Source organism: Arachis stenosperma, chromosome 3 (genome assembly GCF_014773155.1).
Source record: "Arachis stenosperma cultivar V10309 chromosome 3, arast.V10309.gnm1.PFL2, whole genome shotgun sequence".
Classification (NCBI taxonomy): domain Eukaryota; kingdom Viridiplantae; phylum Streptophyta; class Magnoliopsida; order Fabales; family Fabaceae; genus Arachis; species Arachis stenosperma.
In genome coordinates this window covers 12,283,835-12,355,923 of record NC_080379.1, presented here as the reverse complement: position 1 = coordinate 12,355,923, position 72,089 = coordinate 12,283,835, and the positions used below count along the sequence as shown (strand labels likewise).

At 39.3% G+C, this 72,089-nt stretch overlaps 1 protein-coding gene, 1 long non-coding RNA gene and 6 other non-coding genes across 8 annotated transcripts; 6 read left to right on the top strand and 2 right to left on the bottom strand.

The window, feature by feature from the left end:
* Positions 1-28,710: 28,710 nt before the first annotated feature.
* LOC130965496 (uncharacterized) lies at positions 28,711-29,869 on the bottom strand. Its single transcript, XM_057890255.1, has 2 exons — positions 29,801-29,869; positions 28,711-29,232 (listed from the first exon to the last, which is right to left on the bottom strand). Exons 1-2 carry the CDS (start codon positions 29,867-29,869, stop codon positions 28,711-28,713), a joined length of 591 nt encoding a protein of 196 aa, XP_057746238.1.
* Positions 29,870-31,304: 1,435 nt separating this feature from the next.
* On the top strand, positions 31,305-32,185 carry LOC130969783 (uncharacterized). The gene is made up of 2 exons (XR_009081917.1): positions 31,305-31,508; positions 31,994-32,185. It is a non-coding gene; the product is annotated as an uncharacterized LOC130969783 (long non-coding RNA).
* Positions 31,609-31,708, top strand: LOC130972360 (small nucleolar RNA Z157/R69/R10). The gene has a single exon (XR_009083543.1). It is a non-coding gene; the product is annotated as a small nucleolar RNA Z157/R69/R10 (small nucleolar RNA).
* On the top strand, positions 31,817-31,901 carry LOC130972362 (small nucleolar RNA R11/Z151). Its single transcript, XR_009083545.1, has one exon. It is a non-coding gene; the product is annotated as a small nucleolar RNA R11/Z151 (small nucleolar RNA).
* LOC130972363 (small nucleolar RNA Z152/R70/R12) lies at positions 31,987-32,098 on the top strand. Its single transcript, XR_009083546.1, has one exon. It is a non-coding gene; the product is annotated as a small nucleolar RNA Z152/R70/R12 (small nucleolar RNA).
* A 64-nt stretch (positions 32,186-32,249) lies between the features above and the next one.
* On the top strand, positions 32,250-32,376 carry LOC130972371 (small nucleolar RNA snoR80). Its single transcript, XR_009083554.1, has one exon. It is a non-coding gene; the product is annotated as a small nucleolar RNA snoR80 (small nucleolar RNA).
* Positions 32,377-41,185: 8,809 nt separating this feature from the next.
* LOC130971795 (small nucleolar RNA R71) lies at positions 41,186-41,293 on the top strand. Its single transcript, XR_009083004.1, has one exon. It is a non-coding gene; the product is annotated as a small nucleolar RNA R71 (small nucleolar RNA).
* A 26,306-nt stretch (positions 41,294-67,599) lies between these two features.
* Positions 67,600-67,707, bottom strand: LOC130971789 (small nucleolar RNA R71). The gene has a single exon (XR_009082999.1). It is a non-coding gene; the product is annotated as a small nucleolar RNA R71 (small nucleolar RNA).
* Positions 67,708-72,089: the final 4,382 nt, after the last annotated feature.

Here is a 72,089-nt window from a genome sequence, read left to right as displayed (position 1 = left end):
ATCTGGGGGCAAGCATAAATCTAATGCCCTTATCTGTGATGAAGAAGCTGCAAAACCAAGAGGCACAACCCACAAAGATAGCATTGCAGATGACAGACAAATCTATGAAACCGGCATACGGATTAGTGAAAAATATCTTGGTTAAAGTGGGTAAGTTCTTCCTCCCAGCAAACTTTGTGATTTTGGACACAGGGGAGGATGAGAATGCCTCTATAATTCTAGGAAGACCATTTCTAGCCACTGGAAGAGCTCTGATTGATGTAGAAGTGGGTGAATTAGTGCTTAGAGTGCATAATGAGCAACTAGTCTTTCATGTCTTCAAAGATATACATCCAACAGGTGAAGAAGAGAGGTGCATGCAGGCTGAGCTTATTGATCCAAACCTTCAAAAACCGCCTGATGATACACAGCAGAATCTGCAACTCAAACCTCCCTTGGTAACAATCAATAAAATTCCTCCTGACATCAAACCTAAGTTTGGTGTTGGAAATACATCATCTACCAAGGAGAAGGTTTCCAAAAAGAAGAAAGTAGCCAGAGGATGGAAAAACAAAAAGATCCCCACTGAAGGTTTCTCCCCAGGAATGAAGGTGGTGTTGACCAGCAATCCAGCATGGGTTTATACAGTAATTAGAATCCTCTCTCTAGAGCATATTGAGCTACGTTATGGAGATACAGGAAAGAAGTTTAAAGTAAGGGGTGAAGAGCTGAGCCCCTATAATCCTCCTCCTTAGAGGAGCTGACCGTCAAGCTAGTGACGATAAAGAAGCGCTTGTCGGGAGGCAACCTGATAATTTCGTATCCCTAGCTATTTTTATTTTTCGTAGTAGTAGTTTTCTTAGTTATTTTATTGAGTTCTTACTAATTTTCTGATCATGCAGCTATATTATTCTAGGAACCAAACACCTCAAGCTCAAAAAAAAAAAAATCGCATATGACGCGCAAGCGTCACCGACGCGAACACGTCGATCATGCGTAAGTGAAAAATAAAATTGGGCAGAGAGTTGTGCTGGCTTGGGGCAAGAAGTGTGCTAAAAGTACAAATTTGATCACGCAGACGCGTGACTGACGCGTTCGCGTCAGTCGCACAAATAGCCATCCACGCAAGCGCATGTATGACGCGAACGCGTCGAATGAATAATTGGCTCCCAAGCCATATGAACAGAAAGTCGCGCGGGCGCTCGGCTGGTTTCGCGCGAATCGCACAAAATCCATGGCACGCGGACGCGTGCCTGACGCTAACGCGTCATTATGAAGAATGCGCAACCCACGCGTACGCGTGTTGCACGCGTTTGCGTCACTTGCGCCGCCCAGTTTTCTTTCTCTCTCTCCCAATCCTAATTATCTCTTATTCTTTTATCCTTTTATTTTTCTCTCCTCATAATATTTGTCTCTTCTATTTTCAGTTCTTATTTGCTTGAGGACAAGCAAACCTTTAAGTTTGGTGTTGTTGGACGTTGCGCTTATTGGTTTTCTGGCACCAAAAGGGAGGCGAATCATCCTCACGGAGAAGCACAACCTGAAGAATAAAGTGACCGCTAGGATAACTAAGGTGGTTGAGTTCCTTTCATTTTTATTCCTCCCCTCTTTTTTTTATGTTATGTTCTGGTTTTCTACAATTTTGCTTTGTTTGTTGCATGATCTTTTATTAGTTAGAATCATAGGATTAGTTTTCTTTTAATTACTTTAATGCTGAAAAGATGTTTCATGTACCACTCACTGAACTTGAATCTAAAAAGAAAAGAAAAAGAAGTGATGTATTGCATGAGAAATTGAGTTTAATTTTAAGAATAGTCTTATTTACTTAAATGTGGTGGTATTTTCTATGATTTTTGAATGCATGATATGAACAGTGTATATTTGAATTTGAATCAAGGGATGTTGATGTATAAGGAACAGGAATTTAGAGAATTATTATGCCTTCTTTGAAATAAATAAAAATTTAATCCTTGAAGCAAAAGAAACAGCGAAAAAAATTAAAATAAAATAAAATAAAAGCAAGGTCCAAAGCTCTGAGCATCAATGACTAGGAAGGTTAGACATGATTAAAAGCTCAAAGAGTTGTTTTCCTAGTCATATGCTTGTGGTGTGATTGTGTCAAGTAATCCTTGAGACATAACACTTAGAGTCGAGATCAATTACATTTAACAGAGTATGCCAAAGGCTTTGAGCACCACTGTCTGGAGTAACTGAAAGAAAAATCAGGACTCAAAGAGAGTCCCCCAGTTAAGTGCTTGTGGTGTTTCTGTGTCAAGTAAAGCTTGAGACAAAACATTTAAAGTCACGGCTAGGTTCAAGGTGCAAAGCACCAAAGAAAGAAAAATAAATTAAAGTAAATTTTGCTGTGTTCAAGGATTAAACTGAAATATAAAAGATCAGAGAATTCATAATATTACCCGGATTCTAATTCTAGATGACAGTGACATCCTTCTGATTTAAAGGAGAGTGAGATGCCAAACCTATTCAGGATTACAGTTATAAATCCCACTATAAAAAGAGACATGAGCTTAATCGAACTCTCATTCTCATGCAAATTCACATCATAAGTTTATATTAGTTTTGGTTGCTTGAGGACAAGCAACAGTTTAAGTTTGGTGTTGTGATGCGTGAGCATCTTGTCTATCCTTTCCTAGTGAATTTGCATCTAAATTGTTGAGTTTAATTTAGAATTAATTATATTTTAGCCACTATGGATGCTATTTTGAGTTTTGTGCAATTTTATTCATTTTAGGTAGCATTCGGATGGATTTGATGAAGTTTCTGCAGAGAAGAAGAAGAAACCAAAGAGATAACCAGCGAAGACCGACGCGGACGCATCAGTCACGCAACCGCGCGGAATGGAGGAATTGCAATGACGTGATCGCGTGCCTGACGCGAACGCGTGGACTAGAATCTGTACAAATGACGCGAGCGCGTGGACGACGCGGACGCGTCACATGCGCGATCTGCAATAATACAGAAAACGCTGGTTACGATTTCTGGGCTGTTTTTGACCCAGTTTCCATCCCAGAAAACACAGATTAGAAGCTGCAGAATGGACAAATCAAGTGGTCCCCACCCATCAACTGAAGATCTGTTAATTAATTCAAATTTAAATTCAAATCTTATCTTTTATGAAAAGATAATTTTTATTTTTTTAGATAATTAGATTTTAAATCTATTAGGATTAGTTATAAATAGGACTTTGTAGATTCAGATCAGAAACAGTTTACCTAAATCCTAGTTTTCTATTCTGAACCATGAGCAACTAATCCTCCACTGTTAAGGTTAGGAGCTCTGTCTATTTGTAATGGATTAATTCGTTTGATCTTTCTAATTTATTCATGTTTTGATTTATATTTCAATAATTGTTTTCGCTCTTAATTTTATGAATATTGGGTGGAACGGAAGTATGACCCATGTTCTAATTGAGATCTTGTAAAACTTGGAAAAGCTCTTTACTTGAACAACAGCTTGAAAACATATTATACTGAATTTTTAATTGTTTGTATTTAATGGGATACGTGACATATAATCCCTTTATTTGTGGATAATTAGGATTCTTTTGGCATATAAACTAGAAACTGATCATCACCCTCTAATTGGAATTAATTGACCAAGGAATTGGCAGTTAATGAATTTTAGAGGAGACTAGGAAGGTCTAAGGAATTAGGGCCTAGTCACATATAGTTTGCCATGAAATTATATCTTGCATGATTAAATTAGTTAGTAATAAAAGTTAATCTGGAAAATAGATAACTCTGAAACCTTAACTGCTTTCTCAACATTTTATTCCCAACTCATTTATTTGTCTATCCTTTTGATATTCTGAGTTCAAACTTAAACCTTTTGAACATCTCAAAACCAATTTTTGCTTGCCTAACTAATCCAATCAATCAATCATTGTTGCTTGATCCATCAATCCTCGTGGGATCGACCCTTACTCACGTAAGGTATTACTTGGTACGACCCGGTGCACTTGCCGGTTAGTAAGTGTGGGTTATAAATTCCGCACCAGCTTGCAACCTTTCTTTTATTTTTCGGCCCACTTATAAAACCTGCAACACAAAATTATTAATTAACATATGTTAAATGAAAATCAAATTAATAATTTTTTAATTAATTATTTTAACAATGTTTGTTCATCATCAAAATAAATCTGAGTTTTCCAAACTCATCAATCTCCCCCTTGATGACAAACATTATTAAAATTGAAATGGAAAGAAATTTAAAGATTTGAGTATTGAGTACTCCCCTTTGTGTTTGAATTTCTCCCCCTTTCTAATTGTCACATAGCTCCCCCTTAATATATGCTGTTTTTACCAAGGGAAGCATTAACCTGTAACAATTTAATCAAGCCTCAAATAACAATGTTATTTAGTATATTCATTATATGATGCTAAATGCTTGATTTATGAGCAGAATTAGATGATAATCAAAACTCATTTGTTATCAATAATTTGATTTTCTGCTCAAACATAATCTACCAAAAATCTTTGAAAATAAATTGCTGTTTAAAAATATTTTCCAATCAAATCAGAGCAACATACTTATGGAAAGAAAATATTTTTAATCATGACATGATCACAGCAAATTTCATACCCAATGCTTAAAGGAACTGCCAAAAATAAGGTATTCATCAAACATGTTTACCAAGATGAATCAAAATATTCACTAGAAGCAAGCATATTCATCAAGATAAAACTATTGCAAGAATGCACATTAATAACCAACCAGGCAGCCACAATATCAAAACAAATGCATCACTATCAAAACAAATGCATCACGATTGTAATCAACCATGCATTATCAAGCATCAAGAGTATCATTCTAATAGGGGTGATCATGAATTCTCAAAGAGAATTTCATCCCCTGTTTTCTAGTCCTCTATTTTCCAGTTTTAATTTTCAACATTTATTCTCTCCCTTTTGTCATCAAAGGGGCACTTGCAAAACAGATTTGGATATAGAGAACAGAATATGCAAATTATAATCCAAAGGTATCCACAAAGTATCACAAGATTATGGTACTAACAGTATCCAACCTAACAAAACAAAGTATCAAATTGAGCCTAAGAGTGCCAATATCAAGGAAAACAGTAATTAATCATCAGAAAGATTAAAATCAGAATCTTCAGTGCCTTCTTCGCTACCAATGCCCAGATCTTTCTCCAAGTTTTTCAGCATTAGACCCACTCTATCTTTACATCTCCCATAAGCCCTTTCATTCTCATAGGCTAGCTTGCAAGCCGCCCTATGAGATTGCACCATTAGCTCAGACATATTGGAGAATTGGGTGAGAATTTCCCTTATTGATTCGGTGGCTTTGGAGGATTCAGGCTGACTCTCAAAGTCGCTATCCGTTGGCATTGATTTCTTACCCTTAGTTCCTGTAGCTCTGCCTCCTTTGATCATAGAGATTTTGTTTTCTACATCCTCATTTGTTAAATCTACCTTAAAGTACTCAAAAATACACGTGAGAAACATTCCATAAGGTAAATTAGCCTTCTTTGTACTTTTTACAGACTCCCATATGTATCTAATCATGAGGTAGGCAAATGAAATAGGAGATGAATTAACAAGAGCAAATAAGATGAGAGAATCAGATACTGTTACCCTATTGTCAGAACCACTCTGCGGGGTCAAGATGTGAGTTATAATACGGTGCAGTAGTGATTTGGTTGGTCCAAGAGCTTTGTGAGTAGGAACAATACCGTCCAATCCAGACATATTTGCACAGATATGAGGAAGAACTTGCTTGTATGTAAACCCAACGTGTGAGTCCTATTTGTTAGACATGTAAACCCTTGGTCCTTCATTCGTGTAGCCAAGTGCAGCGTCGATGGTCTCAGCGTTTAGAGTGATGTGCACACGCTTCACATAGGAGTGAAGACTACCATCAATCAGTCGCAGATTAGCATAAAACTGCCTTACCAACTTTGGATAAACCATTTTGTGGATGAGAAGCAATGGGGACCATTTGAGATTGTCAAACAGAGGATGCAGGTTGATTCCTTTGGCAGCCAAAGAATCAAGATTCACCAAATATGAGAGACACAGATGCCTCTTTTCCAATACTTCCTGGTGGAATTCATAGAAAGCACAAGTAGAGAACCTTGATGGATCATAGTGAGAGTGTGGCTTGTGAAATTTGTTCTTGAAGTCTAATAATTCAAGGTTTGCGGGTTCTCTTGTCTCATGTAACATGAAACCTTTGGTCTTCTGAGAATTTTTTCTAGGAGTGGCTTTCTTTGGTGGAGAAGATGGCGGTGATGGAATCGGTGAGGTGTGCGATTCTTCCTCTTGGTCAACACTGGGTTCTTTGTTCTTTTCACTTTTCTTCCTTCTAGAGGATTTCTGCGCTATTACCTTGCTCCTCATGGATTCGGGTTGCTTGGTGGAAGGTGAGGGAGAAGATGAAGAAGTGGAGTGAATATGGATGTGAGTGAGTTTGGGGAGTGGAGGGTTTTTGAGAGAGCCGAATTCTTTCACTTTTCCTTGGTGCAGTTTTCTTTTTCATTATGTGAAGAAGATGAATGGGGATGGAGGTTGAAGGGAAGGCCGAAGGGTGAGGTGAGTGGAAGAAGGTTAGAGAGGCATTAAATGCTGATTGGAGAGAGGTAGTAGGGGAAGTTAATGACCATCATAAGCGCGGTTATTGACCAGGGGGTTTTCAAGAATTTGAAAAAGTGGTTTCCTTAAATCAAGGGATTAGTTGAAAGGAAAGATTTGATTTGACACCATACCTCTTTGGACTAGATTTGATAAGACCACAAAAAGATTTTGATTTTCAAACAGTGATGAACTAACAAAACAGTCATGGTGGGGTCAAAGAGATTTGGTATGGCCCACTAGAAATAAAATATGCACAGCCTCCCCCTTTATCACAGCCTCTCCAACATGCTTTTATTTTTATCTCGTCCATTCCTACGAGACAAAACTGAACAGAATCAAAATTTCACACATTTTCAACAGAAACAAGATTAATCATTCCCAAGCTTTTTCTTAATGAACAGAATCTGTCTTCACAGAGGGGTTTTGTAAAAATGTCAGCAAGTTGGTCTTCAGATTTTACAAATTGAATATCAATAGTACCCTTTTGCACATGCTCTCTAATAAAATGATATTTGATCTCAATGTGCTTTGTTCTTGAGTGCAAAACAGGATTTTTTGAAATGTTTATAGCACTCATGTTATCACAAAATAATGGTATACTATTGATCTTTAATTTGTAATCTTCCAACTGCGTTTTTAACCAAATTAATTGTGAACAACATGCAGAAGCGGATATGTATTCAGCTTCAGTTGTGGATAGAGCTACTGTGGCTTGTTTTTTGCTTGACCACATGTTGAGTGAGCTTCCAAGGAAGCAACACATGCCGGTGGTACTCCTTCTATCCACTCTATCTCCCGCATAATCTGCATCACAAAATCCTACTGCACAAAAATCATCAGATTTTGGATACCATAAGCCATAATCACTAGTTCCCTTAATATATCTAATGATGCGCTTAACGGCCGAAAGATGGGATTCCTTTGGGTGAGATTGAAACCTTGAGCATACACCCACACTTTGAACAATGTCCGGTCTAGAGGATGTAAGATACATGAGTGATCCTATCATACCTCTATACCTTGTTTCATCTACATCTTTCCCATTATCATCTTTTTCAAGCTTAGTATTTGGATGCATCATTTGTTTGGAATTTTCTAGGCCAAATTTCTTGATTAATTCTTTAGCATACTTTTCTTGGTGAATAAAAGCACCACTATGAGTTTGTTTAATTTGGAGGCCAAGAAAGAAAGTTAGCTCTCCCATTAAACTCATCTCAAACTCACTAGTCATGAGTTTTCCAAACTCTTCACACAAGGACTCATTGGCCGATCCAAACACAATATCATCCACATAAACTTGAACTAGAAGTATATCATCATTAGATGCTTTAATGAATAAAGTTGTGTCCGTGGTACCCTTTTGAAATTTATTTTCCAATAAGAAGGCACTAAGCCTTTCATACCAAGCTCTTGGAGCTTGCCTAAGGCCATAGAGGGGCCTTTGATAATTTGAAAACATGATTTGGAAAATCTTTATGTTCGAAACTAGGGGTTGTGTCACATACACTTCTCTATCAATAAAGCCATTAAGGAAAGCACATTTAACATCCATTTGAAACATTTTGAAACCCTTATGGGCAGCACAGGCAAGAAGCAACCTAATTGCTTCCATTCTAGCTACCAGAGTAAAAGACTCATCAAAATCTATACCCTCTTCTTGATCATAACCTTGGGCCACTAGTCTAGCCTTGTTACGAACAACTTGTCCATCCTCACCAAGTTTATTTTTAAACACCCACTTAGTACCCGTAACTTTCTTACCATCCAGATGAGGTACTATTGTCCAAACCTCATTCTTGTCGAATTGAGCAAGCTCTTCTTGCATGACCTTGACCCATGATGGATCTTCAAGAGTTTGTTTCACATTGTTGGGCTCCATTTGTGACAAGAGTGTAAATTTGCTTGGTTCGGATTGTCTTTTGGTTGAGGATCTTGTTGTCACTCCTTGGGAAGGATCACAAATGATGAAGTCATGAGGATAACCCCTCATTGACTTCCATTCTCTAGGATTCCTTTGTGGTGTTGAGCTTTGATGAGTTTCTATTGGTCTCACTGTTTCAGTTTCTCGTGCTGGCTCAGGAGACAAAATGGAAATGTCTCCTCCAATCTGACAAGACAAAATTGGACTGGCAGACTCTTCAATTTGGGCAGACTTGGGATTCTCTTTGCTTGTTCCAGCTTCTTCACAATCTAAATCATTATCTATCACAGTGCTGGGAATTAAATTAGAATCACAAAAAGTAACAAGTATGGATTCCTCTATGGTTCTATGTTCTTTAAGGTAAATCCTATAGGCCTTGCTAGTGGTGGAGTATCCAACAAACATTTCTTCATAAGATTTTGGATCAAACTTACCAAGATTTTCTTTGTTGTTAAGCACAAAACATTTGCATCCAAAAACATGAAAATACTTAAGATTTGGAGGGGTTCCTTTCCATAGTTCATAAGGAGTTCTTTTCAACCCTTTTCTAATTATTGTCCTATTCAAAATATAGCATGCTGTATTTACAACTTCAGCCCATAGAAATTTAGGAACCTCATTCTCATATAACATAGCCCTTGTCATTTCTTGAAGGCTTCTATTCCTTCTTTCAACAATCCCATTTTGTTGAGGTGTTCTAGGGCATGAAAAATTATGAGTAATTCCAAAGTCATCACAGAATTTTTCAAAGTCTTGGTTTTCAAATTCTTTTCCGTGATCACTTCTCAAATGAGCCACTTTTAAATCTTTTTCATTTTGAATTTTCTTGCAAAGGGTTGAGAAAGCATGGAAAGAATCATTTTTATGAGCAAGAAAAAGTACCCAACCAAATCTAGAGTAATCATCTACCACTACCAAACCATAGTGTTTACCTCCTAGACTTTGAGTTCTTATTTGGTTTACCTCCTAGACTTTGAGTTCTTAATTGACCAAAAAGATCAATGTGTAACATCTCTAATGGCCTTTTGGTTGAAATTCCATCTTTTGGTTTAAAAGAGGATTTAACTTGTTTGCCTAATTGACAAGTATCACAAGTAAGATCCTTATCAAATTTGATTTTAGGAATTCCTCTAACCAGATTTTTCTTTACTAGCTTAGAAATTTGGTACATGCTAGCATGCCCCAACTTTCTATGCCATAGACATTTTTCAGATTCAAGAGATGTAAAACATGTTACATTTTGTTCTTTCAAGTCCTCAAGAGTTAAACCATACACATTGTTGCATCTTTTGGCTTCAAAAAGAATATCCCCAGTTTTTTCACAAACAACCAAACACACAAACTTTCTAAAAATCTCAAATCCTAAATCACACAATTGGCTTACACTAAGTGTTTCGAGGGTTACTTGAAACTGTAGGTCGATCTCGGACGAGATCTTCTGTGTGGGTCGGAGCTGTTGTGTCCGACTTGTTGGACTTGGTGATGGTGCTGATCCTTCGTCCCCGGATGATGGGGGTACCTGCAAGGGACTCCGATACTTAAGATAGCAAGGGTATTAAGCAGGTATTGAGTAAAATCAGAGTATGAGTTATACCTGGGTGCTCCAGTATATTTTTTAATGGTGTAGAGTGACCTCTTTAGATGAGATAAGTTAGTTATCTTATCTTATCTTTATCTTATCTTTGACTGGGGTCCTCGTATCTTCAAGGGAACCGCCTTTATCTCTACGGGCTTGGGCTGCCCTTGGATTCGGGACGTGTTCCTCTATTTAGGCCCTTTATTGGGCTTTCCTGTGGCTTGGCCGAACTCTTTGAGAAGAGGTCGGGTCATTCTGACCTGAAGAGGTCGGTCGCTTTGTCTGTAGAACATCCCGGGTCGGACAGCTCGACCCAGGGTATGAACAGTTCCCCTGCTCGAGCTCGGTTTCCCTTTGGAGGTAAAGTCTTTAGTTTTTAAGACTTTGAACCTTCTCGGGTGGAGCCGAACTTGAGCATTTTGTCGACTTTATCTTTGTAGAGTTCCTTTTTGAATGCGGAACATTTCGCTTCCTCTGAGAGCACACGCTTTTGGATTAGCGTCCTTGCCTTGGGAACGCACGAGGGTTTTTAAATGCCCTCATTAATTGGTTTTAATGCTTCGTTTCTTTGATCTTTTTGAACTTTTCACCAAACAGTTTCTCTTCTCTATTTCGTAACTTCCCTTTTCTTTCTCATCTTCTGTTTTCCCCTGAAAGCTTGTATTTCTTGGTGTCTCAAACGTGGTTTCGGCGATCGTGAGTGCTTCCGACGGCAGCTTCTGACCTCTTCGTCTTCAACCCTCTTCCGCATTCTTCTCCTTTTTCAGGTTGTTTTTCTTTTTCTTCCGTCGTCTATTTTGCTGCTCCGTATTTGTTTTTTTGAAGTTCTGACTGAGTGGATGTTGGAAAGCTTGGATCTTTGTATATTATCACGCTCGGTTTATCACTGTGACGCATGCCTTCTGGTCTTCTTATTGCTTTTATGTATGCTTCTGGGTGTTTTCTCCTGATTTTGCTTTTTAGGGCTTCGTATGCTACTCCTGTTTTGTTGAACTTTGTTTGTTTTGAGGAAGTTTGCTCCTTTTGATGGCTTTTTTGATCTTCTTCGCGTTTGTTTTTCTTGGAAAGGGTTTCTACTGAGACATTAGTTTTTTCTTGGAAAGGGTTTCTGCTGAGACATTAGTCTTGTGGATTTTCCTGAATCTTTATTCCCTGATTGCCTCCAAAGGATGCCCCTGGACTCTGGGTTTTGTCCTGGGGTTTTCCTTTTTATCTACTGTACCGCGCTGGATTGTGCTGTCCGAGTTGTTTTGATTTCATCTGGGATGTCTTTACCTTTTTAGTAACCCAATCTTTTTTCTTGCTTTGTAGGATTTAGTTGGCCATGTCTTCCCGAAAAAATATTGTCGAGGCATCTTCTGAGGTTCTCGAAGGGATGTCTGATTGGCTGGACTCTCTTATTTTGCTGTGTGTTTCTTTAGTTGATTTAGAATTTTGTGCGATGCTTAGAAAGCATCATCGTGTCTGTAGCAGTGAGGATCAGGAGGGCAATTATGAGTTGGTAGCACCTGATTCTGGTGATAGAGTTTGCTTCCCAGTCCTGATCCAGGGGGAGCGTCCCTTCTTCTATGCTTATGACTTCTTTTTTAGCCAAATGAACATCACCTTTCCTTTTACTTCTTTTGAAACTGACCTGTTATGGTCTTGTAATGTAGCCCCTTCACAGCTCCATCCGAATTCGTGGGGCTTCATCAAGATTTTTCAGCTTGTTTGTCAAGAATTTGGTGTTACGCATTCTCAAACTCTTTTTCTGTATCTTTTTGTGTTGACCAAACCTGGGACTACTAAGAAGAAAGCTTCTTGGATTTCTTTTAGGTCTGCCCAAAGGCACAAGGTTTTTTCCATGTATGACAAATCTTTCTGGAATTTTAAGAACTACTTCTTTAAGGTCCGGGCTGTTGAAGGAGCCCGACCTTTCTTTCTGGATGAAAATAATGAGCCCTGCTTTCCCTTAGAGTGGGAGAGGAACGTAGTGGTATCCCGATATACTTGAGAGATGTTGAGCGAGGTCGAGCAGGCCTTTGTGAGTATTTTAGAGGATATTTGGGGAGAACCTCTTGGATACTAAAAAGTCTTTGGGAGATCCGTCCCTTATTTGAACTGCTTTGGGTACTGCCTTGATATATCTTGTTATCTTGTTTTTCTCATGCTTTCTTCCTGGCATGATAAATTGTTATTTTTCATTTTTCAGAGATGGCCTAGAATAATAATGCAATGAAGGCTTTCACGAAGGCGAGGAAAGCTACTGTAGCTCAAAACATCTCGACCCGGGCTGATTGGGAAGGAACTTCCTAAGCTCTTTTGAAGCCATCCGTGCCGAGCTCTCTTGGTCCGAGGAGAATGATCCCTACACCTCGTGTCTGTTTAGTGGATCCCCCTCAATCTTCTACTGTTGCTGTAGTTTCTTCTTCGGCCGTCCCTCCTCCAAAAAGACCTCGAACTGTTGAACCTTTCAATCTAGATGCCCCAAATTTTGATCCTATTGGTTTTGTGGACCAGCAGATCGCACCTTATGGTGCTCTTTCAATGGATGATGTATCTCTCTTTCATCACTTGGATTTTATAACTCGGAGTAGTGTTAAGATGGCTCATATAGGAGCTGCTTTGTATCGCACTGCCTAAAATCTGCCTCTGCATGCTACCAAAGCTTTTATGGAGGAAGCTAAGCAAGAATTTGATCGGATGAAGGGTCTCAAGGAGGAGTTTGAGGCAGAAGTGACTAAACTGAAGAAGGAGCTGGAAGGGGAGAAGGCCAGCTCTCTTGCCCTGGCGGCCTCTGTGCGATTAGCTGAGGATGTGGCTTTGAAGCACAAAGAAAGCTATGTCATATCCTACCGAGAAGTGATGCGTCTTCGGGAGGAGCTAGAGTCGGTCCGGGTTGATTATTCTGAGCTCCAGGGTCATCTTGTGGGCAGCGTAACTACTGCTTATGAGAACCTGAAGGAACAGGTTCGGGTTATTGCCCCGGAGGCTGACCTTGCCTTGTTTAGCTTGGATAATATTGTGAAGGATGGAAAAATCATTCTCGAGGACCCTGATGATAATGATGTTGAGCCTCCTCCTGTTCTTTTTACCAAAGTCTCCGTTGTGCCGCCCTCTCCTTCTCAGGCAGCTGAAGTCGTTCAGCCTGAGTCCGATCTTGATGTCCAGATCCTGAACCAGGATGATGGGACGGTAGATGCAGTGCCTCATCAGACTCGTCCTCCTTCAGCCTGGGATGCTGCTACTGGGAAACCTTTGGACTCTCTTTGATTATTTCTGATGTATTTATGTATAACCCGGCCTGTGGGCTTTGAACTCTTTTTATTTTGTAAATGGTGTTTTGTTGACTGTTGATACTTCTGCTGCTTGTTTAGCAACTTTGTTTTGAAAAATAAAGAGGCTTTCGAGCTTCCTGGGCTGATTTTGGTGGCCTCTGAAGCTTGCTATTATCATAACTTAGTAGTTTTTATATCCTGTCTGCTTTGCACTTGTCGTGGCACCTTCGTAGGTTTTTGTCTGACATGATCAGCTTAATTCTTTGGCCTGACGCTGCTCTCATCAATCTTAAACTGTTGTTTATCGTAATACTGAGATTGCCGATTTTTCAACTTGGTTTTTGTTTGTTTGTAGCCCTCCTTTTTGGACTTTAGTTAAGGTCTCTTCCAAGGGTAGCTTTATCGTGTCGGTTCCTGTCAAATTACTTGGTAATCCTCTTTCTTGGACTGTGTTCAGGTCTCTTTCAGGGATTACCTTTGTAGCTTTGTATCTTGGACCGACTTCGTCATGTCGGGCTTTGTCGAGTTTGCTTGGTAATCCTCTTTCTTGGACCTTGTTCAGGTCTCTTTCAGGGATTACCTTCTGTAGCTTTACATCTTGGGCCGACTTTGTCACATCGGATCCTGTCGAGTTACTTGATAATCCTCTTTCTTGGACCCTGTTTAGGTCTCTTTCAGGGATTATCTTTTGTAACTTATCTTTCTGGGCCGACTTTGTCACGTCGGGCCCTGTCGAGTTACTTGATAATCCTCTTTCTTAGACCTTGTTTAGGTCTCTTTCAGGGATTATCTTTTGTAACTTATCTTTCTGGGCTGACTTTGTCACGTCGGGCCTTGTCGAGTTACTTGATAATCCTCTTTCTTGGACCTTGTTTAGGTCTCTTTCAGGGATTATCTTTGTAACTTTTTGTAGGAGTCCGACTTCATCATGTCGGGCTCTTCGAAGTTATAGTAATCCTCTTTTATAGGGTTGGCCAAACCTCTTTCCAGGGCTTTACTTATAACTTGGGTTGTTGTGGCTGGTCCGACTTTTTGTGTCGGCCAATCTTTAAGTTATTTTATAGCAATCCATTTTATTAGGACCTCGTCAGGTCCTTTCTATGGATCACTTTCAATAACTTCTTGCATTATTCTGTTTTCATCTTTGCTGATTTTGTAGAATTTGGGTTTTAACCTTCGTTTTTATCGTGATTGCGCAGTGAATTTTGGTTTTCACTCTCTGTCGATCTGTAGCTTTATAATCGGGTAATGAATGTTTCAGAATAATACGACTTGAGCGTTTGTAGAGAATCTGAATAAATTTTATTAAAAGAGAATGCAAATATACATGGGGGTTTGTTTCCTAAGTTGGGTGATTTGTAGGTCTTGGCTGGGCGCCTCGTTAAAAAACCTTTTTTAGGAAAAAGAGTGCGCTTTATCCAAGATCTTTTATCATCCCTAGCTATAGTACCTTCTTAGGTTGCAGGCGTGCCATGATCTAGGAAGCTCTCGCCCGTCGAGTTTGGAAAGCATGTAGTAGCCCTTTCCCAGTACTTCTATGACTTGGAAGGGTCCTTTCCAGTTTGCTGCCAGCTTTCCTTCTCCAGGTCGAGTTGTTCCTATGTCGTTTCGAATTAGGATGAGGTCGTTTTCAGCAAAGGCCCGCTGTATTACTTTTCGGTTGTATCTGGAGGCCATTCATCGTTTCAACGCCTCTTCCCTTATTCGAACTCTTTCTCGGATTTCTGGAAGTAAGTCGAGCTCTTCCCTTTGAAGTTGGGAATTGGCTCTTTCGTTAAAATGGATTACTATAGGTGATCCTTCTTCGACCTTCACTGGGATCATTGCCTCCATTCCGTAAGCTAATCGGAAGGGTGACTCCTTTGTCGTGGAATGTGGAGTCGTTCGATATGCCCATAGGACTTGCGGGGGCTCCTCGGCCCAGGTTCCCCTTTGCATCCTGTGATCTTCATTTTAACCCTGCTAATATAACTTTGTTAGCAGCTTCAGCATGCCCATTGGCTTGGGGGTGCTCAACAGAGGTAAATTGTTGTTTTATATTCAGGTCGGCCGCTAGTTTTCTGAAGCCTGCGTCTGTGAACTGGTACCATTGTCTGTAATGATGGAGTATGGAACTTCGAACCTTGTGACGATGTTTCTATATAGGAATTTCCAACTTCTTTGAGCTGTGGCATTGGCTAGGGGTTCTGCCTCGATCCATTTTGTGAAGTAGTCTATTCCTACTATGAGGAATTTAACTTGTCCTGATCCTTGAGGAAAAGGTCCGAGGAAATCGAGTCCCCAATTTGCGAATGGTCAAGGTGAGGTTACGCTGATGAGTTTCTCTGGCGGAGCGGTGTGGAAGTTGGCATGCTTCTGACATGGTGAACATATCCTTACAAATTCTGTGGCTTCTTTTTGTAGAGTTGGCCAATAAAATCCTGCCCGAAGTACTTTTTTGGCGAATGCCTGCGCTCCGAGGTGATTGCCACAAATGCCACTGTGTACTTCTTCTAGGACATCTTTAGTGTTGGAAGTCGGCACGCATTTTATCAATGGTGTTGAAATCCCTCTTTTGTATAAAGTATTATTTATGATAGTGTAGTATTGTGCTTCCCGTTTTAACCTCTTTGCCTCTTTCTCATCTGTAGGGAGGGCTTCTGTTGTGAGGTAATTAATTATGGAGGTCATCCATCCCTGATCGCGACCTGTTATGGCTAGGACCTTTTCTTCTTCTGAGATTGATGGATTCTGTAGAATTTCTTGGATAAGGCTTCTATTGTTGCCTCCTGGTTTGGTGCTTGCTAGTTTTGAGAGTGCATCGGCCCGGGCATTCTGTTCTCGGGGTATGGTACTTTTTCATAGTGGGATCTTTGGCTTGGTAGTTTCCTGTTATTTGTGAAGTGACTACCTGTAAGTCGCTGAAGATGATAAGTTTTTGAGCTCCAACCTCTCTAGCCAGCTTCAAACCAGCTAGTAGTGCCTCATATTCCACTTGATTGTTTGATGCAGGGAGCCCAAATTTGAGGGAGAGTTCGATTTGGGTTCCCTCGTTGCTCTCAATTATTACGCCTGTGCCACTTCCCGTTTTATTTGAGGAACCATCCACATATAAATTCCATTCTGTGGGGATTTTCGGTGTGTCCGTGAATTCCGCAATGAAGTCGGCCAGATATTGGGATTTGATGGCCGTCCGAGCTTCATATTAAAGGTTGAATTCGGACAACTCGACTGCCCATTGTAAGATTCTGCCTACCAAGTCTGCTTTCTATAAGATTCCTTTTATGGGCTGGTTGGTCCGAACTTTAATGGTGTGAGACTGGAAATATAGGCGAATTCATCGAGATGTTATTATGAGAGCGTAGGCGAACTTTTCTATTTTTGGGTAGTTCAGCTCGGATCCTTGTAATGCTTTGCTGATAAAGTATATGGGTTGTTGCCCACTGTTGTCTTCTCGGACCAGTGCTGAGGCTATTGCCCGATTTCCCACCACGAGGTACAATATGAGTGGTTTTCCTTCCTGTGGCCGACTTAGTATAGGTGGCCGTCCCAGGAATTTTTTGAAGTCTTGGAAGGCTTGCTCGTATTCTGCTGTCCATTCAAACTCCTTTCCCTTCCTTAGAGTGGCGTAGAAGGGGAGAGATCTTATTGCTGACCCGGCCAGGAATCTGGACAAGGCTGCCAACCTCCCGTTAAGTTGTTGTACCTCTTTGACACAAGTCGGACTTTTTATGTTGAGTACGGCCCTACACTTGTCCGGGTTTGCCTCGATTCCTCTCTGTGTGATCATAAAGCCCAAGAATTTACCAGCTTCTATTGCGAAGATACATTTTGCGGGATTGAGTTGCATGCCGTGTTGTCTTATGGTGTTGAATATTTGTGTCAGGTCGGATAATAACATGTCTTCGCTTTGCGTCTTCATTAGCATGTCGTGTACGTAGACCTCCATGATCTTTCCGATGTGATCCGAAAAAACTTTGTTCATTAATCTTTGGTAAGTGGCTCCCGCGTTTTTAAGACTGAAGGGCATAACAATGTAGCAGTAATTTGCCTTTGGGGTTAAAAATGAGGTTTTTTCTTGGTCGGGTGGGTACATTGAGATTTGGTTATATCCTGAGTATGCATCCATGAAGGAGAGGTATTTATATCCGGAGGAGGCATCTACCAGAGCATCGATGTTCGGGAGCGGATAAGGATCTTTCGGGCAGGCTTTGTTGAGATCGGTATAATCAACGCACATTCTCCACTTCCCGTTTGACTTTTTGACCAATACGACATTAGCAAGCCATAGCGGGTATTTGACTTCTCTTATGAAACCTGCCTCCAGTAGAGCTCGTACCTGTTCTTCCACAGCTTGAGAGCGTTCTGGTCCTAGCTTTCTACACCTTTGTTGCACCGTCTGAGATCGTGGATAGACTGCTAGCTTGTGGCACATTAGTTTAGGATCGATACCTGGCATGTCTGCGGCCTTCCATGCAAAGAGGTTGGCGTTGTCTCGTAGAAATTGTATGAGTGATTCTTTTATGTCTCCTTTTAGGAGTGTACCGATATTGGTTGTTTGGTCCGGGGTATCCCCGATCTGGATTTTCTCTATTTCTCCTTCAGGTTGTGGGCGGAGCTCTTCTCGCCTCTGAACTCCACCGAGCTCAATTGTGTGGAATTCTTCTCCTCTGCCTCTGAGGTTTAGACTTTCGTTGTAACAGCGGCCGCCATCTTCTGATCTGCCTTTATCGTGGCTATTCCTCCTGTAGTTGGGAACTTCATGCATAGATGCGGAGTCGAGACTATTGCGCCGAGCTGATTTAACGTTGTCCAACCTATTAGGGCATTGTAAGCAGAACTTACGTCGACTACGATGTAATCTATTTTGAGTGTTCTTGACTGACTTCCTTTTCCAAAAGTTGTGTGGAGCGAGATGTATCCTATCGGTTGAACTAGGGTATCTCCTAGCCCAAACAGGCTATCCAGATATGCTCTGAGTTCTTTTTCTTCCAAGCCGAGTTTGTCGAAAGCAATTTTAAATAAGATATCGGCAGAGCTCCCCTGGTCTATCAACGTGTGGTGAAGATTTGTGTTTGCCAGTATAATAGTGATGACCATGGGATCGTTGATAAACCACTATTTTATGGTTTATCTTATGCTCAATTGAGTGGTTTTCATCAACTCTTTACCCACTTATTCATACTATTTGCATGAGTTTACGTTTTCCTTCCGGATTTTGTGCTATGATTGAAAACATGCTTCTTTGGTCTTATATTTGTTAATATTAATCCTCTTTTATTACCATTAGATGCCGTGATATGTGTGTTAAGTGATTAGGGATTACAGGGCATGAATGGCTCAGAGGATGGAAAGGAAGCATGCAAAAGTGGAAGGAATACAAGAAGTTGAAGAAATTGCTAAGCTGTCCAGCCTGACCTCTTCGCACTCAAATAACCATAACTTGAGCTACAGAGGTCTAAATGAGATGGTTTTAGTTGCGTTGGAAAGCTAACGTCCGGAGCTTCGCAACGATATATAATTTGTCATGGCTTCCTCGACGCCAGACAACGCGAACGCGTGGATCACGTGGCCGCGTCACCTGGCAGGAACACAACCCACGCTAACGCATGGACGACGCCTCCGCGTCACTCTTCCGTGACCTGTATGGACCAGAAAGCGTTGGGAGTGATTTCTGGGCTGTTTTTGACCCAGTTTTCAGCCCAGAACACAGACTAGAGGCTATAAAGTGAGAGAATGCATCCATTCATAATGATGCTTTCATAATTCACTTTCCATGATTTAGATCTAGTTTTTAGTGAGAGAGGTTCTCTCCTCTCTCTTAGGATTAGGATTAGGATTAGGATTTCAACTTCTTCATTACAGGTTCAATATTCCTTTTACTATTTAATTTCTCTTCTATTTTTGTTTACTCTGAAGCTATTATTGTGTTTGATTGATGTTGCCTAATTGGCTGTTGATATTGTCTATGTTAGAATTGACATTTTTATTTAATATAATTTGAGGTATTTCAGATTTATATGTTATGGATGCTTTGGCTTTATCCAATTTATTTTCATTCAAGTAGATTTTACTTTTCCCCTTTTTGGTCTTGGTTAAGAAATTAGTAACTCAGGAGTTATCTTAGCTCAACATAATTGATAACTGTTATCTTTGCTAATTGAATTGAACTTCAATAATCCCAACCTTTTCTTAGGAAATAAATAGGATTAGAAGGTCAAACTAATTAGTCCCTTGACTTTCCTTTGCTTTAGTAAAGGTTAACTAAGTGGAGTTAATATTCAACTTTTATTATTATTGCTAAGAATAACAAAGTCTGGACTTCCAATTTCTCATACCTTGCAAAAAGTTTGCTTTACAGTTATTTATTTATTTTAATTGTCATTTAAATTACTTGTCATACTTCTTCCTTAATTCCAAAACCCCCAATTTTACCTTTTTTATAACCAATAATAAGAACATACTTCCCTGTAATTCCTTGAGAAGACGACCCGGGGTTTAAATACTTGGTTGTCAATTTTAAAGGGGTTTGTTACTTGTGACAACCAAAACGTTTGTATGAAAGGACTTTTGTTGGTTTAGAAGCTATACTTGCAATGGAAATTTATTCTGAATTCTAGACCACGCAAAAGTCTTCTCATCAATCGTTATGCCCTGATGCGACGCCGGATGCGTCTTCCTTGGTAAAATTGATCGCCGGGATGTCGGGTGCTTCCTTCTTTTCTATGACGTGATATACGTCTTTGAGATGTCTTTTGCGAGATGATTTGGAGATTTCTCCCCCGGTGAATCCGCCGTGTATCATGTGGACATGTCTTTCTGGCGTTCGAGATGATCGCGCGGTTGGTCCGACATCTTCTGCTCTTCTTCTTTTTCTTTGTTCATCATCATGGGTGGCTAGATATCGATCTAGCTTTCCTTCTCGTACGAGCTTTTCTATGACATTTTTTAAGTCAAAACACTCATTGGTGGAGTGCCCGCGGATCCGATGATATTCACAATATTCAGCCCGATTTCATCCTCCTTTTTTGCCTTTGAGAGGTCGAGCTGGTGGTATTTTTCCATGTTGCAAACCTCTCTGTATACATCCACAAGAGATACTCGAAGAGGGGTGTAATTGTGGTCTTTTTTAATTTTCTCTCCATGTCAATCTTCCTTCTTTCTGGAATCTTTGTCTTTGTCCCGGGGGGTGAATCCGGCCTTCGAGGTCTCCCCTAATCGGGAGTTTTCTTCCATGTTGATGTATTTTTCCGCTCGTTCCTGCACCTCGTTCAGAGATGTGGGGTATTTTTTTGATATAGATTGACTAAAGGGCCCTTCTCGCAAGCCATTAATGAGGCCCATAATAGCGGCTTCTATTGGCAGGTTCTGTATATCCATGCATGTCTTTTTGAATCTCTCCATGTAGTTATGCAGGGTTTTCCGCTCTCCTTGTCTGATTCCCAGTAAGCTCAGAGCATGTTTAGCTTTGTCCTTTTGGATGGAGAATCTGGCCAGGAATTTCTTAGCCATGTCGTCAAAACTTGAGATGGACCTAGGAGGGAGGTTGTCGAACCATCTAATTGCTGTTTTTGTTAAAGTAGTTGGAAAGGCTTTGCAACAAACTGCATCTGAGGCGTCGGTGAGATACATTCTGCTTCTGAAGTTGCTGAGATGATGGCTAAGATCTGTAGTACCGTCGTATAAGGTCATGTCTGGGAGTTTAAAGTCCTTTGGGATTTTTGTCTTTATGATCTCCTTGGTGATTGGATCTTGCTCCTTGCGGTTGCTATCTTCAGGAGTAGATCGGCTGGCTTTCGTTTTGACATTGGTCTTAAGTTTTATGAGTTTGTTCTCCAATTCCCGGCGTCGCCTTATTTCCCTTTGTAGGTCCTTCTCGGCCTCTCGTTGGCGTAGGGCTTCTTCCTTAAGTTGTTTTAACCGGTCTTGAAATGCATCCATAGCTCCCTCATTTCGGGAGTTCTTCTTGTTGTTGATTTTGGAAGTACCTTTCGGTGTGGTATCCGCGTTTGTGTGCGGCATTCTTTCGTCTAAATCTGAGGGTTACCTGGGAACGGCGCCAATGTTCCGAGGGTTACCTGAAACTGTAGGTCAATCTCGGACGAGATCTTCTGTGTGGGTCGGAGCTGTTGTGTCTGACTTATTGGACTTGGTGATGGTGCTGATCCTTCGTCCCCGGAGGGTGGGGGTACCTGCAAGGGACTCCGATGCTTAAGTTAGCAAGGGTATTAAGCAGGTATTGAGTAGAATCAGAGTATGAGTTATACCTGGGTGCTCCAATGTATTTATAATGGTGTAGAATGACCTCTTTAGATGAGATAAGTTAGTTACCTTATCTTATCTTTATCTTATCTTTGACTGGGGTCCTCGTATCTTCAAGGGAACCGCCTTTATCTCACAGGCTTGGGCTGCCCTTGGATTCGGGACGTGTTCCTCTATTTGGGCCCTTTATTGGGCTTTTCTGTGGCTTGGCTGAGCTCTTTGAGAAGAGGTTGGGTCATCCTGACCTGAAGAGGTCGGTCGCTTTGTCTGTAGAACATCCCGGGTCGGACAGCTCGACCCAGGGTATGAACACTAAGTAAATTATGTTTCAAACCATTTACAAGAAGAACCTCATTTATACAAGATGAAAAGTTTTTACCAACTTTTCCAACGGCCACTATCTTTCCCTTACCATCATCACCGAAAGTGACAAGTCCTCCATCATATTCATCAAGCTTTATGAAGAACGTTGTCTTTCCGGTCATATGCCTAGAGCATCCGCTGTCCATGTACCACATATTTTCTTTCCTCTTGGATGCTAGGCATACCTACAAAATAAACTCAAGTGACCTTAGGTATCCAAATCTTCTTGGATCCTTTCACGTTAAACCATCTCCTATGTCCCAAATCATTATAATAAAAAACAACTTTGTAGACTTTATCACCAATCATTCTTTCACCAAAAAAACACTGAATGGGAAAATGACTGTTTCGGTTGCATAGCCTACAAAACCTTGGAGTTGCTGTTTTGTTAAAGTAGGTGGGATCTTGAAACCTTGTGTCATTAGAGGAAGAAGCTCTATTTTTAAAAGAAGGTTTCTTATGAGATTTATAAAATCCCAAACCAACTTTATCAAAGAGTGATTTTTGACTAGCCAATATTTGATTTAAATTTTTAAAACTTTGAGTAAACTTGGCTAAGTCATTTTCAAGACTTTTAACCCTTTTTAGCAACTCTTCATTTTCCTTGAAACAGTTTACATATGCAACTACCGAATGATCACTTTCACAACTTCTAAGTTGAGCTTTCAATTTCTTATTTTCTTCCATAAGATCACAAGCAGTTTCGGTCTCCCTTAGCTTTTCTTTGAGAAAATTATTTTCAGCTTTAAGAATGACAAATTGTTGTTCAAGATCTTGATTATCAAGCAAAAAACATCTTATTTTTTCAGAAAGGTGATCTATCATAAGATGAAGGTCTTCAGTGTTAGGGTTTTGAAAGAATACCTGATCTATATGATTTGCCATGAGACACGGCTGTGACTTGGTCTCAGATTCTTCATCACTGTCTGAGTCATTTTCCAAGTCTTTCCATGATGCCATCAAACCCTTCTTCTTTCCCCTTTTTTGCTTCTCCTCCTTCTTTAACTTGGGACAGTCAGATTTGAAGTGTCCCATTTCCTTGCAGTTGTAAAAAGTTACTTCATTGCCTTTGCCTTTGAACTTCACTATTTTTCTGAATTTTTTGGCAAACAACACAAATTCATTTTCAGAGGAGTTATCACTGGATTCATCATCCAGGGGGTTAGTTACAGAAGAAAAAGCAATTCCTTTCTTTTTTGACTCTTTTTTCAAATAAGTGTTTTCAAAAGCAAGAAGGTTTCCTCTCAAATCATCAAATGTCATGGAATCAAGGCTACTGCTCTCTAAAATAATTAAAACTTTTGTTTTCCACTCTTTAGTGAGATATCTCAACACTCTTCTCACAAGCACAGAATCGGAATGTGTTATTCCCATAGCATCCAAGCCAACAATGATGGTGTTGAACCATTTGAACAGTTCATCAAAGGATTCTCCTTCCTTCATTGTAAACATTTCATACTCCCTGTTTAACATGTCTATCCGAGTCTTCTTTACAATGGTGGTTCCTTCATGAGTGATTTGTAATTTATCCCAGATTTTCTTTGCCGTTGTGCATCGTGATACCCGTTGGTACTCCTCGAAGCTTATAGCACAGTTGAGTAGATTTACAGCTTTGGCATTTAGCTCTACTTTCTTTCTATCTTCTTCGGTCCAGCTTGCTTCAGGTTTAAGAGTGACTACTCCTTCAGCACTTGTGTTGATTGGAAATTAAGGACCCTCCAGGATAATCTTTCATAGTCTGTAGTCTACTGCTTGCACAAAGATCTTCATTCTCTCCTTCCAATAGGTATAGTTTTTCCCATTGAAAAGATGCGGTCTGTTGCTTGACTGTCCTTCTGTAAGGTTATAGGACACCAGATTTGAGCCAATGCTTTCTGCCATGAGGATCTTTTCTCCAAGCTGCAAAGCTTGATCTCTTTGAGACCAAGCTCTGATACCAATTGATGGTTTCAGTGGCTAAGAGAAAGGGGGTTGAATCTTAGCCCCCTTTTTTGCTTGCTAACACTTTTCTGGTCTTTGAGGAGACTTTTCTGTTTTTGTCTGGTCCCTAGTCACGAGACTTTTATTTTTGTCTCGTCACTTGGCATGAGATATTTTTTATTTTAGCTCCTGTGCAGTAGAAATAGAAATGGAGTAGAAGAGAAAGAAAATTACACCCAGATATATCCTGGTTCAGCTGCTAAGTGCAATGCAGCCTACATCCAGTCTCCATCACAACAATGATGAAATTTCACTATAATCAACCTGATTGCAAACTGTAAAGTGCTAACCCAACTTACAAGGGGATTCCCACAGAATCATGAAAAACAACATAGATGAACAAATGAACTCTAAGGACATCTATGACTTTTTTCTTTTAATTTTGCACCCTCTGCCTTTTTCCGCTCTATGGCTTTTTTATACAAATCTCACTGTTTGCCTTTTTCAATAAGACTCAAGACATGACAAAATTAAACAAAAAAATTACAAAACAGAATACATTGAAGGAGAAGAAAATCTGTAAGCTTAGGTAGCTATGAGAATCCTGTGCCTTGCACTCTCGCTGTTTACTTCTAACTCCTTAAATCAAACCGTGACTGTTCACCCCTTTTATAGAGAGGAGAAGCCTTCAGAGTTGAAACAGAAACCAAGCTTAACTTCTTTTTCTTCATACAAAACCGGTTCAGCCAAAGAGAGAGAGTAGGTAACCCATGCAAAATCTAACATGCAAATACCTCTAGTTCTTCCTTGGTCATCGCTCTTCATCAATCCGAGCTCTCCATCCTTGGCTTGCTCTCCAAGATGGATTTCTAGCCCTTGATGCTTCATGATGATGATAACTTTATCTGCTCCAATCTCTGCCTCTTCCATCACTTTGTCACTCTAGCTACTTCCTGTGGTGGTTGAGCAGAATCAGAGACAAGCCATGCCTCCAAAGATCTCCTCCTTGCTGGCCGAATCTCCTTCTTTCTTTTTGATATGAAGAGCTCGAGATCACCTCACCAAATCTTACCATTTTTGGTGAAAATCTCAACCACAACATACTTTATTTTGATATGTTTTCTTGCCATCATCATGATGGTCTTGAGACGTGCTTTTCCTTTCTTTTGGTAGCTCATTTTTGCTTCTATGGTTTCCTGGGTATTGACCAAAAGAAAGAAAGAAATGAGAGAGAAGATGGAGTTTGAAAGGAAAGCAATTAAATGAAATAGAATAAATTAATTGTAATGAGTTGCTTTTCCTCTATACTGAGTAGCGTGCTTCTTCAATGCAATCAATCATGTCAATCACACTTTTCTCTCTCATAGTTCCCATGCATGTATTAGCTTTACTTAATAAAGTTTTGAATTCCACTTCCTGATGAGTAAAGAAGTTCCGTTGGAAGCAATGGAACTTTGCTTTCTATGCTTAGTGGATTCGGATCATACATTGGGTCTTGTAGCATCAATATTAATTTGGGCTTCTAATAATAATAGCTTCAATTTGGCCCAATTAATATCACAACAATTCAGCCACATAGTATAAGAAACATGAAGCAAGGCTAATTGTTAGTTTTGATTTGGGCTTGCAACCTTTCTTTTATTTTTCGGCCCAATTATAAAACCTGCAACACAAAATTATTAATTAACATATGTTAAATGAAAATCAAATTAATAATTTTGTAATTAATTATTTTAACAATGTTTGTTCATCATCAAAATAAATCTGAGTTTTCCAAACTCATCAAGTAGTTTACATAAACACGTAATCCGTTATAGCCAGCCGCGGATTACATGCAAATGGGGAAACACAGAAATTGCTAGAGGCTATCGCAATTTTTGTTTATTGATGCTTGGCCATAAACCATGATAAACCCCATTTTTAGGGTTTATCTTGTGCTTAATTTAGTGGGTTTTTTACATTATTCTCACACTTATTCATTGAATTCGCATATTTTACATTTTCCTTCCTAATTTTGTGCTTTGATTGGAAACATGCTTCTTTGGCTTTAAATTTGCTAATTTTAATCCTCTCTCATTACCATTCGATGCCGTGATATGTTTACAGAATGTTTTCAGGGTTTATAGGGGGCAGGAATGGCTTAGAGGATGGAAAGGAAGCATGCAAAAGTGGAAGGAACACAAGAAAATGAAGTTTTGAGAAGCTGGCAGCGACGCGCACGCGTGGACGACACGTACGCGTGACTGTCGCAGAAGACAAGCGACGCGTACGCGTAGGCAACGTGTACGCGTGACTAGGATTTTGTCAAGCGATGCGTACGCGTGGGCGATGCGTACGCGTGACAAAGCGTCACATGCTGCATATATCAGAAAACGCTGGTGGCAATTTCTGGGCTCTTTTTTGGCGCAGTTCCAAACCCGAGAACACAAATTAGAGGCTGGGGAGTGGGAGAATCAAGGACACAATTTCTCCTTATACATAGTTTTAGGTTTTAGTCTTTTAGATCTAGTTTTCTAAAGAGAGAGGCTCTCTCCTCTCTCTAGGTTTTAGGGCTTTTAGGTTTATTTCTTCTCAATTTTAGAATTCTACCTTGCTTCAATTTAGGTTTCTTCTACTTTAATTGTTCTATTACTTTAGTTATCTATCTCTCATTGTGATTCCCTTGTTTTGCTAATTTAGTTTATGAACTCTTCATGTTAGATTCAATTTCCTTTTTAATGCAATTTGAGGTATTTCATGTTTATTGCTTCTCTCTTCATTTATGTTATTGATTCCATGCAATTGTTGATTTTAGAATTTATCATCTCTTATTAATTCTCTATGCTTTTATTTTGTGCCTTCCAAGTATTTGATAAAATGTTTGGTTGGATTTTAATTTAGATTTTCATGCTCTTGCTTGGGATTGATTATTTAGAGACTCTTGAGTTATCAAAAGTCTTTTGTTGATTGGTAATTGAGACTTGCTGGTTGGCTTAGACTTCACTAAATCTAGTCTTTGATTAGGACTTGTGAACTTAAGTTGATTTTGCTCACTTGACTTTTCTTCATTGTTAGAGGTTAACTAAGTGAGAGTAAAAGGCAATTACCATCACAATTGATTATGATAACGAGGACATGACTTCTAATTCTCAATCCTAGTTAAGAGTTTTCTTAGTTATTAATTTAATTTCTTGCCATTTTATTTCCTTGTTCCTTATTTCAAAAACCCAAAAAGATACTTTTCCATAACCAATAGTAAAAGCACTTTCCTGCAATTCCTTGAGAGATGACCCGAGGTTTAATACTTCGATTAATTTTATTTGGTTTGCTTAAGTGACAAACATATTAAATTTGATTGAGGTTGAATTGTCAGTTTAGAACTATACTTGCAACACGATTATTTTTGTGAAATTCTTTACCGACGATTTTTCCACCATCAAACTGCTACTGGCAGTAGCGGTTTATGTGTATAGGGACACGTGCGTAAACCACTGGAGGCTATAGCAGTTTGTGTGGAGAGTGAATGCCTATATAAACCATTGAAGGCAGCCGCAGATTACTCATTTGGAGTCATTTTGAGGTTGTTTAGAGAGAGAAAATTCTAGAGAGAGGTCAGAGCAAGTTGAGAGCGGGTCCGAGGTATCTGAGTGCTGACCTCCAGCCATAGTAGCTAGAATCTCGATTTAACTCTTAAAATCTTCCGATATTACGATTTTAAATGAGTCAATCGATTTTATGAAATTTATACTAGGTCTGACGATTTTACGATTTAAATCTTATTAAGATTTTACGTTTTACGTACTTAATTTACTTTTTTGATTTCACGTAAAATCTCGATTTTCTCTACCTTGCCTCCAGCTGGATATTACGGCAGACGAACAGAGCTTGTACCGATTGAACGGTGTTGCCCATATTGCCGGTTCCATTGATGACAAGGTCAGTTATATTTTATTTTTTTTAGCATTAGCATTTGTTAATTAGAAAAATGGTATGTAAGGTAGAGAAACTAGAATTTATAGTTTAATCCTTATAATTTGAAATTAGACTTTGCATGTTAGGATGTAGAATGTAGTAGAGCTGTACATACGAATCGGTTTGGGTAGCGATTTTTGTTTCTTTAATTTCCAACTATGATTAATTAACTGAATTTATTTCCTTTAATCAATCTTATTCCTTGTGTTATTGTTTTTTTTTGAAATTCTTATTGTTTATGCTCATATGAGTCCCTTTTTTTATTATTTGTCCGTTTTTTAGTTTTTCCAATTTTTTCTTTTTAATTTGCACCTGACTACTAGGGACAGTACAATTTGGACCTTAACGAGCCTGTAGGTAGCCCGTTGGATACTTGGTTTACCATGGGAGAGACGCCCCAGTCTGCATTTAGGTTAGACCGTCCGGTTGATGACGTTGCACAGAAGGCGGCCCAACCGACTAAAGTCAGGCGTCCTCGTCGACGTGGGACAGGATCTCATCTGCTTGGTCCTTTTGATGCCGTCGCCCAGAATGATGGTGATGATTAGTCTGTTGTGTTGTATTTTTATTTTGCATATGTGATTTATCTACTTGTTAGTGAATTTATGTTTACATATTATGGATGACTGTTATATGGGATCTTCATCTACTAGTATATAGCTAATGATATATTTATATTGATGACTATATGAAAATTTGTATAATGGAAGTCGATTTTCCTTGATTCGTTGAATTGATTTAGTTCTGAGTACATTAATACAAAATAGCAAAGTGATAATGAACTACTTGAATTAAAGGAAAGTATTACATGATAATAAGGACCAATACTAAACTGATAACAATTAAACTGGCACATAACCTAATACAAAGTCACTAAACTATCTAAACCTATATGCCGCTAGTAGAACCTCGCTGAGGGCAACCCCTTCGGGTGTGACCGGGCTGCCTGCATAGGCCATACCGCTTCGATCGACTAGTGTCAGCTACGTCTATGTTGTTGTGGATGCGGGTGGACCGTGGTCGTCCTTCTCTTGCCCGTCTCATGTTCGGGTCGAGGATGACAGTCAGACGGTTATATGGGGGCCAAAGCCCCTCTAGAATACAAGGTGCAAAGGATATCTGGTAGACCTTGAATACCTCAGACATGCTGTAGACTTCATCGACGTAGGTGGCCCAATCTAGTCGTAACTGCGCACAGCATGGAATGGCATGGCAACAGGGATAGTGCAGTGCCTGGAAGTATCCACAATCGCAGGTGCGATCCCTTAGGGAAACCCAGTAGCTACCAAACAAGAATTTTTCTGTGGGGGTAGTCTCTGCCACAGTATACTCAACTTGATGCCTGCCGAACACGGTCACCGTGAAGCACCTCGAATTCCTCAAGTTTCGCTCAATGGCCTTAACAAGTGCCTAGAAAAACCAGTGCCGGACCCTAACTGTGCCTCTGCCGTCTGCCCCTAGATAACAAACAACTCAGCTAGCCGTAGATAGGTTGACTTCACCAAGGATGTCACCGGTAGATTTATTGTGCCATTCAAAATAGAGTTCACGCACTCAGATATGTTGGTTGTCATATGACCATATCATCTCCTCCCATCCTTGTGCTGTGTCCACCTCTCATACTCCATCCTGTTTGCCCAATCACACATGGTCGGGTTCTCTGTTAACTAAAAAACGGATAAATAATAAAAAAGGGACTCATAAAAATAATAAGAATTCCAAAAGAAAACCAATAACACAAGGAATCAGATTGATTAAAGGGAAATAAATTCAGTTAATTAATCATAGTTGGAAATTAAGGAAACAAAAATTGTTACCTAAACCGATTCGTATGTACAGCTCTACTACATTCTACATCCTAACATGCAAAGTCTAATTTCAAACTATAAGGATTAAAACTATAAATTCTAGTTCCTCTCCCTTACATACCAATTTTCTAATTAACAAATGCTAACACTAAAAAAAATATATAACTGACCTCGTCACCAATAGCACCGGCAATATGGGCAACACCGTTCAGTCGGTACAAGCTCTGTTCGTCTGCCATGATATCCAGCTGGAGGTCGGCACTCAGATACCTCGGACCCGCTCTCAACTTGCTCTGACCTCTCTCTAGAATTTTCTCTCTCTAAACAACTTTAAAATGACTCCAAATAAGTAATCCGCGGCTGCCTTCTACGGTTTATATGGGCATTCACTCTCTATGTAAACCGCTATAGCCTCCAGTGGTTTACGCACGTGTCCCTATACACATAAACCGCTACTGCCAATAGCGGTTTATGGCCAAGCATCAATACACAGAAATCGCGACAGCCTCTAGCGATTTCTCTGTTCCCCCATTTGTATATAATCCGCGGCTGACTATAGCGGATTATGTGTTTACGTAAATTACTATTGGCAGTAGTAGTTTCTATAGATATATAAAATAATGTATTTGTGTCTTCATATTTAAAAGAATGTAATTGCATAAATTTAAAAGACAAACAATTTATTTATATAAATTGCCCTGATAATAATATACAAAACAAAATATAATGCATGCCCGAAAAAAATTACACCATCAAAATGAAAAGAATAGCATAGTTGTTAGCCGGTTCCTAATAAATAGGAAGTTCAGGCAGTTGGGTTTGTTCATGGAATTGTATAAGGAATAAAACCCACCAGAATCGGTCCACGTAGTACAAATTGTTAAAATTAAGATACTATAATAATACTAATTAATTTTATGTTTATTTTTGTATTAGTTATTTTTAAAATTTAATATTTGATTGTATTTAAAATACAGTAAAAATATATATTCTAAATTTTAATTTTAGATTTTTAATTATTTTATATTTTTATTCATATAGGATTAATTTGATCGGTTCAACTAATAACTCATAAATTGAATCAATAAACTAATAGTTTGATCTATTGAATTTTGATAACTATAAAAAATAGTATTATTCTGACTGGTTTTAAAAATTGTGTTAAGTTAAACTAAAAAAATATTTTAAAAATTTTAGTGTACACATAATATTTTTAAATTGCAATATATGAATAAATTATGCATATAAATTAATTTCTCTCTAATATTATGCCTTTGTTCTGAATGGTTTTATATTATATCTCTGTCATGTTTTGCTTTATGTAAATTATTCTGAGATGTAGTGATTTATTTCTTATCAGTATAAATTATCTTAAATAGCAATTATTTAGTATAGCTCGTGAATAAGTAAATTATTCTACTTCAGAATGATTAGTAGAAAAGTAAGACTTAATAAATAGAAAAAATTTAACTTGTGGTATATTTAAAAGTTTTAATAAATGACCATTTATAAAATTTGTTATTATTATTAGGGTTTTTTGACACAAATTATTATTAGGGCTTTTAATTTTGAAAATTTTGTAAGAAAAAATAAATAAAAAAAGATAAAAATAGATTGGACGAGTAGCAGGAAGTTTAAGACTTTTAAGTCCAGCCCACGCGACAAAAAGGGCAAAATTTTTTGTGAACCCACAGGAGAGCCGCCACAAACTCAAATGCTCATAAACCCTAATTTGTATCTCCTCACTCCCCTTCCTTCCCTATATAATCCAACCCAATTGCACTTTCTTTCCACCACCCTGCTTTCGCAGCGATCCAAATGTCTCTTTAGGGTTTCTTCACCACGCTTTACCGTTTCGGATCTTGAATTCTCACAAAGGTTGCATCTTTACGAGTTGGGCGTTCTGTTTTCTTCGTTGTTTTATGTTGTTTTTCGTCATTATTTTCATCTCTCCCAATTAAAGTTGTGGTAATTTTGGTTCCGTGCTGTGACGAAGCAATTTTTTGGACTAGAGTTTCTGATCTGGGATTCTTCACCCCGGAATTTGATTATTAACCCTTGGCTGTCTGAGCACACTTCAAATTATTTCAAAATTTTAGGGTTTAATGTCTGCTCTATTTTCTCAATACTACCCTTTCAAATTTTCTACAAATTCCGTTTTTGATGAACTGGTTTGAGAAAATTTTTGGCTTATGATGAAAATATAATTATCTTAGCGGATTTCAGTGAGATTTCATATCAATGATCTGATTGTTACACACACTGAAGCCTTTGATTTGTTTCAATATCGAATTTTTCACTTAATATTATTATTATTATTTTCCGAAGTAGTTTCAATTAATTTCAAGTTTGGTTAAGTGCAGTGACGAGATGAAAACACTGGATGTGTTTTTTGAGCAGTGGACGTTACCGTCAGGTTTCGCCGTGAGCTTAATTTTTAAAAACGACTTCTCCTTCTTCTGAGCACTATAGTTATTGATGAAGTTTGCATAGCAATAACAATTCAAGTGATTTTGGGAATTTGTATGAATGTGAATGTTTCTTTGTTTATGGAATTCTCTCTGGTGTTTATAATGTGATATTTGGTTATTTACTATTAAGAGTTAGATTGCGTCCATTACCAATTCCAAGGGATTTTATGTTCCTCTTGGTATAATGGCTTGGACGCCATATTTATGTTGTGGTCATCCTGATTGGTGGTTTTCTTATTCCGTACCATTTTATCCTGGAAACGCCACATACATTCCTGTTTCAAGAATTATATTATACAAACGATAGAGTTTATCTGAACTAGTATGAGACATACCAGCATGTACCCGTGGACACTAATAATCTATTAATCTTCAAACGATATAGTTGATTAGTTATTTGGGACTCAAATCACACGGATTCATAAATACTATTTAGAATAACCCAAAAAATATTTAAAAACATAAAAAAGTAAAAAACATTAAACTCAATATAATCTAAATTCAAAGTCTCTTATGTTTCATAACAAAAGTGAACTCAGAAAGCTTCTTCTGAACCCCAGTTTTATTGGCCCAAAACTGTGGTGTTGCATCATTCCACATTTCCACTCCCACCTCCGTTTGGAGTTGGGATAGTGACGTATATATCACCGTGGCGACAGAATTAATGTTTTGCCATAGTTGGAAACTCTTGCAATGGATGAGAAAGTATGAGTTGGATGATTCTGACCGAGAGAATATGAAGGAAGGACTAAAGCAAGCGTTGCAGATTTTAATAGTGATGGGTGCAGTGGAGCTAGGCACAAGTGATGACCATAGGATCAAATGTGAAGCCAAGAGTGCAAAGGAATTGAGGGAGTTTGTGGAATCAGTATATGTAACGGGTGATCGAATGTCTCATGAAGAGAAATGGAGTGTATATAGTTCTACGAAGCAGAGAGACACATGACACGAACGGAACGAACACATCAATTCTAAAAAATTGTGGGACATGGGAATATATTTATTTAGTATTTAGTTTAATATAAATAAAAGTCTAATCTAACTTAATATTAATAATTTCTAATATCTAAAAAATAAGTAATAATATTAAAAAAATCTAAAAAGATATTATTATTAATATTTTTAAATCTCGTAAAGTGAATTTTTGTTGTGAGCGTTATTCATTTGGTATTAATTTTCTATATTTCAACTACTACAATTGAGAAATCTTTTTCAATTATGAATGTTGTGAAGAATAACTCAGAAATAAAATAAAAGATGAATTTCTTACTAATTGTCTTTTAATTATATTAAAAAGAAAATTTCTTACAAACAAAAGAAGACTTTAGTAGAAGGTTGGACTTCAAGTTCTCGACAGAAAAGCTGGAATATCTTTAAGAAGGTCCAAGAATTCGGGTGAATTTGAAAAAGAGCAACGTTACAAGTCAAAGAATGTTTGATTCAAAATCGGTAAAAGGGAGTGAAACGTCTAACTTTAAGAAAAAGCAATCATAGACGTAAAAGAAAGCACATTCTGAGTTATCTAGAGGAGGAAAACATATTCTCTCTTTGGGATCGGGCACTACTAGCTCGTAATTTCTCTCATCCTCTTTGTTCTCACAAATTTTATGGTGTCTACGGAACTCTTCACAATATTGCTTATCAACTACAGAGACACAAAAAAACAGAGGTATCTACCCAATTTAGAACAACACAGCACGACATAAAAGCTATACTTACAAATGCAAAATAAAGAGATCGTCACTTAAAGAGTTCGGACGATGTCTAAAACAGATCGGGCAAAAACAAACAAAACACATCAAGATGGTTTCAAATCCCTTCTACATACAAAAAGCGTCAAAAATGGTGTATCTCCTATGCTATCAGTAACGACATCATTACATAGTAGCAGCACCATTGGGGGCAATACGACAACGAACCGAAAAACGGTTACAAATATAGTTCCGCAAAACTTAGAAAATCCTCCAGATAACCAACAGTAATTCAATCAACATAAATTATTTAGGTTCAATCAACAAAAGTGGTTTCAAAATTTTTTTTCAGATTAAACAGCGGTAGTCAACGACTTTCCCAAAGAAAAGTTTTAAAGAAAACAACTACGACCGCCACCAAAATCCAAGAATCAACAAAACAAAGAAGCCTATTGCTAGCATGACTGTTTGAAAGCCATTCAAGACAGTTGCAAGACAAATAGAACATAAAGCTACTGATAAATAGAAGCACTAACCTTGAATTTTCGAAGAAGGAGGGGCACATCAAATGACAAAACCACGTAAGTTCCTCTCCATAATAACAAGCTAAAACCTTCAGAAGATCCAAGACGAAGAAATCTTGGAAGCAAGAGCAATTGAAAAGCGACAAGGGAAGAGAGAGAATCCTCACAGTAATAAAGAAAAATAAAAGGTTCTTTGCAAAGAAAAAAAGATGAAAGATTTTCAAAAATGTGAAAAAGAAGAAGAGGAAGAGTCAAAGTGCTTTTATAAAAGTAAAGGGGAAAAAGGGATTTTTTAAACCCTTCTTAAAAACATGCGCGAATTCTAAGGAAATTGCCGCGCAACGTTCGCTCCCTCATTTAAGGAGGCAACGTTCAAATTTTCAGAAACACTAAATGCTCGAGTGACCTAATATAAAGCTCGGACTCACGTAGAGGCACTGTTCATACTCTGACCTAACGGATAAAGACAGGCCCAATAAGTAGAAAAGGTCCGACCCAGAGAGGGGCCTTTGACCTATACCCGGCCTCTTTAAAGGGGCCGGACACTGTGAAAGGAGCCCAGCTCTACTTGCCCATGCAAGTAACTACCTCCACAAATCTCTCCCACTATTTCTATCTTTCCTAAAAGATAGATCTCAATAGCTCCCAAGATAAAACGAACGGTCATCCACCAATAAAGGTGGAACTACTCATACAAAGATGGTTATGGAATCTACTATAAGTACACTAACACCCTCAAGTATAATTTACATTCTGATCTATTAAAAACCTGCCTAAAGCCCTTGCTGACTTAAGCATCGGAGTCTCTTGCAGGTACCATACCCCACCTCCTCACGAGAAACTCGGACGGTGCACCTCGGCACCAACCAAGTCGGGCGCTGCCTCACAAGGGATCTATACCTCACATTCAAGCTCAAATCAACGTTTAAGGTAACGCTCAGAACAGAGAGTTTCCATAATGTGAGAGTAAAAGGGATGTTGTAGTGAGAAAAAGAGACATGTTCATGAATCAGAAGCACCCTTTTTCCATCATATGCATATTTGACACCCATCTTAAGCCACCTACAAATCACCGGTGACAAGTAACTCCCATTATTTTGTCCTAAATTGACAAAAACATTCTTAACTTTCTCTCAAACATTTCAATTGTGCCGTTTCTTTTAATGAAAAATCCTCAATTTCCCTCACCGAATGAACTTATAAATAAAACGGGCTTGGTGATTTTGTCTTAGAAAAAGTTTTTTTTTCTCATAACCCACGAATACACCAGTTAATTTTTTTAGATATTGATCAAATTTTGGTGTAATATTCAATTATTGGATTTTACAGTATTTTTTAAAATTTTGGGTGGGACAATTCGCAAGGAGCATATTGTACTTTTAATATTTAAATATACAATACGCAGGGGCTACTATATATTTTAATATTAAATATACGAGTAAAGTACCAATCCGGTCCCTGTCCAATTTTGCGAATGACAACATGACTCTTGACAAAAAAATGGTCTACTTTGGCCCCTAACCTTGTGCTCCGTCTGCCAACGCGGTCCTTCTGTGACTTTCTTCATCAAGGAGTGATGGAACTTGCTGATGTGTCTCGTTAAGTTGTTTAGGTGGAGGGTTAAGGTGGTGGTGCGCGAAATTGTGAACACTACAACTTCACACAACTAACCAGCAAGTGCACTGGGTCGTCCAAGTAATACCTTACGTGAGTAAGGGTCGATCCCACGGAGATTGTTAGCATTGAAGCAAGCTATGGTCATCTTGTAAATCTTAGTCAGGCAAACTCAAATGTATATGATGATGAACGAAAATAATATAAAAGATAAAGATAGTGATACTTATGTATATCATTGGTGTAAGAGCTTCAGACAAGTGTATGAAGATGCCTTCCCTTCCGTCTCTCTGCTTTCCTACTGCCTTCATCCAATCCTTTCTTACTCCTTTCCATGGCAAGCTCGTATAGGGTCTCACTGTTGTCAGCAGCTACCTCCCCACCGTGCAGTGAAAGCTAATGCACGCACTCTGTCACAGTGCTGCCAATCACCGGTTTGGTTCCCTCCCCTACCGGAATAGAATCACTCTTTTGCGTCTGTCACTAACGCCCAGTAGGTTACAGGTTTGAAGCACGTCACAGTCATTCAGTCATTGAATCCTACTCAGAATACCACAGACAAGGTTAGACCTTCCGGATTCTCTTGAATGCTGCCATCAGTTCTTGCCTATACCACGAAGACTCTGATCTCACGGAATTGAATGGAAGAACAATAGTAATTGCATTAATACTCGAGGTACAGCAGAGCTCCACACCTTAATCTATGGTGTGTAGAAACTCCACCGTTGAAAATACATAAGCATAAGGTCTAGGCATGGCCGAATGGCCAGCCTCCCAAAGGTCTAAGATAGCATAAAACAAAGATAGCTACCAAAAGTCCTAGATTTCAAGCTCTCTAATACAATAGTAAAAGGTCCTACTTATAGAAAACTAGTACATAGATGAGTAAATGACATAAAAATCCACTTCCGGGCCCACTTGGTGTGTGTTTGGGCTGAGCAATGAAGAAATTTCGTGTAGAGACTCTCCTTGGAGTTAAACGCCAGCTTTAGTGCCAGTTTGGGCGTTTAACTCCCAATTAGGTGCCAGTTCCGGCGTTTAACGCTGGAATTTCTTGAGGTGACTTTGAACGCCGGTTTGGGCTATCAAATCTTGGGCAAAGTATGGACTATTATATATTGCTGGAAAGCCCAGGATGTCTACTTTCCAACGCCGTTGAGAGCGCGCCAATTGGGCTTCTGTAGCTCCAGAAAATCCACTTCGAGTGTAGGGAGGTCAGAATCCAACAGCATCTGCAGTCCTTTTGAGTCTCTGGATCAGATTTTTGCTCAGGTCCCTCAATTTCAGCCAGAAAATACCTGAAATCACAGAAAAACACACAAACTCATAGTGAAGTCCAGAAAAGTGAATTTTAACTAAAAACTAATAAAAATATACTAAAAACTAACTAGATCATACTAAAAATATACTAAAAACAATGCCAAAAAGTGTACAAATTATCCGCTCATCACAACACCAAACTTAAATTGTTGCTTGTCCCCAAGCAACTGAAAATCAAATAAGATAAAAAGAAGAGAATATGCAATGAACTCCAAAAACATCTATGAAGATCAGTATTAATTAGATGAGCGGGGCTTTTAACTTTTTGTCTTTGAATAGTTTTGGCATCTCACTCTATCCCTTGTAATTCAGAATGATTGGTTTCTTTAGGAACTCAGAATCCAGATAGTGTTAATGATTCTCCTAGTAAAGTATGATGATTCTTGAACATAGCTATTTATTGAGTCTTGGCTGTGGCCCAAAGCACTCTGTCTTCCAGTATTACCACCGGATACATACATGCCACAGACACATAATTGGGTGAACCTTTTCAGATTGTGACTCAGCTTTGCTAAAGTCCCCAATTAGAGGTGTCCAGGGTTCTTAAGCACACTCTTTTTTTTGCCTTGGATCACAACTCTTATTCTTTCTCTTTTTTTTTTTCGGTTTTTCTCTTTTTTTTTTTTCGTTTGCTTCCTTCTTTTTCTTGCTTCAAGAATCATTTTTAATGATTTTTCAGATCCTCAGTAACATGTCTCCTTTTTCATCATTCTTTCAAGAGCCAACATTCATGAACCACAAATTCAAAAGACATATGCACTGTTCAAGCATACATTCAGAGAACAAAAGTGTTGCCACCACATCAAAATAATTAAACTATTATAAAATTCAGAATTCATGCAATTCTTTCCTTTTTAATTAAGCACGTTTTTATTCAAGAGGTGATGGATTCATAGGACATTCATAACTTTAAGGCATAGACACTAAGACACTAATGATCACAAGACACAAACATGGATAAACATAAGCATAAAATTCGAAAAACAGAAGAATAAAGAACAAGGAAATCAAGGAACGGGTCCACCTTAGTGATGGCGGCTCTTTATTGCTCTTGAAGATCCTATGGAGTGCTTGAGCTCCTCAATGTCTCTTCCTTGTCTTTGTTGCTCCTCCCTCATGATTCTTTGGTCTTCTTTAATTTCATGGAGGAGAATGGAGTGTTCTTGATGCTCCACCCTTAGTTGTCCCATGTTGGAACTCAATTCTCCTAGGAAGGTGTTTACTTGCTCCCAATAATTTTGTGGAGGAAAGTGCATCCCTTGAGGAATCTATCCATCTCCCATGACTCGGAGGTGGAAGCTTTTGCCTTCCCTTTCCTCTTTTTAGAGGTTTCTCCGGCCTTGGATGCCATAAATGGTTATGAAAAAGCAACGCTTTTACCACACCAAACTTAAAATGTTTGCTCGTCCTCGAGCAAAAGAAGAAAGAAGAGAGTAGAAGAAGAAGAAATGAGGAAGAGGGAGATGGTAGTGTGTTCGGCCAAGAAGGGTAAGAAGGGGTGTTTAGGTTGTGTGAAAATGAAGAGTTGAAGAAGGGTATTTATAGGAGAGAGGGGGGTAAAGGTTCGGCCATTAGGGGTGGGTTTTGGGAGGGAAAGTGGTTTGAATTTGAAGGGTGAGGTTGGTGGGGATTTATGAAGGATGGATGTGAGTGGTGAAGAGAAAGATGGGATTTGATAGGTGAAGGGTTTTTGGGGAAGAGGTATTGAGGTGATTGGTGAATGGGGGAAGAAGAGAGAGAGTGATGGTGGGGTCCTGTGGGGTCCACAGATCCTGTGGTGTCAAGGAAAAGTCATCCCTGCACCAAATGTTGCTCAAAATCACGTTTTGAGCCATTTCTGGCGTTAAACGCCGGGCTGGTGCCCATTCCTGGCGTTTAACGCCGGGCTGGTGCCCATTCCTGGCGTTTAACGCCAGGTTGTTGCCCTTTACTGGCGTTTAACGCCAGTCTGGTGCCCCTTTCTGGCGTTAAACGCCCAGAATGGTGCCAGACTGGGCGTTAAACGCCCAACTGCTAGGCTTACTGGCGTTTAAACGCCAGCAGCTTCTTCCTCCAGGGTGTGCTGTTTTTCTTCCTGTTTTTCATTCTGTTTTTGCTTTTTTCATTGTTTTTGTGACTTCTTATGATCATCAACCTACAAAAAAGATAAAATAACAAAAGAAAATAGTTAACTATAAAACATTGGGTTGCCTCCCAACAAGCGCTTCTTTAATGTCATTAGCTTGACAGAGGACTCTCATGGAGCCTCAGAGATACTCAGAACCGTGTTGGAACCTCCCAACACCAAACTTAGAGTTTGAATGTGGGGGTTCAACACCAAACTTAGAGTTTGGTTGTGGCCTCCCAACACCAAACTTAGAGTTTGACTGTGGGGGCTCTACTTGGCTCTGTTTTGAGAGAAGCTCTTCATGCTTCCTCTCCATGATGATAGAGGGATGTCCTTGGGCCTTAAACACCAAGGATTCTTCATTCACTTGAATGATCAACTCTCCTCTATCAACATCAATCACAGCCTTTGCTGTGGCTAGGAAGGGTCTGCCAAGGATGATGGATTCATCCATGCACTTCCCAGTCTCTAGGACTATGAAGTCAGTAGGGATGTAATGGTCTTCAATCTTCACCAAAACATTCTCTACAAGTCCATGAGCTTGTTTTCTTGAATTGTCTGCCATCTCTAATGAGATTCTTGCAGCTTGCACCTCAAAGATCCCTAATTTCTCCATTACAGAGAGGGGCATGAGGTTTACACTTGACCCTAAGTCACACAAGGCCTTCTTGAAGGTCATGGTGCCTATGGTACAAGGTATAGAAAACTTCCCAGGATCCTGCCTCTTTTGAGGCAGTTTCTGCCTAGACAAGTCATCCAGTTCTTTGGTGAGCAAGGGTGGTTCATCCTCACAAGTCTCATTTCCAAATAACTTGTCATTCAGTTTCATGATTGCTCCAAGGTATTTAGCAACTTGCTCTTCAGTGACATACTCATCCTCTTCAGAGGAAGAATACTCATCAGAGCTCATGAATGGCAGAAGTAAGTCCAATGGAATCTCTATGGTCTCATTTTGAGCCTCAGATTCCCATTGTTCCTCATTGAGGAACTCAGAGGAGATTGGTACACGCCCACTGAGGTCTTCCTCAGTGGCGTCCTCCTCCTCTCTTTCCTCTCCATATTCGGCCATGTTTATGGCTTTGCACTCTCCTTTTGGATTTTCTTCTGTATTACTTGGGAGAGTGCTAGGAGGGAGTTCAGTAACTTTCTTGCTCAGCTGACCCACTTGTCCTTCCAAATTTCTGATGGAGGACCTTGTTTCATTCATGAAACTTTGAGTGGTCTTTATTAGATCAGAGACCATTGTTGCTAAGTCAGAAGTATTCTGCTTAGGACTCTCTGTCTGTTGCTGAGAAGATGATGGAAAAGGCTTGCCATTGCTAAACCTGTTTCTTCCACCATTATTGTTATTGAAACCTTGTTGAGGTCTCTCTTGATTCTTCCATGAGAGATTTGGATGATTTCTCCATGAATAATTATAGGTGTTTCCATAGGGTTCTCCTAGGTAATTCACCTCTTCCATTGAAGGGTTCTCAGGATCATAAGCTTCTTCCTCAGATGAAGCTTCCTTAGTACTGCCATGTGCATTTTGCATTCCAGACAGACTTTGAGAAATCAAGTTGACTTGTTGAGTCAATATGTTTTTCTGAGCCAATATGGCATTCAGAGTGTCAATCTCAAGAACTCCTTTCTTCTGACTAGTCCCATTGTTCACAGGATTTCTTTCAGAAGTGTACATGAATTGGTTATTTGCAACCATTTCAATCAATTCTTGAGCTTCTGCAGGCGTCTTCTTCAGATGAAGAGATCCTCCAGCAGAGCTATCCAAAGACATCTTGGATAGTTCAGAGAGACCATCATAGAAAATACCTATGATGCTCCATTCAGAAAGCATGTCTGAAGGACATCTTCTGATTAATTGTTTGTATCTTTCCCAAGCTTCATAGAGGGATTCTCCATCCTTCTGTCTGAAGGTTTGGACTTCCACTCTAAGCTTACTCCATCTTTGTGGTGGGAAGAACTTTGCCAAGAAGGCATCGACTAGCTTTTCCCAAGAGTCCAGGCTTTCTTTAGGTTGAGAATCCAACTATATTCTAGCTCTGTCTCTTACAGCAAAAGGGAATAGCATCAGTCTATAGACCTCAGGGTCAACCCCATTAGTCTTGACTGTGTCACAGATTTGCAAGAATTCAGCTAAGAACTGATGAGGATCTTCCATTGGAAGTCCATAGAACTTGCAATTCTGTTGCATTAGAGAAACTAATTGAGGCTTAAGCTCAAAGTTGTTTGCTCCAATGGCAGGGATAGAGATGCTTCTCCCATAGAAATCAGGAGTAGGTGCAGTGAAGTCACCCAGCACCTTCCTTGCATTGTTGGCATTGTTGTTGTTTTCGGCTGCCATATGTTCTTCTTCTTTGAAGAATTCGGTCAGGTCCTCTAAAGAGAGTTGTGCTTTAGCTTCTCTTTAGCTTTCGCTTCAAGGTCCTCTCAGGTTCAGGGTCAGCTTCAACAAGAATGCCTTTGTCTCTGCTCCTGCTCATATGAAAGAGAAGAGAAAAAGAAAATGTGGAATCCTCTATGTCACAGTATAGAGATTCCTTGAAATGTCAGAGGAAAAGAGAAATAGAAAGAAGAAGGAGAAGAAGAATTCGAACTTTAGTTAGATAAGGTTCGAATTGTGCATTTAGAAGGAGTGGTACTCCATAAATAGAAGGATGTGGGAAGGAGGGAAGAGAATTTTCGAAAATTCAATTAAAAGATTTTGAAAACATTTTGAAAATTTGATTGATAATTTTCGAAAATTCAAAGTGAAAAAGAAATCAAGTGATTTTTGAAAAAGATTTTGAAATTAGAAGTTAAAAAGATTTGATTGAAAACTATTTTGAAAAAGATATGGTTAAAAAGATTTAATTGAAAAGTTATGGTTTTAAAAAGATGTGATTGAGAAGATATGATTTGAAAACTATTTTAAAAGATATGATTTGAAAACAATTTGAAAAGATATGATTTTAAAAAATTAATGACTTGCCTAACAAGAAAAGATATGATTCAAACATAAAACCTTTCTTAATAGAAAAGGCAAAAAATGTTCAATCAAATCATTAATTGTTAGTAAGTATCTTTGAAAAAGGCAAGAAATTGATTTTGAAAACATTTGATTGAAGAGATATGATTTGAAAAAGATTTGATTTTGAAAAACTTTGAAAACTTAAAAAAAATTGATTTTGAAAACAAAATCTTCCTCCTAGCACCATCCTGGCGTTAAACGCCCAGAATGGTATACATTCTGGCGTTTAACGCCCAAAATGCTACCTCTTTGGGCGTTAAACGCCCAACCAGGTACCCTGGCTGGCGTTTAAACGCCAGTCTGCCTTCTTCACTGGGCATTTTTGAATGCTCAGCTTTTTCTGTATAATTCCTCTGCAGTATGTTCTGAGTCTTCAATTCTTTGTATCATTGACTTGAAAAGACACAAATTAAAAATATTTTTGGATTTTTAATAATCAAAATGCAAAAGGAATCAATTAACAATGCATGCAAGACACCAAACTTAGCAGTTTGTATACTACTGACACTAACAATATGAGAATGCATATGAGACACACAAAATACTTCAAGTCAATAGAATTCAAAGATCAAAACAAAGAAATATATGCATGGATTCGAAAAATATAACAAAAACATGCATTTGACACCAAACTTAAGATGAGACACTAGACTTAAGCAAGAAACATCAAATATTTTTGGTTTTTTTATGAATTTGTAATTTTTTTGTATTTTTCGAAAATTAAGTGGGAAAAGGTATCAAAATTCTTAATGAGAATTCCAGGAATCAGTGCAATGCTAGTCTAAGACTCCGGTCCAGGAATTAGACATGGCTTCACAGCCAGCCAAGCTTTCAAAGAAAGCTTCGGTCCAAAACACTAGACATGACCAAAGGTCAGCCAAATCTTAGCAGATCACTGCTCCAAAAGCACAATTGATGAAAATCAACAAGCTCTTGTGGTGATAAGTTGAAACCTCGGTCCAATCAGATTAGACATGGCTTCTCAGCCAGCCAGATTTCAACAAATCATCATGAAACTCTAGAATTCATCTTCAAGAATTTCGAAAAAAATAAATACCTAATCTAAGCAACAAGATGAACCGTCAGTTGTCCAAACTAGAACAATCCCAGGCATTGTTACCAAAAGCTTGCTCAAAACTTGAACAATCCCCGGCAACGGCGCCAAAAACTTGGTGGGGCGAAATTGTGAACACTACAACTTCACACAACTAACCAGCAAGTGCACTGGGTCGTCCAAGTAATACCTTACGTGAGTAAGGGTCGATCCCACGGAGATTGTTAGCATTGAAGCAAGCTATGGTCATCTTGTAAATCTTAGTCAGGCAAACTCAAATGTATATGATGATGAACGAAAATAATATAAAAGATAAAGATAGTGATACTTATGTATATCATTGGTGTAAGAGCTTCAGACAAGTGTATGAAGATGCCTTCCCTTCCGTCTCTCTGCTTTCCTACTGCCTTCATCCAATCCTTTCTTACTCCTTTCCATGGCAAGCTCGTATAGGGTCTCACTGTTGTCAGCAGCTACCTCCCCTCCGCGCAGTGAAAGCTAATGCACGCACTCTGTCACAGTGCTGCCAATCACCGGTTTGGTTCCCTCCCCTACCGGAATAGAATCACTCTTTTGCGTCTGTCACTAACGCCCAGTAGGTTACAGGTTTGAAGCACGTCACAGTCATTCAGTCATTGAATCCTACTCAGAATACCACAGACAAGGTTAGACCTTCCGGATTCTCTTGAATGCTGCCATCAGTTCTTGCCTATACCACGAAGACTCTGATCTCACGGAATTGAATGGAAGAACAATAGTAATTGCATTAATACTCGAGGTACAGCAGAGCTCCACACCTTAATCTATGGTGTGTAGAAACTCCACCGTTGAAAATACATAAGCATAAGGTCTAGGCATGGCCGAATGGCCAGCCTCCCAAAGGTCTAAGATAGCATAAAACAAAGATAGCTACCAAAAGTCCTAGATTTCAAGCTCTCTAATACAATAGTAAAAGGTCCTACTTATAGAAAACTAGTACATAGATGAGTAAATGACATAAAAATCCACTTCCGGGCCCACTTGGTGTGTGTTTGGGCTGAGCAATGAAGAAATTTCGTGTAGAGACTCTCCTTGGAGTTAAACGCCAGCTTTAGTGCCAGTTTGGGCGTTTAACTCCCAATTAGGTGCCAGTTCCGGCGTTTAACGCTGGAATTTCTTGAGGTGACTTTGAACGCCGGTTTGGGCCATCAAATCTTGGGCAAAGTATGGACTATTATATATTGCTGGAAAGCCCAGGATGTCTACTTTCCAACGCCGTTGAGAGCGCGCCAATTGGGCTTCTGTAGCTCCAGAAAATCCACTTCGAGTGCAGGGAGGTCAGAATCCAACAGCATCTGCAGTCCTTTTGAGTCTCTGGATCAGATTTTTGCTCAGGTCCCTCAATTTCAGCCAGAAAATACCTGAAATCACAGAAAAACACACAAACTCATAGTGAAGTCCAGAAAAGTGAATTTTAACTAAAAACTAATAAAAATATACTAAAAACTAACTAGATCATACTAAAAATATACTAAAAACAATGCCAAAAAGTGTACAAATTATCCGCTCATCAGGTGGTAAGGTAGAGGCTAGAGACCCACTTAGATTGTTAAAAAGAAAAAGGATCTATATATCCTTTTCATGTAAGTATAAACTATGCATTTTGCTCTTTCGGAAGACTCTTATTCAATGAGTCTGGTCATCTCTCTCACTTTTCTTCATGTTTGGAACCCTAAACCACCATGAGTAGTAGTAGAGAGAGTGAAAGTGGAAGAGATGGAGTGAACGATGAAGGTAGGAGTGTCTCCATGACTCCACCTTGTCCACTTGGTTTAGGCACTACAGATCTACTAGGAGCATTATACATATTGTTGGTGGGAAGTTGTGTGTTGTGTGGAGTAGGAGGCCTTAAATAAGAGTCAACGGTGGGAGATTTTGATACACCACTCTTGTAAGGACATAATTCTAATTGTGAAAAAGATTACAACCTCTACTTGGGGAGAAAATTGTGAAAGTGAAATTGCATACTTCTGTGTGATTAGTGTCTTTCTCTTTGGAGCTGATTTAGATAGTTTCTTCTTCTATTTTTTTGCCTTTGTCTAGAATTACAAAGAACACACAATTCATATATTTAATGAAAGATTATAAATATATATGTGAAATATATCTTTTGAAGATTGCTCACCACTGGATAGTTCCTGTAAAGTTGGCATTCTGACTGCTTCCTTATATTTTTTGAACCTGTATAAACGATTATTCAAAAATAATTTATTAAATACCTAGCTATTTTATTTACAAACAATTAAACCCTGACCAACACAAAATATAACACTTAAACCCCTAACTATTTTTTGAATAGGACGAACCGAACTTTGAAGCGACAATACCTGTGTGGTGTTGGTAGAGTTCACTGATGCAAACTTTTTTTTGCTAGCTCTTCTTTCCTTCTTGGTCATAGCCTTCCAATTAGGATATTAATGGGATTGTAGCAAGTCTTATAGTAATGGCCTTTTTTTTTTACCACACTTGTTACAGATCATTTCAAATATCTTCTTGGCCTTATTAGAATGCATTTCTCCCTCAACAAGATCAATTCTTCTATTCATTTTTGGATGATGAGCAGGTTTTTTTAATTGGAAAAGAAACTGACTTATAAGTGAATCATTTGGTATCTAATAGTTTTTATTAGGGTTAAGTACTGTTTTCATCCCTAAGATTTGGGGTGAAAATTAAATTCATCCCCCTCCTTTTTTTGTTATTAAAATCATCCTGAACGTTACAAAACGTTATAAAATCGTCCTTTTTTATTTTATTTTACCATCCCTTATCAATTAATAAAAATTGATCTTGGCGGCCCTTATCCAGCGCCTGATCTTGGCTTCAAGTTGCTTCCATTCCAGCCGTTGAACGTCGCCTATGCTCAGCTTCTCGATCCCAAGCCTCCGGAAACTGGAGTCCACGGCGGACTTCCTCACACTGCCGTACACCTGAATACACTAGCCGGATGAGATCATCCTCTCCCGGATGAGATCATCCTCTCCATGATGCTGCGGAGGTCGTAGACTGCTTCCGAGGGTATCAGATCGATCTCCCGGATGCTGCTAGTGGAGCGGTAGCTGCTGTTCATGCTGGAAGCACCGTCACTGCTGTTAAAGCGGAAGAGATTAGTGCAGCCATCGGCCTCGCTGCTGTCTTTGTCGTTGAGATGGCATTGCTTTGAAGCTGAGGAAAAAGAGGACGATGAGGAAGAATCAGCAGATGCGTCTTGTTGTTGTTGTTGTTGTTGGTCATGGTCTTCTTCGTCTTTGGGGGTGGTGATATGGAGGGAAGTACGGTCTATGAGTGAATCGGCTTCGATGGGGTTGGTGTGGGAGATGAGGATGTTGCAGAACTTGTAATGCGTGAGCATCTTTCTTGTCTTTTCCTAGTGAATTTGCAATCAATTTGTTAAGTTTAATCTAGAATTAATTTTCTTTTAGCCACTTTGGATGCTACTTTGAGTCTTTTGTAATTCTGTTTATTTTAGGTAGCATTCGGTTGGAATTGATGGAGTTTCTGCAGCACAAAAATTTAAATGGGATGAGAGCGAGGAGCGACGCGCTCGCGTACCTGACGCGTGTGCGTGATTTGGAACTTTCCATGGTGACGTGGGCGCATGGTTGACGCGTACGCGTGATTTGAAGATTTGTATGGCGACGCGTACGCGTACCTAACGCGTACGCATGACACGCGAAGAAGACCATCGACGCGTACGCGTGACATGCGCCACGTGCAAAAAACGCAGAAAAACGCTGTGGGTGATTTCTGGGCTATTTTTGACCCAGTTTACAGCCCAGGAAACACAGATTAGAGGCTGCAGAATAGAGGACTCAAGGGAACACTTCCTGTTACTTCTCAAGTTAGGCGTGGGTCCTACGAAGCAAGTGGTCTCCATCCATCACTTAAAGACTTACTGATTGTCATAATTAATTCTGATTTAAATTTAAATATTATAGGAAAAGATATTAGTTTAGATATTAGATTTTAAATTAATTAGGATGAGATATAAAAGATATTAGGATTCTATACCAATTAACATTTCGTACTCTACAGTTTACCAGAATCCTTATTTTCTTCTCTGAACCATGAGCAACTAAACCTCCACTGTTAAGGTTAGGAGTTCTGTCTATTGTATGGATTGATACTATTATTTTCTATTTTAATTCATGTTTTGATTTATATTTCAAAAATTATTTTTATTCTTTATTTTATGAATTTGGGTGGAATGGAAGTATGACCCATTTTCTAATTGAGTTCTTGTATAACTTGGAAAAGCTCTTTACTTGAACAACAACTTGAAAACAATTTCTCCTAAATTTTAATTATTTGGATTTAACGGGATACGTGACATATAATCCTCTTATTTTTGGATAATTAGAATTTTTGTGGCATATAAATTGGAATTTGATCTTTACCCTCTAATTGGGATTAATTGACCAAGGAATTGGCAGTGGATGAATTTTAGAGGAGACTAAGAAGGTCTAAGGAATTAAGGTCTAGTCACACATAGTTTACCATGAATTAAATCTTGCATGATTAAAATAGTTAATAAAAAAAGTCAATCCGGAAAATAGATAACTCTGAAGCCTTAACTGTTTCTCCATATTTTATTCCCAACTTATTCACCTGCTATTTTCAAACTCTGAATTTACTATTTAATGCTCTTTGAACACTTAAACACTATTTTTTTTGTTTGCCTAACTAAGTAGTTTCACCAACCATTGTTGCTTGATCCATCAATCCTCGTGGGATCGACCCTCACTCACCTGAGGTTTTACTTGGGTCGACCCGGTGTACTTGCCGGTTAGTTTTTGGGTTATAAAATCCTGCACCAAGTTTTTGGCGCCGTTGCCGGGGATTGACTGTGATTAACAACTATCAGTTGTTTGATTGCTTAGATTAGGTGTTTTAGTTTTAATTTAATTTAAATTTTATTTTAAAAATTTTCGGAAAAAAAAAGAAAAAATATTTTAATAGCACTAATATTTTTAGTAATTTCTGAAATTAAGTTTGGTGTTTCCTAGTTCAGGTTACCTCACTGGAAATTCTCTGCACTCTGACATAGAGAGTTCCATTTTTTTCTTGTCTTCTGTTTCTTTATGCGCAGGAACAGAGACAAAGAACATCTCTTAGACTTTGATCCTGAACCTGAAAGGACTTTCAGGCAGCGTTTACAACAAGCTAGACTTTGCAAAGCTGCAGAATCCACTATGGATCCTAACAATGCTGATAATGTCAATGTGGCAAATCCGAATGGGAATGAGCAACAAAGGAGAGTACTTGGTTCTTACTCTACTCCTACTGCAGATCTTTATGGAAAAAGCATTGTGGTGCCTCCTATAGATACAAACAACTTTGAGTTGAAGCCACAATTGGTCATCCTGGTGCAACAAAATTGCCAGTATCATGTCTTCTTCACGAAGACCCAAATCAATTTATTTCTAGTTTCTTGCAAATTTGTGATACTGTGAAGACAAATGGAGTAAACCCAGAGGTGTACAAACTCATGCTCTTCCTGTTTGCTCTAAGGGATGGAGCAAAACTATGGTTAGATTCCTAACCCAAGGAGAGTTTAGATACTTGGAACAAGGTTGTTACTGAGTTTTTCACTAAATTTTTCCCACCAAAGAAGCTGACTAAGCTTAGGGTGGAGGTTCAGACCTTCAGGCAGAAGGATGGTGAAACTCTGTATGAAGCTTGGGAGAGATACAAGCTACTGACTAGGTAATGCCCTCCGGACATGTTCTCCAAATGGACCTAACTAGATATCTTTTATGAAGGTTTGGGTGAAATGTCCAAGATGTGCTTAGATAATTGATGAGCGGATAATTTATACGCTTTTTGGTATTGTTTTTAGTATGTTTTTAGTATATTTTAGTTAGTTTTTATTATATTTTTATTAGTTCTTAGTTAAAATTCACTTTTCTGGGCTTTACTATGAGTTTGTGTGTTTTTCTGTAATTTCAGGTACTTTCTGGCTGAAATTGAGGGACCTGAGCAAAAATCTGATTCAGAGGCAGAAAAGGACTGCAGATGCTGTTGGATTCTGACCTCTCTGCACTCGAAGTGGATTTTCTGGAGCTACAGAAGCCCAATTAGCGCGCTCTCAATTTCGTTGGAAAGTAGACATCCTGGGCTTTCCAGCAATGTATAATAGTCCATACTTTGACCGAGATTTGATGGCCCAAACTGGCGTTGCAAATCAGCTTCAGAATTCCCGGCGTTTAACGCAGGAACTGGCACAAAAATTAGAGTTAAATGCCCAAACTGGCAAAAAGCTAGCGTTTAACTCCAGAAAAAGTCTCTACACATGAAAGCTTCAATGCTCAGCCCAAGCACACACCAAGTGGACCCCGGAAGTGGATTTTTACGTCATTTACTCATTTCTGTATATCCTAGGTTACTAGTTCACTATTAATAGGATCTTTTGACATTGTATCTCAACCTCATGACACTTTACAAGTTTCTTATTGTATCTTCTACGGCATGAGTCTCTAAACCCCATGGTTGGGGGTGAGGAGCTCTGCTGTGTCTTGATGGATTAATGCAATTACTACTGTTTTTCATTCAATCACGCTTGCTTCTATTCTAAGATATCACTTGTTTCTAAACTTGATGAATGTGATGATCCGTGACACTCATCATCATTCTCACCTATGAACGTGTGCCTGACAACCACCTCCGTTCTACCTTAGATTGAGTAGATATCTCTTGGATTCCTTAATCAGAATCTTCGTGGTATAAGCTAGAATTGATGGCGGCATTCAAGAGAATCCGGAAGGTCTAAACCTTGTCTGTGGTATTTTGAGTAGGATTCAAGGATTGAATGACTGTGACGAGCTTCAAACTCCTGAAGGCTGGGCGTTAGTGATAGACGCAAAAGAATCACTGGCTTCTATTCCAACCTGATTGAGAACCGACAGATGATTAGCCGTGCTGTGACGGAGCGCGTTGAACATTTTCACTGAGAGGATGGGAGGTAGCCATTGATAATGGTGAAACCCTACATACAGCTTGCCATGGAAGGAGTCTTGCGTGCTTGAAGAAGAAGACAGTAAGAAAGCAGAGATTCAGAAGATAGAGCATCTCCAAAACCTCAACCTGTTCTCCATTACTGCAAAACAAGTATTTAATTCATGTTCTTCTACTTTTCACAATTAAACCTGAGAATTACTGATCTCCTGACTAAGAGTTACAAGATAACCATAGCTTGCTTCAAGCCGACAATCTCCGTGGGATCGACCCTTACTCACGTAAGGTATTACTTGGACGACCCAGTGCACTTGCTGGTTAGTTGTGCAGAATTGCAAAAGTGTGATTGCAATTTCATGCACCAAGTTTTTGGCGCTGTTGCCGGGGATTGTTCGAGTTTGGACAACTGACGATTTATCTTGTTGCTTAGATTAGGACTGTTTTATTTTTGTTGGTTTAGAGTCTTTTATTTGAGTTTAGTTTCATATTTTAAGTTTGGTGTCAATTGCATGCCTTTGTTTTCTTTTAATTTTTCGAATTTGCATGTTCTTAGTCCTTTCTTGATCTTTAAAAATTCTAAGTTTGGTGTCTTCTTTGTGTTTTCCTTTAAAATTTTCGAACATTTGTGCTTGATTTTCTAAAAATTTTAAGTTTGGTGTCATTTTGTTGTTTTTCTCTTTCCTTATTTCAAAAAATCAAATCTTTTTCAAAATAATTTTCAATCATATCTTTTTAATTGCTAATTCCAAAATCTTTTTGATTAATTAATTAATTTAGTCTTCAATTTGTTTTGATTTTATTCCCTTTTAGTTTTCGAATCTTTATTTTATTTTCCATTTAATTTATTTTACTATTTTCGGTTTTTTTTAAAAAAAATATTTATATATATATAATAATAATAAAACAAAATAATATCCACATCATCTCCCTTTCTCCATCATGGACCTAAGTGGAAGTGAGCAGTCCAGAAGGACTCTGGGGTCATATGGTAACCCCATTACAGCTGCATATGGGAGTAGCATCTATATACCTCCCATTAAAGCAAGCAGCTTTGAGCTAAATCCTCAACTCATTATCATGGTGCAGCAAAATTGCCAGTATTCCGGTCTTCCACAGGAAGAACCTATTGAGTTTCTGGCACAGTTCTTACAAATTGCTGACACAGTACGTGATAAAGAGGTGGATCAGGATGTCTACAGATTATTACTGTTTCCATTTGCTGTAAAAGATCAAGCTAAGAGGTGGTTGAATAACCAACCCACAAGTATAAAAATATGGAGACAGTTATCAGACAAATTCCTGAATCAATTTTACCCTCCAAAAAGGATGACACAGCTAAGGCTGGACATCCAAGGCTTTAAACAAGAGGATAATAAATCCCTTTATAATGCCTGGGAGAGGTATAGAGGTATGCTAAGGAAATGCCCCTCTGAAATGTTTTCAGAGTGGGTACAGTTAGACATCTTCTACTATGGGCTTATAGAAAAAGCTCAGATGTCTTTAGACCACTCAACTGGTGGATCTATACACATGAGGAAAACGATTGAAGAGGCTCAAGAACTCATAGATACTATTGCTAGAAATCAATATTTGTACTCTAGCAATGAGTCCGCTACAAAAGAAGAAGCTATGGCAGTAGCCACTGATCCTAATCCTCAAGAACAGATTGTTGAGCTTAATCAGCAATTACACCTGATGACAAAATAATTAGCAGAATTTAAAGAGATGCTCCAAGAAACTAAAATTGCTAACAAGAACATAGAATCATAGTTGAATCAGACAAAACAGCAGTTATCTAAGAAGATAACAGAAGAATGCCAAGCAGTTCAATTGAGGAGTAGAAAGACATTGAATAACACTGCTCAAAGTGGCAAAAAGCCAAGAAAGGAACAACTGACAGAGGATAACCAGACCACTGTTCAAAATCCCTCTGAGGACAGTAAGAGCCCAGAGAGGAATACTCCTGGCGTTCAAACGCCAGGAAGGGGGAAAAAGTTGGCGTTAAACGCCCATTCCTTGCCCAATTCTGGCGTTCAAATGCCAGAAAGGGGGAAAAAGTTGGCGTTAAACGCCCATTCCTCACCCAATCCTGGCATTCAAACGCCAATGAGGAATCAGACACCTGAGAGTGCTGATAGTAACCCCTCTAAAAAGGCTTCTCCAACCACCTCTGTAGGGAATAAACCTGCAGCAACTAAGGTTGAAGAATATAAAGCCAAGATGCCTTATCCTCAGAAACTCCGCCAAGCGGAACAGGATAAATAATTTGCCCGCTTTGCAGACTATCTAAGGACTCTTGAAATAAAGATTCTGTTTGCAGAGGCACTTGAGCAAATACCTTCTTATGCTAAGTTCATGAAAGATATCTTAAGTCATAAGAAGGATTGGAGAGAAACTGAAAAAGTGTTTCTCACTGAAGAATGCAGTGCAGTCATTCTGAAAAGCTTGCCAGAAAAGCTTCAAGATCCTGGAAGCTTTATGATACCATGCACATTAGAAGGTGCTTGTACCAAGACAGCCCTATGTGACCTTGGAGCAAGTATCAATCTAATACCTGCATCCACTATCAGAAAGCTTGGGTTGACTGAAGAAGTCAAACCAACCCGGATATGTCTCCAACTTGCTGATGGCTCCATTAAATATCCATCAGGCATAATTGAGGACATGATTGTCAAGGTTGGGCCATTCGCCTTTCCAACTGACTTTGTAGTGCTGGAAATGGAGGAGCACAAGAGTGCAACTCTCATCCTAGGAAGACCTTTCCTAGCAACTGTACGAACTCTTATTGATGTACAAAAAGGGGAAGTAACCCTGAGAGTCAATAAGGATGAGTTCAAGTTGAATGCTGTCAAAGCTATGCAGCATCTAGACACATCAAATGATTGCATGAGCGCTGATATTATTGACTCTTTGGTAGAAGAGATCAATATAACTGAAAGTCTAGAATCAGAGCTAGAGGACATCTTCAAGGATATTCAGCCTGATCAGGAGGAACCAGAGGAAACAAAAGAATTTTTGAAAATTCCTCAGGAAGAGGATAAGCCTCCCAAACCTGAGCTCAAACCACTACCACCATCCCTGAAGTATGCATTTCTGGGAGAGGGTGACACTTTTCCAGTGATCATAAGCTCTGCTTTAAATCCACAGGAAGAGGAAGCACTAATTCAAGTGCTAAGGACACACAAGACAGCTCTTGGGTGGTCCATAAGTGATCTTAAAGACATTAGCCCAGTAAGATGCATGCACAAGATCCTATTGGAGGATAATGCCAAACCAGTGGTTCAACCACAAAGGCGGCTAAATCCAGCCATGAAGGAGGTGATGCAGAAAGAGGTCACTAAATTACTAGAGGCTGGGATTATTTATCCTATTTCTGATAGCCCCTGGGTGAGCCCTGTCCAAGTTGTCCCCAAGAAGGGAGGCATGACAGTGGTTCATAATGAAAAGAATGAACTGGTTCCTACAAGAACAGTTACAGGGTGGTGTATGTATATTGACTACAGAAGGCTCAATACAGCCACCAGAAAGGATCATTTTTCTTTACCATTCATAGACCAAATGCTAGAAAGACTAGCTGGTCATGATTATTACTACTTTTTGGATAGCTATTCAGATTACAACCAAATTGCAGTAGATCCTCAGGACCAAGAGAAAACAGCATTCACTTGCCCTTCTGCCGTGTTTGCCTACAGAAGAATGCCTTTTGGTCTGTGTAATGCACCTGCAACTTTGCAGAGATGCATGCTATCCATCTTCTTTGATATGGTGGAGAAGTTCCTGGAAGTCTTCATGGATGACTTCTCAATATATGGAGACTCATTCAGCTCATGTCTTAACCATCTAGCACTTGTCCTGAAAAGGTGCCAAGAGACTAACCTGGTCTTAAACTGGGAGAAATGTCACTTTATGGTGACTGAAGGAATTGTCCTTGGGCACAAAATTTCAAGCAAGGGAATAGAGGTGGATAAAGCAAAGGTATAGGTAATTGAAAAATTACCACCACCTGCCAATGTTAAGGCAATCAGAAGCTTTCTAGGGCATGCAGGATTCTACAGAAGGTTTATAAAGGATTTTTCAAAAATTACAAAACCTCTAAGCAACCTGCTAGCTGCTGACACACCATTTGTGTTTGACAAACAGTGTCTGCAAGCATTTGAGACCCTGAAAGCCAAGCTGGTCACAGCACCAGTCATCTCTGCACCGGACTGGACATTGCCATTCGAACTAATGTGTGATGCCAGTGACCATGCCATTGGTGCAGTGTTGGGACAGAGGCATAACAAGCTTTTGCACGTCATTTATTATGCTAGCCGTGTTCTAAATGACGCACAGAAGAATTACACAACCACAGAAAAAGAGTTACTTGCAGTGGTCTATGCCATTGACAAGTTTAGATCCTATTTAGTAGGGTCAAAAGTGATTGTGTACACTGACCATGCTGCTCTTAAATACTTACTCACAAAGCAGGATTCAAAACCCAGGCTCATAAGGTGGGTGCTGCTTCTGCAAGAGTTTGATATAGAAATAAGAGACAGAAAAAGGACAGAGAACCAAGTGGCTGATCATCTGTCCTGAATAGAACCAATAGCTGGGGCGTCCCTCCCTTCTACTGAGATCTCTGAGACCTTTCCGAATGAGCAACTCTTTGCCATTCAGGAAGCTCCATGGTTTGCAGACATTGCAAATTATAAAGCTGTGCGGTTCATACCCCAGGAGTACAGCAGGGTGCAAAGAAAGAAATTAATTTCAGATGCCAAGTACTACCTATGGGATGAGCCATATCTTTTTAAGAGATGTGCAGATGGAATGATCCGCAGATGTGTACCTAGAGAGGAAGCACAAAGGATCCTGTGGCATTGCCATGGATCACAGTATAGGGGACATTTCGGAAGTGAGCGAACAGCCACTAAGGTCCTCCAATGTGGCTTCTACTGGCCTACTCTCTATAGAGATGCCCGAGAGTTTGTGCGTAACTGTGACAGTTGCCAAAGAGCTGGTAAATTACCTCATGGATACGCCATGCCTCAACAAGGGATCTTAGAGATTGAATTGTTTGATGTATGGGGTATTGACTTCATGGGTTCGTTCCCACCATCATACTCAAACACTTACATTCTGGTGGCGGTGGACTATGTATCTAAATGGGTAGAAGCAATTGCCACACCCAATAATGATACTAAGACCGTACTGAAATTCCTCCAGAAACACATCTTCAGCAGGTTTGGTGTTCCCAGAGTACTAATCAGTGATGGGGGTACTCATTTCTACAATAAACAGTTGTACTCTGCTATGGTCCAATATGGAATTAGCCACAAAGTAGTAACTCCGTATCATCCACAGACAAATGGGCAAGCTGAAGTCTCTAACATAGAGCTAAAAAGAATCCTAGAACAGACTGTAATTGCCCGTAGAAAGGATTGGGCAAAGAGCTTGGATGATGCTCTGTGGGCATACAGAACAGCATTCAAGACTCCTATAGGAACGTCACCATACCAAATTGTGTATGGCAAGGCCTGTCATCTGCCCGTGGAACTGGAACATAAAACCTACTGGGCAACCAGATTCCTAAACCTGGATGCTAAGTTAGTTGGTGAAAAAAGATTACTCCAGCTAAATGAGCTAGATGAATTTAGACTCAGTGCCTTTAAAAATGCAAAAATTTATAAGGAAAAGGCAAAGAAGTGGCATGACAAGAAGTTGTCATCCAGAGTCTTTGAGCCAGGACAAAAAGTTCTGCTCCTCAACTCTAGGCTCAGACTATTCCCAGGAAAACTTAAATCCCGGTGGAGGGGTCCGTATGTGATTACAGGAGTGTCACCATATGGATATGTTGAGCTTCAGGATATTGATTCTGATAAAAAGTTCATTGTTAATGGACAGAGGATCAAACATTATCTTGAAAGCAATTTTGAGCAAGAATGCTTAAAACTGAGGCTTGAATGAATCTCAGTAAAGGTCCAGCTAAAAATAATAAAGAAGCGGTTGCTGGGAGGCAACCCAGTCATTAGCAGGTTATCTGTTTTATTTAATAAAAGTTTGATACATATTCTCAAAGGGTGATTATCAAATTGAAGGAATTCACAGAGTTACAGAAGGATTCAGTGCAAAAAGCAGAGAAAAGGAGCTTGCTGGCGAAAAAATGCCAGTAAGGGGTACTCTGGGCGTTAAACGCTAGAATGGGCACCATTCTGGGCATTTAACGCCAGTAAAGGTACCATTTTGGGCGTTAAACGCAAGAATGGGCACCATTCTGGGCGTTTAACGCCAGGTGTGCAGCATCCTGGGAGTTTAGCAAAACGCCCAGTGATGAAGGGGTTTCTGGCATTTAACGTCAGCCAGGGTACCTGGCTGGGCGTTAAACGCCCATAATGGCCAACATTTGGGCGTTAAACTCCAGAATGGATACCATTCTGGGCGTTTAACGCCAGATAGGTGGGGGACAGAGATTTTGCTTTCCACTTCAAATTTTTTCAAACTTTCTTGTTTTGATCCATAATTTTCTGTATAAACACATTTCAAACTATCATCATTCACCTTCAAATCTCAAAAATTAAAATCATTCTTCAAATCTCTTTCAAATCCTTTCCAAATCTTCTTCAAAAACTCAAATATCTTCTCAAATTCTTTCCATATCTTCTCAAATCTCCTTCAAAATTTTTGAAATCTCTCCCCCTCCCTTATAAATATACGTTCGGCCATCCCCCTTTTCCCACCATTCGAATTTGCTCTCCTCCTCTCTCTCTTTTTTCCTTTCTTTTGCTTGAGGACAAGCAAACCTCTAAGTTTGGTGTGTTTTTCCGTGATCACTAAGCTAAGGCTCCTCAAGATCATGGCTCCCAAAGGAAAACAAACCAATTCAAGAGGAAAGAAAGAGAATGCTCCAAAGGATCTTTGGAGTCAAGAGAGGTTCTTAACCAAAGAACATGCAGACCATTACCACAAAATAATGGGTCTAAGGTCAGTGATCCCGGATGTTAAATTTGATCTAAATGAAGATGAATATCCGGAGATCCAAGAGCAAATTCAAAACAGAGGATGGGAAGTTCTAACCAACCCTGAGACAAAGGTTGGAAGAACCATGGTCAACTACAAGATGATCCTGAATCCTTTAATAGGAGAATGGTGAGAGTAGATAAGGGGTTGGATCAAGTTCTAGAGGACATATGCCTCCCTGAAACCAAGTGGATGACCAATTCAAAAGGTGTCCCAAACCAACTCAAGACGGGGGATCTCAAACCAATTGCAAGAGGTTGGTTAGACTTCATTGGGCGTTCTATTTTGCCCACTAGTAACCGTTCTGAGGTCACTATCAAGAGAGCAGTGATGATTCATTGCATTATGCTAGGAAAAGAAGTGGAGATTCATCATCTGATTGCTTGTGAGATTTACACAATTGCAAACAAGAACTCTACTGAAGCCAAACTGGCTTACCCAAGCTTAGTCTCTTTGCGATGTAAAGATGCTGGGGTGAGGATGAGAGTAGATGAATTCATTCCAATTGAACACCCAATCGCCAAGAAGTCAATGGAAGGACAAATGCAAGATAACTCTATCAAAAGAAGGGGCGTGAGCAACAGGAACTGAAGCGCCAGAAGCTCTCCCTTGAAGGATCAAACACCCCACAAGTTGAGGGAGCAATCACTTCTCAAAATCAAGGTTGTTGAGTCCTAACTCTATGATAACCTCTATCATTAGGAATCAATTTTAGAGTCATTTAAATTTCTGTTTTTAATTTTCTGTTTTCTATTATTATTAGTCTTCTTTTATAATTATCTTTGAGTCTTGTTCTTGTTTCATGATTAATAAAATTTAAGGTTCATGTCTTAAAGCTATGAATGTCCTATGAATCCATCACCTCTCTTAAATGAAAAAAATGCTTTAATCACAAAAGAACAAGAAGTACATGATTTCGAATTCATCTCTGAAACTAGTTGAATTAGTTTGATGTGGTGACAATATTTTTTGTTTTCTGAATGAATGCTTGAACAGTGCATATGTCTTTTGAATTTGTTGAGTAAAGAATGTTAAACTTGTTGGCTCTTGAAAGAATAATGGAAAAGGAGAAATGTTATTGAGGATCTGAAAAATCATCAAATTGATTCTTGAAGCAAGAAAAAGCAAAAAAATTTTTTTTTAAAGTGATCCAAGGCAAAAAGAGTGTGCTTAAGAACCCTGGACACCTCTAATTGGGGACTCTAGCAAAGCTGAGTCACAACCTGAAAAGGTTCACCCAGTTATGTGTCTGTGGCATATATATATCCGGTGGTAATACTGGAAGACAGAGTGCTTTGGGCCACAGCCAAGACTCATAAAGTAGCTATGTTCAAGAATCATCATACTTAACTAGGAGAATCAATAACACTATCTGAATTCTGAGTTCCTATAGATGCCAATCATTCTAAACTTCAAAGGATAAAGTGAGTTGCCAAAACTGTTCAGAAGCAAAAAGCTACTAGTTCCGCTCATCTAATTGGAGCTAAGTTTCTTTGATATTTTGGAGTCTATAGTATATTCTATTCTTTTTATTCTATTTTATTTTCAGTTGCTTGGGGACAAGCAACAATTTAAGTTTGGTGTTGTGATGAGCGGATAATTTATACGCTTTTTGGCATTATTTTTAGTATGTTTTTAGTATATTTTAGTTAGTTTTTATTATATTTTTATTAGTTCTTAGTTAAAATTTACTTTTCTGGGCTTTACTATGAGTTTGTGTGTTTTTCTGTGATTTCAGGTATTTTCTGGCTGAAATTGAGGGACCTGAGAAAAAATATGATTCAGAGGCTGAAAAGGACTGCAGATCTGAAAAGGACTGCAGATGCTGTTAGATTCTGACCTCCCTGCACTCCAAGTAGAGTTTCTGGAGCTACCGAAGCCCAATTGGCGCGCTCTCAATTGCGTTAGAAAGTAGACATCCTGGGCTTTCCAACAATGTATAATAGTTCATACTTTGACCGAGATTTGATGGCCCAAACTGGCGTGCAAATCAGCTTCAGAATTCCCGGCGTTTAACGCCGGAACTTGCACAAAAATTGGAGTTAAACGCCCAAACTGGCATAAAAGTCGGTGTTTAACTCCAGAAAAAGTCTCTACACATAAAAGCTTCAATGCTCAGCCCAAGCACACACCAAGTGGACCCCGGAAGTGGATTTTTACGTCATTTACTCATTTTTGTATATCCTAGGTTACTAGTTCACTATTAATAGGATCTTTTGACATTGTATCTCAACCTCATGACACTTTACATGTTTCTTATTGTATCTTCTACGGTATGAGTCTCTAAACCCCATGGTTGGGGGTGAGGAGCTCTGCTGTGTCTTGATGGATTAATGCAATTACTACTGTTTTCATTCAATCACGCTTGCTTCTATTCTAAGATATCACTTGTTCCTAAACTTGATGAATGTGATGATCCGTGACACTCATCATCATTCTCACCTATGAACGTGTGCCTGACAACCACCTCCGTTCTACCTTAGATTGAGTAGATATCTCTTGGATTCCTTAATCAGAATCTTCGTGGTATAAGCTAGAATTGATGGCGGCATTCAAGAGAATCCGGAAGGTCTAAACCTTGTCTGTGGTATTCTAAGTAGGATTCAAGGATTGAATGACTGTGACGAGCTTCAAACTCCTGAAGGCTGGGTGTTAGTGATAGACGCAAAAGAATCACTGGATTCTATTCCAACCTGATTGAGAACCGACAGATGATTAGCCGTGCTGTGACAGAGTGCGTTAAACATTTTCACTGAGAGGATGGGAGGTAGCCATTGACAACGGTGAAACCCTACATACAGCTTGCCATGGAAAGAGTCTTACGTGCTTGAAGAAGACAGTAGGAAAGCAGAGATTCAGAAGATAGAGCATCTCCAAAACCTCAACCTATTCTCCATTACTGCAAAACAAGTATTTAATTCATGTTCTTCTACTTTTCACAATTAAACCTGAGAATTACTGATCTCCTGACTAAGAGTTACAAGATAACCATAGCTTGCTTCAAGCCGACAATCTCCGTGGGATCGACCCTTACTCACGTAAGGTATTACTTGGACGACCCAGTGCACTTGCTGGTTAGTTGTGCAGAATTGCAAAAGTGTGATTGCAATTTCGTGCACCAATAATTCTGTAGGAGGTTCATTGCACAAGAAGAAGATACCGGAGGAGACTATTGAGCTTATTGAATTGGTTGCTAGCAACCAATATTTATACTCATCTAACAGGAATCCTGTGAACTCTGAGACTCCTCAGAAGAAGGGTGTTATGGAAGTAGAAGCTTTAAATGCTATTCTTGCTCAAAACAATCTTATGTCTTAGCAAATAAGTCTACTTACTCAACACATGGGTGGCATGCAAGTCTCAGCTATCAACACCCAAAATCCACCTCAAGAGGTCTCCTATGACATGGCAGGAAATTTAGTGTAAAATGATAATTGTGACTCAATCCTCTTCTGAACAGGTTAATTACATGGGGAGTGGTTCTAGAAATCCCAATAATGACCCTTATTCTCAGACATACAATCAAGGATGGAGAAATCACCTAAATTTTGGGTGGAGAGACCAACCTCAGAGACCTCAAAATTTTAACAATAATTCTCAGGGCGGCTTCCAACAGAACAATTACAATAACCGTCAATTTCAGCCTCAGCAGCAACAACAGCCCCAGCAGGCTAACTCTAAATCCCAAGAAGATTCTAATTGAAAGATGATGAGGAGTTTTATGCAGGAAACCAAAGCCTCCATTAGAAACTTGGAAGTGCAAATGGGCCAGCTGAGCAAGAAAATACGTGAGAGGTCTGCAAGTACATTACCAGGTGATATAGTGGTGAACCCAAGAGAAGATTGCAAGGTTATTCAGTTGAGAAGTGGTAAAGTAGCTGGCTCTGAGGCCAAGGCCAATGAAGAATTAGTTGGAAAAGAAGCTCCAGAGGAGAAGAAGGAAGAAGTAGAGCGCGCCCCTCCTAAGCGTGCAGACAACCCATTCCCTGATTCTCTTGACACTTACCCTATCTTGCCAAAGGCTCCTGAATACAAGCCAAAAATGCTATATCCTCAAAGGCTTCAGAAGACTTTCAAAGAAAAGTAGTTCTCTAAATTTTTAGATGTCTTCAAGAAGCTACAGATCAACATTCCTTTTGTAGAGGCTCTTGAGCAAATGCCTCTCTATGCTAAATTTATGAAAGAATTGTTGACCCACAAGAGGAATTGGAAGGAACAAGAAACAGTGGTGTTAACCAAGAAATGCAGTGCCATTATTCAACACAACCTTCTTGAGAAGATGCCAGATCCAGGGAGCTTTGTCATTCCTTGCACCATTGGAGATATCACCATTCAGAGAGCTTTATGTGACCTTGGAGCTAGTATTAATCTAATGCCACTTTCAGTGATGAAAAAGCTTCAAATTGAGGAAGTAAAACTCACTTATATTTCTCTTCAACTTGCTGATCTTTCTGTTAAATTACCTGTGGGTGTTGTTGAGGATTTACTTGTTAAAGTAGGACCATTTATTTTTCCTATTGAATTTGTTATATTAGACATGGAAAAGGAGGTAAAATCCTCTATTATACTTGGTAGACCCTTTTTAGCTACAGGTAGAGCTCTGATTGATGTGCAAAAGGGTGAATTAACCCTGAGGGTCAATGAAGAATAGGCAAAGCTTAAATGTTTTTGAGGCTCTCAAATACCCTAATGATTCTAAAGGGTGCATGAAAATAGATGTTATTTTACCACTTATTCAAGAGGTACTGAAAGCTGAGGTGCTTGATGACATTCTGGATCCTGTTTCTGAGTATGAATTAGTTGAAGTTGATAATTCACCACCCAGAAGGCTATGGTTTACACACCTAAAACAGAGGAGGAAGCCCCCAAGCTTGAGCTCAAACCTTTACCTCATTCTCTGAAATATGTGTTCTTGAGTGAAAATGATTCATATCTAGTGATTATTAGCTCTTCCCTGAAGCCTGAAGAGGAAGAGGCGCTTGTTTAAGTGCTCAAGAGCCATAAAATAGCTCTTGGGTAGACCATTAGTGACTTGAAGGGGATTAATCCAACCAAGTGTATGCACAAGATCCTTCTTGAAGATGATGCTAAATCAGTTGTGCAACCACAAAGGAGACTCAATCCAGCCATGAAAGAGGTGGTCCAAAAAGAGGTATTGAAATTATGGGAAGCAGGTATTATTTACCCTATTTCTGATAGTCCTTGGGTAAGTCCTGTCCAGGTAGTTCCCAAGAAAGGAGGGATGACAGTGATCCAGAATGAAAAGAATGAGCTTATTCCTACAAGAACAATCACAGGATGGAGAATGTGTATAGACTACAAGAGGCTCAATACTGCTACAAGGAAGGATTATTTCCCCTGCCTTTCATTGATCAGATGCTTGAGAGGTTAGCTGGTCATGCTTTTTATTGTTTTCTAGATGGATATTCTGGATATAATCAAATTGCAGTGGACCCTCAAGATCAAGAGAAGATAGTATTCACATGTCCCTTTGGAGTATTTGCCTATAGGAGAATGCCATTTGGACTTTGTAATGCTCCAGCAACTTTTCAGAAGTGTATGCTTTCAATTTTTTCTGACATGGTTGAAAAGTTCATTGAGGTATTTTTGGATGACTTTTCTGTTTTTGGTAATTCTTTTGAATCCTGCCTTAAGCATTTATCTCTTGTCTTGAAATGGTGTCAAGAATCAAACCTTATTTTGAATTGGGAAAAATGCCATTTTATGGTCACAGAAGGTATTGTTCTTGGACACCGGATTTCAAGTAAGGGGATTGAGGTTGACAAAGCAAAGGTGGAGGTAATTGAAAAGTTACCACCACCAACAAATGTTAAGGCAGTCAGGAGTTTCTTGGGTCATGCAGGATTTTATAGGAGATTTATAAAGGACTTTTCTAAAATTGCTAAACCATTAAGCAACCTGTTGGTTGTTGATGTTCATTTTGTCTTTGATTCTGATTGTCTGCATGCTTTTGAAACTTTGAAAGCAAACCTTACCTCTGCTCCCATTATAGCTCCCCCTGACTGGGATCTACCATTTGAATTGATGTGTGATGCCCGTGATTTTGCTATAGGAGCTGTTTTAGGACAGAGGCATGGTAAGCTTGTACATGTCATTTACTATGCCAGTCGTGTGTTAAATGATGCACAAAAGAATTACACAACTACAGAAAAGAAATTATTAGCTGTTGTGTATGCTGTTGATAAGTTTAGGTCCTATTTACTTGGTTCTAAGGTTATTATTTATACTAATCATGCTGCTTTAAAGTACCTTCTAACCAAATAGGATTCTAAACCAAGATTAATCAGATGGGTGTTTGATGAGCGGATAATTTGTACGCTTTTTGGCATTGTTTTTAGTATGTTTTTGGTAGTTTTAGTTGAGTTATTAGTATATTTTTATTAGTTTTTAGTTAAAATTCACTTTTCTGGACTTTACTATGAGTTTGTGTGTTTTTCTGTGATTTCAGGTATTTTCTGGCTGAAATTGAGGGATCTGAGCAAAAATCTGATCCAGAGACTCAAAAGGACTGCAGATGCTGTTGGATTCTGACCTCCCTGCACTCGAAGTGGATTTTCTGGAGCTACAGAAGCCCAATTGGCGCGCTCTCAACGGCGTTGGAAAGTAGACATCCTGGGCTTTCCAGCAATATATGATAGTCCATACTTTGCCCAAGATTTGATGGCCCAAACCGGCGTTCAAAGTCACCTCAAGAAATTCCAGCGTTAAACGCCGGAACTGGCACCTAATTGGGAGTTAAACGCCCAAACTGGCACTAAAGCTGGCGTTTAACTCCAAGAAGAGTCTCTACACGAAAATGCTTCATTGCTCAGCCCAAGCACACACCAAGTGGGCCCGGAAGTGGATTTTTATGTCATTTACTCATCTTTGTACACCTTAGGCTACTAGTTATCTATAAGTAGGACCTTTTACTATTGTATCAAGATGACTTTGGTAGCTATCTTCGTTTTATGCTATCTTAGATCATTGGGAGGCTGGCCATTCAGCCATGCCTAGACCTTATGCTTATGTATTTTCAACGGTGGAGTTTCTACACACCATAGATTAAGGTGTGGAGCTCTGCTGTACCTCGAGTATTAATGCAATTACTATTGTTCTTCTATTCAATTCCGCTTGTTCTTTGTCCAAGATATCACTTGTTCTTCAACTTGATGAAGGTGATGATTGACGCCCATCATCATTCTCACCCATGAACAAAGTGACTGACAACCACTCTTGTTCTACAAGCATTCGAGGCTTAGTGAATATCTCTTGGATTTCTGATTGCACGATGCATGGTTGATCGCCTGACAACCGAGTGCTCGCCTGACAAACGAGCCAGCCATTCCGTGAGATCAGAGTCTTCGTGGTATAGGCGAGAACTGATGGCGGCATTCAAGAGAATCCGAAAGGTCTCACCTTGTCTGTGGTATTCTGAGTAGGATTCAATGATTGAATGACTGTGACGTGCTTCAAACTCCTAGCAGGCTAGGGCGTTAGTGACAGACGCAAAAGTATCAATGGATATTATTCCGGCCTGAACGAGAACCGACAGATGATTAGCCTATGCTGTGACAGAGCATCGGGGACGTATTTTCACTGAGAGGATGGGAGGTAGCTACTGACAACAGTGAAACCCTACACGAGCTTGCCATGGAAAGGAGTAAGAAGGATTGGATGAAGGCAGTAGGAAAGCAGAGAGACGGAAGGGAAGACATCTTCATACGCTTGTCTGAAGCTCTTACACCAATGATATACATAAGTATCTCTATCTTTATCTTTATGCTTTATTCGTTTATCACTATACCCATTTGAGTCTGCCTGACTGAGATTTACAAGATGACCATAGCTTGCTTCATACCACCAATCTCCGTGGGATCGACCCTTACTCGCGTAAGGTTTATTACTTGGACGACCCAGTGCACTTGCTGGTTAGTTGTGCGAAGTTGTGTTTATGCCATGGTATTGAGCACCAAGTCTTTGGAGCCATTACTAGGGATTGGTTATGTTTTGAAAAGTATTGATCACAATTTCGTGCACCAAGTTTTTGGCGCCGTTGCCGGGGATTGTTCTTGTGTATGGACAACTGACGGTTCATCTTGTTGCTTAGATTAGGCATTTATTTTTTTCGAAATTCTTGAAGGTGAATTCTAGAGTTTCATGATGATTTGTTGAAATCTGGCTGGCTGAAAAGCCATGTCTAATCTTATTGGACTGAGGTTTCAACTGATCATCACAATAGCCTGTTGATCTCTATCAATCTTGCTATTGGAGCAATGATCTGCTAAGGCTTGGCTGGCCATTGGCCATGTCTAGTGTTTTGGACCGAAGCTTTCTTCGAAAGCTTGGCTGGCTGTGAAGCCATGTCTAATTCCTGGACCGGAGTCTTAGACTAGCATTGCACTGATTCCTGGAATTCTCATTAAGAATTTTGATATCTTTTTCCACTTAATTTTCGAAAAATACAAAAAAAAATCACAAAATCATAAAAACCAAAAAGATTTTATGTTTCTTGCTTGAGTCTAGTGTCTCATCTTAAGTTTGGTGTCAATTACATGCATTCATTCATGTGTCTTAAGGATCTTCAAGTAATTCTTGATGATTTCTTACTCTGATCTTTGAATTCTTTTGACTTGAGTGTTTATGTGTCTCATATAGTGTCAGTAGTATACAAACTGCTAAGTTTGGTGTCTTGCATGCATTGTTATTTGATTCTTGTTGCATTTTGATTAATAAAAAAATCCAAAAATATTTTTTTATTTGTGTCTTTTCAAGTCAATAATACAAGGAATTGAAGATTCAGAACATACTGCAGAGGAATTATACAGAAAAAGTTGGGCATTCAAAAATGCCCAGTGAAGAAGGCAGACTGGCGTTTAAACGCCAGCCAGGGTACCTGGTTGGGCGTTTAACGCCCAAAAAGGGTGCATTTTGGGCGTTAAACGCCAGAATGGATACCATTCTGGGCGTTTAACGCCAGGATGGTGCTAGGGGGAGAATTTTGTTTTCAAATCAATTTTTTTTTCAAGTTTTCAAAGTTTTTCAAAACCAAATCTTTTTCAAATCAAATCTTATCAATCAAATGTTTTCAAAATCAATTTCTTTCCTTTTTCAAAGATACTTACTAACAATTAATGATTTGATTGAACATTTTTTGCCTTTCCTGTTGAGGAAGGTTTTATGTTTGAATCATATCTTTTCTTGTTAGGCAAGTCACTAATTTTTAAAATCAAATCTTTTCAAATTGTTTTCAAATCATATCTTTTCAAATTGTTTTCAAATCATATCTTCCCAATCACATCTTTTTAATCACATCTTTTTCAAATTAAGTTTTCAATCAAATCCCTTTAACTTCTAATTTCAAATCTTTTTCAAAAATCACTTGATTTCTTTTCCACTCTTATTTTCGAAAATCAATTAAGTGTTTTTCAAAAATGTTTTCAAAATCTTCTAATTAATTTTCGAAAATTACTCCCCTCCTTCTCACATCCTTCTATTTATGGAGTACCACTCCTTCTCAATGCACAATTCGAACCTTATCTAATTAAAGTTCGAATTCTTCTTCTCCTTCTTCTTTCTATTTCTCTTTTCCTCTGACACCTCAAGGAATCTCTATACTGTGACATAGAGGATTCCACATTTTCTTGTTCCCTTCTCTTTCATATGAGCAGGAGCAGAGACAAAGGCATTCTTGTTGAAGCTGATCCTGAACCCGAAAGGACCTTGAAGAGAAAGCTAAGAGAAGCCAAAGCACAACTCTCTTTAGAGGACCTGACCGAATTCTTCAAAGAAAAAGAAGACATGGCAGCCGAAAAATGCCAACAATGCAAGGAAGGTGCTGGGTGACTTTACTGCACCTACTCCCGACTTCTATGGGAGAAGCATCTCTATCCCTGCCATTGGAGCAAACAACTTTGAGCTTAAACCTCAATTAGTTTCTCTAATGCAACAGAATTGCAAGTTCCATGGACTTCCAATGGAAGATCCTCATCAGTTCTTAGCTGAATTCTTGCAAATCTGTGACACAGTCAAGACTAATGGGGTAGACCCTGAGGTCTATAGACTGATGCTATTCCCTTTTGCTGTAAGAGACAGAGCTAGAATATGGTTGGACTCTCAACCTAAAGAAAGCCTGGACTCTTGGGAAAAGCTAGTCAATGCCTTCTTGGCAAAGTTCTTTCCACCACAAAGATGGAGTAAGCTTAGAGTGAAAGTCCAAACCTTCAGACAGAAGGATGGAGAATCCCTCTATGAAGCTTGGGAAAGATACAAACAATTGATCAGAAAATGTCCCTCAGACATGCTTTCTGAATGGAGCATCATAGGTATTTTCTATGATGGTCTCTCTGAACTATCTAAGATGTCCTTGGATAGCTCTGCTGGAGGATCTCTTCATCTGAAGAAGACACCTACAGAGGCTCAAGAGCTAATTGAAATGGTTGCAAATAACCAATTCATGTACACTTCTGAAAGGAATCCTGTGAACAATGGGACTAATCAGAAGAAAGGAGTTCTTGAGATTGATACTCTGAATGCCATTTTGGCTCAGAATAAAATAGTGACTCAACAAGTTAATTTGATTTCTCAAAGTCTGTCTGGAATGCAAAATGCACCAAGCAGTACTAAGGATGCTTCATCTGAGGAAGAAGCTTATGATCCTGAGAACCCTTCAATGGAAGAGGTGAATTACCTATGAGAACCCTATGGAAACACCTATAATTCTTCATGGAGAAATCACCCAAATTTCTCATGGAAGAATCAAGAGAGACCTCAACAAGGTTTCAATAACAATAATGGTGGAAGAAACAGGCTTGGCAATAATAAGCCTTTTCCATCATCTTCTCAGCAACAGACAGAGAGTTCTAAGCAGAATACCTCTGACTTAGCAACAATGGTCTCTGATCTAATCAAAACCACTCAAAGTTTCATGAATGAAACAAGGTCCTCCATCAGAAATTTGGAAGGACAAGTGGGACAGATGAGCAAGAAAATTACTGAACTCCCTCCTAGTACTCTCCCAAGTAATACAGAAAAAAATCCAAAAGGAGAGTGCAAAGCCATAAACATGGCCGAATATGGAGAGGAAAGAGAGGAGGTGGACGCCACTGAGGAAGACCTCAATGGGCGTGCACCAACCTCCTCTGAGTTCCCCAATGAGGAACCATTGGAATCTGAGGCTCAAAATGAGACCATAGAGATTCCATTGGATTTACTTCTGCCTTTCATGAGCTCTGATGAGTATTCTTCCTCTGAAGAGGATGAGTATGTCACTGAAGAGCAAGTTGCTAAATATCTTGGAGCAATCATGAAGCTAAATGACAAGTTATTTGGAAATGAGACTTGGGAAGATGAATCTCCCTTGCTCACCAAAGAACTGGATGACTTGTCTAGGCAGAAATTACCTCAAAAGAGACAAGATCCTGGGAAGTTTTCAATACCTTGTACCATAGGCACCATGACCTTCAAGAAGGCCTTGTGTGACTTAGGGTCAAGTGTGAACCTCATGCCTCTCTCTGTAATGGAGAAGCTAGGGATCTTTGAGGTACAAGCCGCAAGAATCTCATTGGAGATGGCAGACAACTCAAGAAAACAAGCTCATGGACTTGTAGAGAATGTTTTGGTAAAAGTTGAAGACCATTACATCCCTACTGATTTCATAGTCCTAGAGACTGGGAAGTGCATGGATGAATCCATCATCCTTGGCAGACCCTTCCTAGCCACAGCAAAGGCTGTGATTGATGTTGATAGAGGTGAACTAATCATTCAAGTGAATGAAGAATCCTTTGTTTTTAAGGCTCAAGGATATCCCTCTGTCACCATGGAGATGAAGCTTGAAGAGCTTCCCTCAAATCAGAGACAAATAGAGCCCCCAAAGTCAAACTCTAAGTTTGGTGTTGGGAGGCCACAACCAAACTCTAAGTTTGGTGTTGAACCCCCACATTCAAACTCTAAGTTTGGTGTTGGGAGGTTCCTACATTGCTCTGATCATTTGTAAGGCTCATTGAGAGCCCTCTGTCAAGCTACTGACATTAAAGAAGCGCTTGTTGGGAGGCAACCCAATGATTATATTTTATATATTTTTTTTTGTTATTTTATGTTATTTTGTAGGTTAATGATCATGAGAAGTCACAAAATTAATTGAAAAAGCAAAAACAAAATGGAAAACAGGAAGAAAAATAGCACACCCTGGAGGAAGATGCTGCTGGCGTTCAAACGCCAGTGAGCTTAGCAGTTGGGCGTTTAACGCCCAGTCTGGCACCATTCTGGGCGTTTAACGCCAGAAAGGGGCACCAGACTGGCGTTAAACGCCAGAAAAGGGCTAGAACCTGGCGTTAAACGCCAGGAATGGGCACCAGCCCGGCGTTTAACGCCAGAAATGGCTCAAAACGTGAATTTTGATGCCATTTGGTGCAGGGATGACTTTTCCTTGACACCACAGGATCTGTGGACCCCACAGGACCCCACCACCACTCTCTCTCTTCTTCCCCCATTCACCAATCACCTCAATACCTCTTCCCCAAAAACCCTTCACCTATCAAATCCCATCTTTCTCTTCACCACTCACATCCATCCTTCATAAATCCCCACCAACCTCACCCTTCAAATTCAAACCACTTTCCCTCCCAAACCCACCCATACATGGCCGAACTCCTTCTCCCCTCTCTCCTATAAATACCCTTCTTCCCTTCTTCATTTTCACACAACCTAAAAACCACTTCTCCCCCTATTTGGCCGAATACACCACCATCTCCCTCTCCCTCATTTCTTCTTCTTCTACTCTCTTCTTTCTTCTTTTGCTCGAGGACGAGCAAACATTTTAAGTTTGGTGTGGTAAAAGCGTTGCTTTTTCGTTTTTCCATAACCATTATGGCATCCAAGGCCGGAGAAACCTCTAAAAAGAGGAAAGGGAAGACAAAAGCTTCCACCTCCGAGTCATGGGAGATGGATAGATTCATCTCAAGGGTGCATCAAGACCACTTCTATGAAGTTGTGGCCTTGAAGAAGGTGATCCCTGAGGTCCCCTTTTCACTCAAAAAGGGTGAATATCCGGAGATCCGCCATGAGATCCGAAGAAGAGGTTGGGAAGTACTTACCAACCCCATTCAACAAGTCGGAATCTTGATGGTTCAAGAGTTCTATGCCAATGCATGGATCACCAAGAAAAGGATGGAGCACACAAGAGACCCCTCTCATCAAGAGATCCCTGAGATGCCTCAAGGGATGCACTTTCCTCCACAAGACTATTGGGAGCAAGTAAACACCTCCCTAGGAGAACTAAGTTCCAACATGGGACAACTAAGGGTGGAGCACCAAGAACACTCAATTCTCCTCCATGAAATTAGAGAAGACCAAAGAATCATGAGAGAGGAGCAACAAAGACAAGGAAGAGACATTGAGGAGCTCAAGCACTCCATAGGATCTTCAAGAGGAAGAAAGAGCCGCCATCACTAGGGTGGACCCGTTCTTTAATTTCCTTGTTCTTTAATCTTCTGTTTTTCGAATTTTATGCTTTATGTTTGTTCATGTTTGTGTCTTGTGATCATTAGTGTCTTAGTGTCTATGCCTTAAAGTTATGAATGTCCTATGAATCCATCACCTCTCTTAATAAAAACGTGCTTAATTGAAAAGGAGAAGAATTGCATGAATTTTAAATTTTATAACAGTTTAATTATATTGATGTGGTGGCAACACTTTTGTTCTCTGAATGTATGCTTGAACAGTGCATATGTCTTTTGAACTTGTGGTTCATGAATGTTGGCTCTTGAAAGAATGATGAAAAAGGAGACATGTTACTGAGGATCTGAAAAATCATAAAAATGATTCTTGAAGCAAGAAAAAGCAGTGAATACAAAAAAAAAAACCGAAAAAGAAAAAAAGAAAAAAAAAGAGAGAAAAAGAAAGAAAAAGAAAAGAATAAGAGTTGTGATCCAAGGCAAATAAGAGTGTGCTTAAGAACCCTGGACACCTCTAATTGGGGACTCTAGCAAAGCTGAGTCACAATCTGAAAAGGTTCACCCAATTATGTGTCTGTGGCATGTATGTATCCGGTGGTAATACTGGAAGACAGAGTGCTTTGGGCCACGGCCAAGACTCATAAAGTAGCTGTGTTCAAGAATCATCATACTTAACTAGGAGAATCAATAACACTATCTGGATTCTGAGTTCCTAAGGAAGCCAATCATTCTGAATTCCAAAGGATAAAGTGAGATGCCAAAACTATTCAGAGGCAAAAAGCTAAAAGCCCCGCTCATCTAATTAATACTGATCTTCATAAATGTTTTTGGAGTTCATTGCATATTCTCTTCTTTTTATCTTATTTGATTTTCAGTTGCTTGGGGACAAGCAACAATTTAAGTTTGGTGTTGTGATGAGCGGATAATTTGTACGCTTTTTGGTAGTTTTAGTTGAGTTATTAGTATATTTTTATTAGTTTTTAGTTAAAATTCACTTTTCTGGACTTTACTATGAGTTTGTGTGTTTTTCTGTGATTTCAGGTATTTTCTGGCTGAAATTGAGGGATCTGAGCAAAAATCTGATCCAGAGACTCAAAAGGACTGCAGATGCTGTTGGATTCTGACCTCCCTGCACTCGAAGTGGATTTTCTGGAGCTACAGAAGCCCAATTGGCGCGCTCTCAACGGCGTTGGAAAGTAGACATCCTGGGCTTTCCAGCAATATATGATAGTCC

Excerpts from the sequence above, each read along its gene's own strand:
- LOC130965496 (XM_057890255.1), bottom strand. The coding sequence starts at position 29,869 with ATGGCAGACGAACAGAGCTTGTACCGACTGAACGGTGTTGCCCATATT. Across the intron at positions 29,233-29,800 it reads CCGGTGCTATTGGTGACGAG|GCACTTGTTAAGGCCATTGA; the intron begins GTCAGTTATATA and ends TGGTTTTTCTAG.